The following is a 72089-nucleotide window of genomic DNA, read 5'->3' on the forward strand; positions in this document are numbered from 1 at the left end:
TCTACTGGAGCTATGCGAGAGTTTTGCCAAAATTTATCTCCTTTCTTTAGCCGACCTTTCAATAGGAGGTTTACTACTTTATTCCCCTCATTCCACTCTACCCGATCAAGCTCGCTACTTTAAAAAGGAGAAAAGACATGTCTAACAAAAATAATCAACCATGCCAATAGTACATCATTAGGTTAATGAAAAACCTAACTCCCACAAATTACTTCTACTCATAATGGATGGTTGACTCCATAATGGATTGGTTCTGGGAAGCATGACTCGACGTTAGACCTTTGAGTTATATCGAGTTCTTGAGAAAAAAAACTGGCTCACATGTTAGAAATTCTAGCCAATATCAACATTTCTGAAGGTATTGAGGTTTATATTTACAAAAATGTATATGTTTTATGCAAACCTGTGCATTGAAACCTGCTCAGTGTACTGCTCCCATCTTGAATGATCTAAATTTTCAAAATCATCTAGCTCAGCAATTGCAAGTAGATATTGTGTGAGTCCAACAAGTTCCTGATCTCTTGCCCGATTCAAATGAGCTTTCCTAAAAGGCCTGATCACAAGGCCATTTTGTGGATTCATCACAAAATTTCGCTTCAAATCATCAAACATAATTGTATTCCCTGGATGATAAAACTGCACATACAAAACCCACCATTACTACTCAGACCAACCGAGATATGCAAAAACACATTCGTAGATATGCCAAAACTTCTACAATTAGAATTCTGTACTACTTAGCACTACTCTGGTTCATTATTAGTACATAGATTCAAAAGAATCAACATCAAAATGGGAGGGACCACAGCTATCGTCCAGAAAGTAATGCAGCCATCAAGATATGGACAGACAATCAGAATCAACAAATCCTAAAGACTTGGCACAAAAATGGGCCTGTCTCTGTACAAGGACCTGAGCTTTATAGGTTAGAGACTCACTTTTGCAGCTCGGGTGTGAACAACACAACACACTTCAAGGCCGTGAAGCTACAGAATAAGAAAATGTATTGTATTATCTCAAAGACGAAAAGGTTAGGACCTCACTTTTGCAGCTTGAATGTAAACATGTGGCTTGAAGGTGAAGAATGGGTTGTATTCTCTGGAAAATGAAAAGAGAGGGCATAAGGCCAATGGGACAGACTTTCTGTATGGATTGGGAGTTGCATGATGTAATCATCACCCAGAAGATTCTGCAGAAATAGTTAAATATAGATGTGTTTTAGACACATGAAAGAATGTTCAAGCTATGCACAAGGCAACAAGATCTAGAGAACATGTTTATCAGTGGGCAGCATGAACTTATCAATAAAGCCTATTGTCTCTTTGTGAATTGCCACGCCACACAAGGATGTCTACATGAGTTTCAAGCGGGAGTTTTTTGATGGACCCTAGCTCCTGCGAGCCCTCCTCCTCCTCGCCATCGCGTCTACCTCCCCCTATCTCCCTCTTCTGCCCGTCGCCTCGCCATCGCCTCTTCTCTCCCCCCCAACCCCCGCCCCTTACGCGTATGCTTCTCCCTCTCCGTCGCCATCTCCTGATCGAGCTCGCACTAGCAGCCTCTCCCCCCCCGTTCAGGGCCTCGCCGCGCTCAGAGTCTCCTTTCAGCACGTCGCTGCCGCTGCCGCCTGCTCGTAGCTCGGGAGCCTCCCCGTCCAGTTGCTCGAAGCCCACCCAGCTGCTCGTTGCTTCGCCCAGGTGTTCGAGGATCCCAGCTTGCTGCAGTTCGAGTGGCAGCCCGTTTGCTGCCTCGACAACATCTCCCCCTGGCTTGGCCTTGCTCGGATGTAGGAGTCGCCTCTTTGTGAGCCTCGTTCCCTCATCCACCCCCAGGCTCCACCTCTCGTCTAGCTCTCCTTTTCGGTGGCAGCCTCTTCGTCGTTGGAGTTCTCGCAGTTTGTCTCTGCGGTATGGCGGCTCCCTGCCCGGAACCGGAGGCCCAGCCGGACCCCCCCTCTCCATTAGCCTACCACGTGATTCTGACAGAGCAGCAGTCTTCCCTGGTGAAACAGGCTGCCAATGACTTTGCCCACACTTCAGTTTATGGCAGAGTCATTGGACACTCTCCCTCCAGGCCAGCCATCAGGGATTGGCTACAATCCACCCTTATGCTAGAGGATAGCCACATCAAGGAGGTGGCCCTTATGGGAAGGGGCATCTTCTGGCTCAAACTCTCCACTGCGAAAGCTGCGAGCAACCTGATTGCTGGTTCCCCCACATCTGTGGATGGAAAGATCATCATGATAGTCCCTTGGTACCAAGGATTCAGCGCAGCGGACTTTGATGGTCGTTTCCGCATACCTCGCCACCCAATGATGCTAGTATTTCCAGGCCTTGCTGCTGAGTTGCGACCGATAGTCAGGGACCTAGGTTCTCACTTTGGTTGGGTGATGCATGACACTTTTGTCAATGCGGTCGCTGCGGCAGGAGCTCCCAGAGTCCGCGTGGCTGTGGTAGATCCTGCGTCCCTCCCTGCAGAGATCGAGGTTGTGACAGATGCTGGCAGCATTACTCAGAGCATGGTGGTCACAGGACAACCAGGCCAGTGCCTACGTTGTCATGGTTTTGGGCACCTGGCTGCTGCTTGCCCGCGCTTCTCCAACCCCTCTCGGCCCCCCCCACCCCCTCCCCCGCAGCCCCCTCCCCCCCCTCCAGGCAGCCACGCCAGGCAGAGCAGAGGCAGCAGGAGTCCAGTCCAGAGGTGGTTGGTGGCTGGACCGAGGTCAGAAGGAAAAGGGGAAAGAATAAGAAGACTTCTGACAAAGGCAAGGAGGCAGAGGATACCCAGCCAGCAGCAGTGCCTCAGAGACCTGACAGGCAGCCGCCCCAAGGTCTAGGGAGAGCTTCTTCTTCGTCTGTTACCCGTCCCCCACAGCTTCAGGTCCCCCTTTCTCCCTGTCCCCAGCCCCCCCTCACCCAGCCCCAGCCCCTACCCCAGCCACAGTCCCCTTCTACCACCCCTCAGCCTCAACCCCTGCCTCTTCCCCTTCAGCCCCAGCCCCATCCCTCCCCCCCCACCTCTCTCAGCTCTCCCGCAGCGTCAGCTTCACCGGTGGTATCTCAGCCGCGTGCAGCTCCTACTCTCCCACCTCCGTCCCCCCTGCTAGTCGCTTCAGTGGAGTCAGTGTCTCCTACCCCGCATCTTCCTCCCCCCTCCTCACCCCTGGTAGGGCACCCCGAGACTGCACCACCCCAGGAGCAACCTTCCTTGTCTGCTAGCCCGGCCCCCTCAGTTGCAGATTCTGACGGGCCTCAGCTCCAGGAGAGAGAGCTCCCTCGCGACTTCTACAGGTCCGGTCCCTGGGATTACTTCGATGTGGCCGACCTCGGGACCTTCCCAGCTTGCCTTGACATCAGTATCTTCCTGCTCCGCAAAGGGGCGGATGGGAAGATCGCAGCCTTGGCCCCGAGGGATGGACCCAGCTTTGCCTTCACTTTTCTCAGCGACGGCACCGAGAGTTGGACAGACGACTCGGTCTGGGAGGCTCTCAGAGAGCACACGCTCAGATTAGCTCCTGGATAGGCCCGACGGGTGGACAGCTTCTCGAGACCCAGTGGTCCGAGGGTGACGTGCGCCTGCGGTGGCGATGCGTCGCCAAGCGTTTCAGGTTGATTGTGATCCTTGCCTTGGCTCCTCCCACAGGATGTCAGAGTCTGGACAGCACAGATCTCGAGCTAGCTCAATAAAGCGTTCGTCCATGGCACCAAAGGCCTCACGCCTTTGCTAAAAGTTTTGAAGAACGGGCAGGATGACCCCGCCTCCCCCTCAAAACCCTCACAAAAGCGTCTACGCCTTCATTCCGAACAACCACCCTCTTCATCGACCTCGGCCGCGCCTCGCCATGAGCTTACACTTTGTTTCCTGGAATGTGAACGGGTTTCATTCTTCTGGCACCCGTGGTCCTAGGAAGCTTATCTTGAGACAGGAACTTCAACCAGCAGTGATTGGTCGCTTGGATATGCTCCTGCTCCAGGAGCATAAGCTTTCAGTGGCTCATACCAGTAGTTGCGGGAAGATCCTCCCTGGGCGCTCTCATACTTATTGGGAGCCCTCGATCGGTGAGCAGGGGAGGATTGGCGGTGTCTGCACGTCCGTCTGCGAGTCGATTGCCCAGGGGGCCCCACGTTGATCCCAGGCCGTGCGCTGTGGGTTGGCCTAGAGTTGGAGGGCTCCAGAATAGGAGTCCTCAACATTTATGCACCCACAGATCTCCGACGCAGAGCCACCTTCTGGAGGACACTTACAGAGCTTCTCCCAGACATGGATTCGTGGATTGTTGGAGGTGACTTCAACAATCTTGAGACCATGGAGGATCAACAGGGCAGAGGACCAGAGTTTACAGGCATAGCTCACGCAGAGCAGACCGCTTGGGACTCCTTTCTCTTTGTAATAGGAGGGAGGGACAGCTGGAGAGACCCTGCCTTCCGCCGATGGCAAGGGAGCTTGGACTTCTCGTGGGGTTTCCGTAGGGAAGGGGGCAGACTCCTGGAGAGATTGGACAGATTTTATGTCAGTGATTGGGCCATCGGCAGAGGTGGTCAGGTGGGTGTAGTGCCAGGGACGACGCTCTCCGACCACGCGCCAGTGCTCTTGACACTAGACTCGGCAGCTCAGTCCCTTGCCCCCCGTTCGTGCAGGATTCATGATTTAATCTTTTCTAGGGAGGAGGTGCGCAGTCGTATCGGTAGCCTTTGGGACAAAGATTGGGGCGAGTGCGAGGATCTGGCAGAGACGGTGGCTCAGACCCTGCAGGAGTCCAGCCAGATTTGCCAGCTAGCAGCCCTTCAGGTTCGTCAGGAGTGGTGGGGCAGAGAGAGCTCTTCGTAGGGACCTCGCCTCCATTCAGCGGCTCCTGCAGGCAGCTCCGGGCTCGGAGGAGCTTCGTAACCAGGCCCTTCGAGCCAGAGCCCTTCTTGAGGAGACTCTCCTGCGTCGCTCGGAGTTTTCTTATCACGCCTCCCTTTCCTACTAGGCTAGGAAGGGAGACAGGATGAGCAGAGAGTTCTTCAAGACGCATGGTCAGAGGGCGGCAGGAGACCATATCCGGAGTCTTAGGACAACGGAGGGTCACATCACTACCGACCAAGAGGTCATGGGGTTGGCTACCGACTTCTACAGGACTCTTTTCCAGCAGGAGCAGCTTGCCCCCCATACCAGACGTTCCCGCAAGGAGGTGTGGAGGCACACTCCGGCCCTTGTTCAGCCCAGCATGCAGACGACGCTGATGGCCCCGTTCACCACCGTCGAGATGTAGGAGGCTTTGATAGCTATCGATGGGCAGAAATGCCCTGGTGAGGATGGGCTCTCTAGAGCTTTCTTCACTTCATTCTGGGATCAGATCCATCAGCCCCTCCTTGCAGCTCTCCAGAAGATTTTCAGCAGCGGACATATGCCAGAGAGCCTCTCTTCGGGATTGATCTGCCTCATCCCGAAGGGGGGAGATCAGCAGGAGATCCGTCAGTGACGCTCGATCACTCTCCTCACCACTGCCTACAAAATCCTTGCCAAAATGATCAGCGCCAGAGTTCGGCCACTACTTCCTGACCTCATCCATGACACTCACACAGGCTTTGTCCAGGATCGCAGTACTCTCGATAATGTCTTTACCTTCTCAAAGGCGACGGAGTGGGCTCAGCACAGCGGGCTTCACTTAGCCATCCTACTTCTCGACTTTGAGAAGGCTTACGATCGAGTGGACTGGTCCTTCCTGGAGGGTACTTTGGAGGGACTTGGATTCCCAGTGGGATGGATTCAGGGCACCTCAGCGTTATACAGGACAGCTTCCAGCAGGGTCATCATTGGCGGCAAGATGGTAGAGTGATTTCGTTTGGAGAGATCAGTGCGTCAGGGTTGCCCACTTGCTCCTTACCTGTTTCTCTTCTTCGCCGAGGCGATGACGCACTATCTTCGAGCTAGGACGACAGGGATTCGGGGTTCGCCTTTCTATCAGGGAGGACACTGAGCTCCTGGACTCGGCGTATGCAGATGACATGGCGCTGTATGTTCAGGATGATGAGATGACGTTGGAGAGGATGAGGCTGGCCTTAGAGGTCTTCTGTTCGGCAACCGGTGCGAAAATCAACTGAAACAAATCAGTTGGTTTTCTCACAGACCCAGGGGCCTGCTCACAGTGGGGGAGGTTTTTGGGTTTCAGATGGATCCCGCGGGGGCAGACTACTAGATATCTCGGTTTTCAGGTTGGCCTGGACATCACACCAGCTCAACAGTTTCTCCCAGTGCTAGATTCCATACGACGGAAGCTGGCTTTTTGGAGCACTGCTAAGCTCTCTCTTACAGGTCGTGCCCTTGTGGTCAATCAGGTTCTCCTAGCCACGGCCTGGTATGTGGCCTCTTGTTGGTGCTTCTCGCGGTCTTGCGTGGCACAGCTCAGGAGGATGGTTCGGAATTTCCTGTGGTCCGGAGGGGATGGTCTCAGAGATACCAAAGCCAGGGTAGCCTGACAGACAGTCATTCTTCCGCAGGCGGAGCGTGGCTTGGGAGTCATTGATCCAGAGCTCCAGAGTCAGGCCCTGCTGGGCAAGTTAGTTATCCGCGGTTTGACCCCAGGGGGCAAACGTGGAAGTTGCTACTTCAGCAGGGGATCAGTTCTTGCACCCCGCGCCGAGGAGGAGAGTGGCTACCGTCCCTCAGGTGGATCTTTACCTCTGCACTGCTTACCCGCCCCCGCTCCCCGCTCATTCGTAGCCTGCTCACGGTTTGGAGGCGACTTCGTCTCAGCCTCATCCAGTCGCCTCCTAGCAGCCAGGAGGACATCGACCGCCAGCCGCTCATCTGGAACGATCAGGTCAGAGATGTCTCGGGCCTTCAGCTGGGGGAGAGGTCGCATATCTCGTGGGACGGCTGGATGCGGGGGCCCGCTCGGTCCCTTCGAGTTTGGAGGGACACCTACAGAAACTTGGAGACAGCTGCACTAGCAGCCGCAGCTGGGGGCGTCCGTGGAGCTCAGGCGAGGCATACAGAGATAGATGGAGCGATTCCTGCCGGATGGTTGGTACCACCGAAGATTCAGATCCTCATGCCTGGTGATGCCCATTGGCTTGGACAGTTCACCCCCCGTGGCATCCCACTGGTTGTCGCAGGTCGGCTAGACGACACCTCTTTCTCCTTCTTCGCCGTTTTGGGTGACGGCCGACTCAGGAGAGAGAGTGCGCTCATCGACCCCCTTCTCTCGTGGCAGAGGGTTCGTGTCGTAGGCCTCGTGGGGAAGATTTGGCAGGTCGATCCTAGAGTAGAGCACGATCAGCTGCAGTTGTGGCGTCTCTGGCTTTGGGAGGGGCGGGCCCTTTCAGAGCTTGACTGAGACCCAGGAGAGTGGAGATGGCCAGAGGTTGTGGCAGACCAGGAGCCGACCCCTTTCTTCGCATACAGCACGAAACTCGACAGGAGCGTTCTCGGGAGGATGCAGAGCAGACCGCCCACCCAGCGGCCCAGTTGGTATGCTCAGGGTATTTCCAGACTATTTCTGCAGGCCTTCTGGAAGGCCTTGTGGGAGAGTTGGCGGCCGCGGAAGATTTCCTACTTCCTTTGGCTACTCGCCCACAAGGGACTTCTAGTGGGGAGCTGGTTGCGGCAGTTTGGTCAGGAGGGACTCTGTCAGATTTGTCATGAGGACGAGGAGTCACCAAAACACTGCCTATGGAGCTGCACTCGCACCCAGGAAGTGTGGAGGTGGGCTTTCGGGATCCTTACTCGTGCAGCACCGGAGTTAGATTTGATCACTTGGGGCGCGTTCTGCTTGTGCAGCACCATACCTAGCTATCACCAGATGTTCGAGGCAGGCCTGCAGGACCCTATGTTCCTCATCACCCAGGGGACTTTGGGGCCGCTTGAGGGCATCCCGCAGCACTTGGCAAAGGTGGACACAAGATCTCAAGTGAGGCAGCCAGTCTGGGAGATTATTAGCAGCATCGTTGGATGGCACATTTGGACCTCGCGCTGCGCGCAAATCCTCGGAGGTACCTCCCCCTCGACTGCCCAGGTCATGGCCGACATCTAGAGCGAGATTATCCACACGCTCAGAGGTCAGTGGGACCAGATCCAGGGGGACTCCCGGGCCGGCCAAGAGAAGCGGAGACGTTTCCTCCGAGATTGGGATACGCACGGCCTCTTCTTCGAGCATACATCTCAGGGCCTTCAGTGGCGCCACTCACCGCCTCTCTGGCTTTTTATTCACACCCGCTTGATCCCTCCGTGAGAGAGAGCTTTTTGATTCCTCTTAGGGCTGCGTCCGATTTGTGAATGCAGCCCCGTCAGCTGCAAAACTGACCCCATGTATTCTTGTTTTCTCTAAGTAATATAATCAGCACTGTTTTTTCGGAAAAAAAAATGTCTACATGAGTTTCTGAAAGCTGTTACCCTGCAGGTATATCTTCTTGCAGCCTGCTAGGTCACCCAAAGCACAACTTTTCTGCTGAAAAAAGTCACATGCTGGGAGATCCCATCCCTCAGACCTTTTTCCGAAGGGAGTAGATATACCAGCACGGAAATAAATATCTTGCAATTCATTCATTAAGTTCAATAAAATTATCTTGCCACCAAGTTCACTGAAAACCCTCAATCAGATTATTTTCTGCTTTCAATACTAATTCCTGTCTTTACTCCCTTCAGGTCCTCTCAGTTTTTATAGACTCCTCAAGTGGACAGCAACTCATATTAGGAAAACTACTATTTTTTAAAGTCTCTTTGCAAAGATGATTTATTATGCTGGCATTAGATTCTCTTGCCATCCCAATGGCGCCACTTGCCATAATAATAAGGAAATAGAGTACGTTTCTTGCCACTTTCCAAGATGCTTGAACATCTTGCACAGGAAGTTCAAAAAATAATGGTGGAGAATGAAACAAATCAGCAACCTCCAAATCAAGATCACCAGCACTACAAGAAATAAGGAAGACAGAATACTTAAGCTCAGCATAAAACATTCTTTGACATGACAGCGGAACATTCCCAGGCGGGCCCTCGAACTTATCTCCTCCCCTACTGCGTCACCCCTTTAGGGCCTATTATCTTCTTCCCCTATCCACCATTACCTCTCTGCCTTCCACCCTTCTGTCATCCTGGCAGGCTGTTCTTGCCCTGTTCCCCCCCTTCCCCCAAAAAAGTCCCACTTGAGCTGCTGTGCTTCCCTGTGGCTGAGCTCAATAGGCCAATTAAACTCAGCCCTCTTCCAACTCTCTCTCTCTCTCTCTCTCTCTCTCTCTCTCGATATTTCTAGGACACTTCAGCCATACCATGGAGGGGGGTTTGTTAGCACTTAGCCCTGGTATGAGCCTTGTAGGTCAGGTCAACTCTATGAGTTGACTTCTTTGGTCAACCATATGGTTGACTTGGGGGCCATATAGGCCACCCTTTGTATTTTCCTCTCATCCATTTGAGCAGTACTACGTTTTGCTCCAGCTTGTTGTTTGCTTTCCGCACTCCACTCCCGTTCCATTGCTTCCTGCACCCAACAGAAATGCGTGCACTTTGTGCATCATGCCGACACGGGGATGTGTAGAGGATACATGGGGGACACAAACTTAAGATAATGCTATGACAACCTACATGACAGTGACACCTCATACATGGTGGAAACAAGCTTTGGATAATGCTAACACAGCCTACATAACAAGGACACCTCATAAGGCTACCTCCAATGTCCTTGCCCATCTCATTTAAATCTGACTAGTTTGGATTGAGACAATTGAAAATTTGGAAGCCAAAAATTTGGCTTGCTAGCTGAGAAAATACATGTAGACAAAACACTGGCTGAAGTGAAGATTCTAAGAAAGGGGGAAGGATATAGGAGGAGAAGAACAAGAGAAGAATGGGAGAAAGAAAGACAAAATGGGAGTAAAAAAAAAGCCTAAGGTCTAGGTGTTTCCCAATTATGAATTGTGTCTAGGAGCAAATGGTTTAAAGGAATCGCGATGAGGGGTAAAAGGAACATCTAAGTGTGGCCTTATAAAATGAGCATGTAGCAATCTAGGCTCATCTAGGGAGTTTGGGGGTTCTGCAGAAGAACAGAACTAGTGGATCAAAAAATGTAGGATTTTTCCTGATGAAGTATAGCTGTGAGGTTAAGCAAAAGCAACCACCAATGACATTCCAATGTGAAGCAGTTTTTGTGTATGTATGTGTTTCAAGTACGTGACTTGTTCATATATAACAGTCTTCAAGGATGACCATAATCCAGAGGGCTCACTTGTTTCCCATGTGGAGGGGGGACAAGTACAGTGGACTACTTGATGGGTTCCCCAGCCTTTGTACCACAAGTACATGACTCTATTGTCCCTTCCCCCCCGCCCGGCGCTAGTTACTCCTACCGGGCATTTAGCGTCACAACTACCACGCCATCCCCACTGGATGGGACCCTCCTACCCCCACCCCTATATAGACACCTTTTGGCCATGCCCTTGATGCGTTTATATGAGTCTCATGAGCTCCTGATCTCCCTTGGAGATAATGCAAACTGTTGGGATATCTCAAGGTGTATGCCTCAGGCACACCTTGGTTTCTATGTGTATGTGCTAGAGGCACAATTAGGTGCCCATAAGCACAGTTAGGTGGTGGTAGAAGCCACATAGGATGATTGAGAGAATCTAGGAGCAGATTGAGGAGATGATTGTGGAGCTCTGAGGTCATCAGTGATGTCAGTGATCATGTAAGAGGTGCCTACTTAAGGACCTCATCTTTCTTCATTCCATAAGCAAGATTTCTCAGTTTGTGTTCACTCCGTGCTTTCTTTTCAGTTTACCAACATGGTATCAGAGCCCTTTGATCCCCCTTGAGCCCATTTCTGCCACATCATCTTCTTCTTCTTCTTCATCTTCACCATTTCCCCTCTTTCTTTCCAAATCTTGCTAAAGCCTGTTCTCCCTCAGTTCTCCGCCATTGTCCAAGCCCTTCCTGCTGGAGATACCTCTCAAAGGGACGAACCTTTGGCTGCAAGGAATTGAAGCATTTTCGCCGGTGCTAGTCGCCATTTTGCGCAGATCGTCAAACCTGTCTTCCACGATTTCTCTGAGACTGCTCCATGTTTCTCTAATTCCTTTCAGGGGAAGATTCTCCATGCCTTGGGCTATCCTGTGCTGAAATCTGAGCAGCAATGGCTGCATATTCAAGGTGAAAACAGAGAAAAACCAGTCGATTTTGAAGAAGCGAGCTATGGCGACCTGACACGGATTTGCGCCTCTCCTCCTCAGTGGATTCTCTCTAGTATATGAGCTTTCTTTTGCCTCAGAAAGCCCCTTTTTCTTTGCTTTGGAGAGTGAGATACAAGCCCTCCAAGTTCAGGCCTCTGATTTTGACAATTTTAACAAGGTTGTGAATGTGATGCTACATTAGATGCTACTTTAGCATTTCTGAGGTTTTGAAGTTTTGAAAACATCAGTACAATTGTGGCTACAGCTTTGCTTTGAGTTGCTACACCTGGATTTGATTGGAAAGCTTTCATTTAGCCACCTCTGTGAAGCATGTAAGAAAAAGCATCATTGATTGAAATTTGGTCACAAGTCTTTGCTACATTAAATGCTTATATTTTGAAGCTTTTCAGTTGTTATTCTAGCCTTGTAAGAGAGAAGACACTGCCCAATACCTAGGTTAGACCCTCTCATGGCTACCATATTGAATATACATAAGTTCAATGGTAAGGGCTTCCACACATGGCAGATGAAGGTGAAATTTGCATTGATGAGGGAAAACCTCTGGGGACTTGTCAAACCAGCTTCAACTTCTTCTTCAACAGCCTCCAATGCTGGAGAATCCTCAGCTCCGACACGCCCGGCAAGGGATCCCGCTAGAGAGGAGAAAGCATATGGCATCATTGCTCTTGCTTTAGGAGATGATTATATTCATCATATCTCTGACTTAGAGTCTCCTTCAGAAGCTTGGCAGAAGCTTGACATTATTTTTTGTACTAGCTCTCACATCTCAAAATTATCACTCAAAATTTCTTTCTTTGAATTGAAGATGGTTAGTGGCACTCCTTTGGCTGCCCATGTCAATTACATGCGGAGTCTTATGACTCAACTTGCTTCTATCAACTCTCCTATCACTACAAATGATGCAATGGCAGTGTTGCTCAAGAGCATGCCTGAAGATTATGATCATATTGTTACCACTTTGAAAAATCTTCCTAATCCTTATCTTGAAGGTCTTATCTCTGCTCTCCAAGAAGAAGAAAGGCACATGGAGCTCCGAAAAGGCAATGACACAGCCTATGCCATAAAAATCCAAAAGGGCAAGTTTTCACCTTGCAATCATTGTGGGAAGACAAATCACCTCTCAAAGGACTGCTTCAAAATCAATCCATGCAAACACTGTGGCAAAAACAATCATCATGAAAGGTTTTGTAGAGCCAAAAAGGAAGCAACTTCAAAGACAGAAAATGCCAATCTACTTTCAGTTGATGTGCCTCCACAAGATGAGGCATCCTTTGAAGATTATGCTTTTTGAAATCCTCTCTATGTATGCTCCAGATCTCTCTTTTGTTGAGTCAAGGTACTCAACCTGGATAGTCCTCCAAAATGAATGAAATAAACTATTGTGTTTTGTGTATTTTGTAAACACCTCTGGTCACCATATGATGTAGGCCATGTGTATGTGTTTTCTCCATGGTATCTCCTGCAGACATTGTGTGCATGTACATGCAGGGGAGATAACCATTGGAAGATCTTTTGTATCCCTTTTGTTTACCTTACACCCATGGGAACCCTTGCTAGCTTGAGATCCTAGCCATTGATAGATCCATGACCACCATGAGATGACATGTGACACCTTGTGCTAGATGTATCCTTGACGTAGCCTGAGGCATTCCCTTGAGGGGGGGTTTGTTGGGATATCTCAAGGTATATGCCTCAGGCACACCTTGGTTTCTATGTGTATGTGCTAGAGGCACAGTTAGGTGCCCATAAGCACAGTTAGGTGGTGGTAGAAGCCACATAGGATGATTGAGAGAATCTAGGAGCAGATTGAGGAGATGATTGTGGAGCTCTGAGGTCATCAGTGATGTCAGTGATCATGTAAGAGGTGCCTACTTAAGGACCTCATCTTTCTTCATTCCATAAGCAAGATTTCTCAGTTTGTGTTCACTCCGTGCTTTCTTTTCAGTTTACCAACACAAACCTCGCATGTGCCTCACTCTTTTATTAGTGGTTCAAGATGCCACCGCCAAATCCTTCCCCATGACCCAATCCACAACACACCCCCCAGTTGGAAAATGGCCCAAAACCCATGGTTTGATGGTAAATCTTTTCCAAAAGGTAAATTAAAATACCCCTCCTTTTTGGAAGTTGGCAACTTGGCCTCTACAAGTCAGGTTACAAATTGTTCAACCTATTATGGTGGCTTATATTCAGTTCTACTTGCCCCTGTTAATGTTCAACAAGGTAGAACTTTCATGTTTTATCTCGAAACTTTTTGGCATTCAAAACATGGCAAGAAGAGTTTGAGATTACTCTCGCTACAGCATCTCTGTTCGCCAAAAATGCACCGGGGCTGAATATTCAAGTGCACATTCTTGCCCACAAGGGGAAAATGATGCTACAGTTCTTGCAAGGATCTAAGCCTTGGGCTGCTGTCATACGCCATTTGCTTTTACAACTCACCACTCCTACTTTTGGACATTGGCAACCTACACAATGGGATTTGATTTTGGGTTGTGTTGATGGCAAGATCAAAGGCTGTCCTCTGGTCTCTCATATGATACTGGATTGGAAGCATGTCCTCTCACATTTGAAATGGCATGGTCGGGACTCTTTGCAAGGAAACTCTCTCACCGTAGAGAGCATACATTGGTCAAAGGCTTTTACTCCTCCATTAGTAGTGCAAGAGCCTAGACATTCATATTTCCTTAGCTTGAAAGAGATCCACTCAGTTGCAGATGTCATTCATGATGATGGGACTCTCCTTTCTTTTCCTTTGGCTGCTGCAAAATTTGGTCTTGGCATGCATTACCGCTTCATGTGACAAACTATTACTGGAATGCTCGAGCCTTTTCAGCCCGTTCCGCCATTGGAGCTTCAGGATCGTTTTCAAGACTAGACTCTTCCTTCACCAGGATCATCTTGTCATCCTTTGAGGCTATCACATATTATTGTCTCTTCTTTATATAAAATGATTTTGCCTTCACCATGGGTTTCTCACAAAGAGAATCAGCTTTGGCAGATGAATCGCGCTGTGAAATGTTGGCAGAAAAGATCGAGACAGATTTGGAACTAAAAAATTCCGGAGAGCTTTGTTGTGAGTTCTTCTATCTGGGCAACTATTAGCATGCAGGAATATTGCTCCGGCCATTTGTCGCACATGTTTGGCTCCACGGGAGCCTGTGCCTCATCTTCTTTGGCATTGCTCTCATACTCGTGATTTTTTTAATTTCCTTGGGCAGCGTTTGCAAATACGATTTACAAATGCTACCTTTGGAAAGTTCTTCTGGCTCTTTGGGATATACCCATCCAAACAAGATTTTGATTTATTTTTCACTTGGGTTCGCTACTAGGCACTCTAGACTCTATGGAAGGACAGAAATCATAGAGTCTTTGGTGATCCTACTTTTTCACTTTTCTCTTTCTTCAGGCACTCTCTGCAGCAATCTTTCTATGATTGCTTGCAAACTAAGTACATAGACTATGATGCATATCTGTCATATATTGAGATCTTCTTGTGATGTACATCCCGTTTTAGGAATTGTGATTCTGTAATATAAATCAACAAAATTTTCACCCAAAAAAAGTGTTTGCGCACGCGTGCGTGTGTGTATACACACACACGTGCACACACACACACACACACACAAAAATATATGTGCATGTGTGCTTGTGTGTGTATGTGGTAATCAATAAAGTTTTGTTCAGTGATATAGAAAGAAGGAAAATCCTTACTTCTGGAAACTTTGCCCATATTAATCCCAAAGGTTTACAATCGAACACTCCAGAGGATTGCGACTGGACACTTATCATTGCAAGGTGATCAAGTAATGCAGTGACTCTATAATTAGGATTGTTGAGTACTCCAAGCTCCTTCATCTTCATCTCCACCCACTTCATGCTGCAATCAAAACCAAGTAAAGCCATCATATGCCCTGCTTTCATCACAGATCTCAATCCCTAATATTTTAATGCCAATCAGTCAGGTAAATACATCTCTAGGACATATCAATGGGGTACTAGCACGTTTGATATAGTTCCTTACCTTGTTGCTGACCAAATGATGATGTCGTACTCAGCGTATACTGCTGTTAGAAATTCATGAAGATCTGCCATATTACATTTACTCAAGAACTCAGTCCTCAGGCAAGCCCTATTATAAAACCAGAGAAAAGGCATGAAGGAGAACTCTTACTTACATGGCCGCATCAACTCATGGGGATTTTCTGCTGGAGTTCTGTGGTCAAATAATGTGTAGTCAATATCCAGTACAACTAGCTTTTTTGCTTCGCGAGGCGGATTCAGCAGCCGGATCTGTATGCCATTATTTCCAGTACAAAAAAAGGCTAAAATTGTTGAGAGGATGTGTACAGAATAGATATTGAAAATATCTGAAGTGCCTGTCAGAGATGGTTATTTCAATCCATTGCAACCAAAAGTTAATGATTAAGGTACTACACCTTATATTAAGGATCAGGCATATTCATCCCAAGTCCAGAATATAACACACTATTATCCTTGCAGAGTCCTCTACTGTTCAGCTGCCTCCTGCCGCTACTGCTTAGATCTCCTTCCTGAAAACTCTCCCTATATCACTACTTTTTAAAACGTCACCTTCCGTTTCTTCAAACATATACAAGGACATAAGCATTGTGCCAATTATGAGGTTGATTGCAGATCGCCTTCCTCCATACCACCCTTGTCCCACCTACATCCCACAAATCATCTAGTACGTGCTCAATCACCAGCCTGGCTTTGGGCTACAAGAAACTTGTCTCCTCTTCATGAGGGGGAAATTGCTACTATTGATGGAATTCCATTTGGAATGATGAGCCATTAGTTTGGGTCTTGACTGTCGTAGAAGTGCCTCCCTGTGTCGCCGCATCTCCATGAGATAAAGTCCGATACAGACCTGGTCATGAAAATGGATCAATGGTGACAAGGACCGAAGCCATTCCCCTCTAGGTAGAGACAGTGGTAGTGTCCTCGAATCTCATAGTAGGCTGGGCAAACACAAAGGAAATGCTCCTCTATCTCAACCGCCCCCAGCGTACATAGCGTGCAAATCCGCTGCTCTCTAGGTATACCCACTACTCTCCCTGCCTCAATCCTCAACTAATGGGATGAAACCCGCATTTGACCAATGGCAATCCTTAGTGCATGAGATACTCCTCTATCCTCAAGATACTGATAATGAATCGCTCCTCTGATACTCGTAGGAAGTGGTCGCGATAGAACTGGGTCTTGGTGGGGAGTTCCTGGTCCTCCCCCCAAGTCCGGGATGTATGAAGCTGGAGGAGGTCTAACCATATAATATGGTTGATCTCATGTCACGGGATCAACTCAGGAGATGCATCCATGCTGTACTGAAAGGGGGAAGCCTATCCATCTGGATACCGTGCTTGGCAAGCCATGTAGATATGCGTGCATACCATGTGTCTATCCCACTCTCTGCGAGTCGTTTGGATGACTCTAGGGCCAATCTCGAAAGTCTCCAATGGGGTAAGTCCCACACCCTGTGGATGAAAGTCACTGTCTGAAAGATGGCATCAACCTGGAGAGGTGTCATGGCGAACTCTGCATGTACTATCTCATGTGGAACTGAGGGCTTACATCGGATCATCCGGAATCCCATCGTCACTTGTAGCCGCTCGAAGCTCCTCCAATCTGTCCTCGAAAGATCGCACCCCCAAAAAGGTGCTGCATACATGACAGTCGGTCGCACTAGTGTGTCGAAAAGCCAGCCCTTCGTTGGTGGATCCTAGAAGTGCACCTTTAGAAACACTACCACTCTAGTCTCGCCGAAGCACTACGCCCTCATGTGAGTCGTGCCTAGGCTGCATGTTTCATCGTGAAGATGGTGTTAGAAATTACCCAACAGAGGGTACGCACAGCGGAAGACTGACAATAGTGCCCAGGAGCTCACACGGTGTGGTGCATGGGGTGTGGAATCACAAACTTCTTAACTTATGTGCATAAAATAGATGTGCAGACTCATCAATAGACAATGAACCAGCCAGATAGAGAAACCACCAAAATAATATATTTCCATCCAAAACTATGGACACAATACAAAAGAGAGAGATCCAGAGTCCCACCAATGGTGTGGTCCTTTGATCTTACCACAAGATACTTCTCCTATCTGCTGGCTATCTCTAGACTCGAGCCCGAGTGCTCCGCCTCGAGCGTCTGTAGACTTTCCATCTAGTGTGTTCTTCTCCACCTTACTGCCTGTGAATCAGCCTAGGTGGGCAGCCCCTGCCAAGCTTTGTCTGCAGCACACAGGTCCCCTTGGTCCTCGTGAATGTAGGCCCCAAGATAGCTGTTCCACTACTCCAACCTGCTTGTGAATGGCTGCTCCAGAAGATGATGATCTCAGCAACCTTCTGCCCTAGAAGGGCAGTCTAGGTTCAGCCTCTCCCTGGAGCTACGTCTGCAGCAACACCTCTCTCCTTCACTTCCTGTGTAGAGGCCCAAGGATGGTGGATATGCTGCTCCTTTCTGCTCCTCCCAAAGCTGCTTGGCTGGATGATGAACGAGGCCTGAGGCCTCTCCTTTTATAGGCCCTCAAGGGCCCCTTAGAGTAACCGACTGGCAGCCCCTTAGTGGTCGACCAATCTGCTCAAAAACCGACCCATTGTGGGGTCCACTGGCCGACCCAGCAGCCTGTTAGAAAAGACCCAACAAAGGGTACACGCAGCGGAAATAATGCCCAGGAGCTCACACAGTGTGCGGTGTGGGTGTGGAATCACAAACTTCTTTACTTATGTGCATTCAATAGGTGTGCAGACTCATCAATAGACAATGAACCAAACTAGATAGAGAAACCACCAAATAATATATTTCCGTCCACAACTATGGACACAATACAAGAGAGACAGATCCAGAGTCCCACCAATGGTGTGGTCCTCTGATCTTACCACAAAGTCCTTCTCCTATCTGCTGGCTATCTCTAGACTAGAGTCCGCGTGCTCCACCTCGAGCGTAAGTAAACTCTCTGTCTAGAATGATCCTCTCCACCTTGCTGTCTGGAAACCAGCCTAGGTGGGCAGCCTCCTGGCTAAGTCTGCAGCCCTGCTAGCACCTCTCTATCCTCCTGAATGTAGGTCCAGAGGGTGGCTGCCTGCTGCTCCTTTCTGCTCTGGATCTGCTGCTGCAAAAGATGTTGAAATGACGCCTGAATGGCCTCTTTATATAGGCCCCAGGGGGGGCTGATAAAAACCGACCAGCCTAGTACAGACTGGCCGACCAGTCTGTGGCTGGTCCAGCCCTATAAGGCACACAACCCAGGGCTTTCTGGCCCAAACTTCCAGGGCCCTTTGGCCCTCCTTTCAAGGCAAGTATCCAGCCTATAAAAGGCCTGCCTCCTGCCCACTGACAGTCACATTTCCTGCTGCAGATCTGGGCCTGCACTCCCTGCCATGTCTGTGCCTCTGCCAGGCCTCTTCCCAGCCACGTGTACTGCGCCGTACGGGTTCCTTGTGCTGGCTACTGCTTCGCCTTTTGCTACTGCAGATCCATCCTAGCTCCAGGTACCCACCATCTCTTTGATTCTTGCCCACATGGCATCCAATCAGATGCCCATGTGACAGACACTCAAACCCTAGGTTCACCCCCCCCATGCTCTCCTCATATGGGGGCTTACAGATGGGGAGGTGACCTTTCCAACACCCCCTCTCACCGACACATCTCAGCCCAATACCAACACGTCGATGAAGATGCTCCAGTAACTCCCTGGTCGTAGTCCTCTGGAACCTTTCGGTGTCAAAATCTTTTCCTGGCTTTGCATCCAGTGGCTCCTGCTCCACCAGGTCCGGTTCCGCTTCCGCACACCATCCTGGTACACAGGTCCATCTCTGGTAGCACCTCCTGGTACCACCTCCTTCAGTCACATTCCCGCCTCTGAACTCGATCAATCCAGCCGTCACGATCTTCCAGTCGTCCCCCTCATAATGAGTGAACAACCTGGAGTCTTCCAGGCACCATGCTCTGAGGGTCTGTTTCAACCCGTCCTTCCTTTGGCAAGGTCTGCAACCAATGAATATTTCCAGATAACCTGGACCATGAACTCTCGCTGAGTTCTCAAGCAGGTACTCTTCTGGCTTCAGTACTCTTTGTCCACCACCTTCTAGCAATCTGCGTTCGAGATTTGAAGAAGCACCAATACTTCCCCTTCTGCCTTCGAAGAAGGCCAATTCCTTCCTATCTCTTATCACCTGAGACAAATGAAGAGCAGAGTCTCTCCACAGCATGCTATAAAGGCTCAAATGCAGAATATCAAATACATACCAGACTGTTGTACTGCCTGAATGTTCGCTCTGAAAGCAAACCCTGTACCTCAATGAGGCACCCGCCAAGATCCTATGTAATCCTGTACTATCCCCTTCTGAAGTCCAGCATCCATCTGACCATGAGACCCCAGGGCTGTCCATGGAATCCACCCTCGTGTCAGTGTCAACAGCCACACACCTAGAAGGTACCAAGCGCTCCATACTGTCCTTCACCTTCACAAAGGCATCTGACTCCTCGTCGACCCACATCTCTATGTCAGACATCTTTACTGTGATTTCTGGATCAACATACCTGACCTCGGTAACACTCGGTGATGTCACCAGGAACAACTCTTCGATGACCACATTAGCTTTTCCACAACTTTCGAGCCACTAAATGACTCCGGATCTTCACTTTCCAGATCGGGTAATTCGTCCCGTCCAGGTTCCCAGACTCTCCAAAGTTAGGGATAGTGAAAGAGAGAAAACTGGAGGAGGAGGAAGGGAAAGCAGGGGCTGAAGAGGCTGTAGATGTCGACATCTCTGCTGTATATACCACACAGCAAAGTCAACCAAACTCAATTTCAGTAAACCAAAACTCTGAACGCACCTGACTGAACCTGAGTCACCCTCCTTCTCGCAAGGGCACAATCCTCCAGTCGTGGAAGTCAATTCCCTAGAGCTTCTGAATCAGGGTCGTCCTTCAACAAGGTCCCTGCCTTCAAGCTCCCACACCTGTGAACCTCCTACTTGGGCTCTGATACCATGTTAGAAAAGACCCAACAGAGGGTACACGCAGCGGAAATAATGCCCAGGAGCTCACACAATGTGCGGTGTGGGTGTGGAATCACAAACTTCTTTACTTATGTGCATTCAATAGGTGTGCAGACTCATCAATAGACAATGAACCAAACTAGATAGAGAAACCACCAAATAATATATTTCCGTCCACAACTATGGACACAATACAAGAGAGACAGATCCAGAGTCCCACCAATGGTGTGGTCCTCTGATCTTACCACAAAGTCCTTCTCCTATCTGCTGGCTATCTCTAGACTAGAGTCCGCGTGCTCCACCTCGAGCGTAAGTAAACTCTCTGTCTAGAATGATCCTCTCCACCTTGCTGTCTGGAAACCAGCCTAGGTGGGCAGCCTCCTGGCTAAGTCTGCAGCCCTGCTAGCACCTCTCTATCCTCCTGAATGTAGGTCCAGAGGGTGGCTGCCTGCTGCTCCTTTCTGCTCTGGATCTGCTGCTGCAAGTGATGTTGAAATGACGCCTGAATGGCCTCTTTATATAGGCCCCAGGGGGGGCTGATAAAAACCGACCAGCCTAGTACAGACTGGCCGACCAGTCTGTGGCTGGTCCAGCCCTATAAGGCACACAACCCAGGGCTTTCTGGCCCAAACTTCCAGGGCCCTTTGGCCCTCCTTTCAAGGCAAGTATCCAGCCTATAAAAGGCCTGCCTCCTGCCCACTGACAGTCACATTTCCTGCTGCAGATCTGGGCCTGCACTCCCTGCCATGTCTGTGCCTCTGCCAGGCCCTCTTCCCAGCCACGTGTACTGCGCCGTACGGGTTCCTTGTGCTGGCTACTGCTTCGCCTTTTGCTACTGCAGATCCATCCTAGCTCCAGGTACCCACCATCTCTTTGATTCTTGCCCACATGGCATCCAATCAGATGCCCATGTGACAGACACTCAAACCCTAGGTTCACCCCCCCCATGCTCTCCTCATATGGGGGCTTACAGATGGGGAGGTGACCTTTCCAACACCCCCTCTCACCGACACATCTCAGCCCAATACCAACACGTCGATGAAGATGCTCCAGTAACTCCCTGGTCGTAGTCCTCTGGAACCTTTCGGTGTCAAAATCTTTTCCTGGCTTTGCATCCAGTGGCTCCTGCTCCACCAGGTCCGGTTCCGCTTCCGCACACCATCCTGGTACACAGGTCCATCTCTGGTACCACCTCCTGGTACCACCTCCTTCAGTCACATTCCCGCCTCTGAACTCGATCAATCCAGCCGTCACGATCTTCCAGTCGTCCCCCTCATAATGAGTGAACAACCTGGAGTCTTCCAGGCACCATGCTCTGAGGGTCTGTTTCAACCCGTCCTTCCTTTGGCAAGGTCTGCAACCAATGAATATTTCCAGATAACCTGGACCATGAACTCTCGCTGAGTTCTCAAGCAGGTACTCTTCTGGCTTCAGTACTCTTTGTCCACCACCTTCTAGCAATCTGCGTTCGAGATTTGAAGAAGCACCAATACTTCCCCTTCTGCCTTCGAAGAAGGCCAATTCCTTCCTATCTCTTATCACCTGAGACAAATGAAGAGCAGAGTCTCTCCACAGCATGCTATAAAGGCTCAAATGCAGAATATCAAATACATACCAGACTGTTGTACTGCCTGAATGTTCGCTCTGAAAGCAAACCCTGTACCTCAATGAGGCACCCGCCAAGATCCTATGTAATCCTGTACTATCCCCTTCTGAAGTCCAGCATCCATCTGACCATGAGACCCCAGGGCTGTCCATGGAATCCACCCTCGTGTCAGTGTCAACAGCCACACACCTAGAAGGTACCAAGCGCTCCATACTGTCCTTCACCTTCACAAAGGCATCTGACTCCTCGTCGACCCACATCTCTATGTCAGACATCTTTACTGTGATTTCTGGATCAACATACCTGACCTCGGTAACACTCGGTGATGTCACCAGGAACAACTCTTCGATGACCACATTAGCTTTTCCACAACTTTCGAGCCACTAAATGACTCCGGATCTTCACTTTCCAGATCGGGTAATTCGTCCCGTCCAGGTTCCCAGACTCTCCAAAGTTAGGGATAGTGAAAGAGAGAAAACTGGAGGAGGAGGAAGGGAAAGCAGGGGCTGAAGAGGCTGTAGATGTCGACATCTCTGCTGTATATACCACACAGCAAAGTCAACCAAACTCAATTTCAGTAAACCAAAACTCTGAACGCACCTGACTGAACCTGAGTCACCCTCCTTCTCGCAAGGGCACAATCCTCCAGTCGTGGAAGTCAATTCCCTAGAGCTTCTGAATCAGGGTCGTCCTTCAACAAGGTCCCTGCCTTCAAGCTCCCACACCTGTGAACCTCCTACTTGGGCTCTGATACCATGTTAGAAAAGACCCAACAGAGGGTACACGCAGCGGAAATAATGCCCAGGAGCTCACACAATGTGCGGTGTGGGTGTGGAATCACAAACTTCTTTACTTATGTGCATTCAATAGGTGTGCAGACTCATCAATAGACAATGAACCAAACTAGATAGAGAAACCACCAAATAATATATTTCCGTCCACAACTATAGACACAATACAAGAGAGACAGATCCAGAGTCCCACCAATGGTGTGGTCCTCTGATCTTACCACAAAGTCCTTCTCCTATCTACTGGTCTCTAGACTAGAGTCCGCGTGCTCCACCTCGAGCGTAAGTAAACTTTCTGTCTAGAATGATCCTCTCCACCTTGCTGTCTGGAAACCAGCCTAGGTGGGCAGCCTCCTGGCTAAGTCTGCAGCCCTGCTAGCACCTCTCTATCCTCCTGAATGTAGGTCCAGAGGGTGGCTGCCTGCTGCTCCTTTCTGCTCTGGATCTGCTGCTGCCAGTGATGTTGAAATGACGCCTGAATGGCCTCTTTATATAGGCCCCAGGGGGGGCTGATAAAAACCGACCAGCCTGGTACAGACTGGCCGACCAGTCTGTGGCTGGTCCAGCCCTATAAGGCACACAACCCAGGGCTTTCTGGCCCAAACTTCCAGGGCCCTTTGGCCCTCCTTTCAAGGCAGGTATCCAGCCTATAAAAGGCCTGCCTCCTGCCCACTGACAGTCACATTTCCTGCTGCAGATCTGGGCCTGCACTCCCTGCCATGTCTGTGCCTCTGCCAAGCCCTCTTCCCAGCCACGTGTACTGCGCCGTACCGGTTCCTTGTGCTGGCTACTGCTTCGCCTTTTGCTACTGCAGATCCATCCTAGCTCCAGGTACCCACCATCTCTTTGATTCTTGCCCACATGGCATCCAATCAGATGCCCATGTGACAGACACTCAAACCCTAGGTTCACCCCCCCCATGCTCTCCTCATATGGGGGCTTACAGATGGGGAGGTGACCTTTCCAACACAGCCCTCCCCATGGGCTCACAAAACTAGGCCCCTTCAGGCCATTTGCAGGGCAGACCTGCCACGTGGCATTGCGCCACTGGCCAGGGCCCTACTGCACTAGATTCAGGGCCTTTTTGCAGGCCTCACACCTACTCATAGCCTCTGCCATCTGCCCCGCATCTTCCTTCATGCAGGCGCCTTCCTGCTGCAGCATCCTTGCCTCCTGCCAGGCCTATACCAGCCCAGTACAGCCACGTATGCATTCCGTACCTTCTCCATACTGAAGCGTCGTCTGTCCTTGCTGGAAATCCCTCCACAATCAGGCTGCTGCAGGTCTCGTACTGTTCCTTTAGGGATCCTCCTCTATTGGCTGTGAGGTGCTGCCCATGTGGCAGCCCCCTCCCTCTCTCTTCTCTGGGCATCTTCTGCCCTAGGTCTCCCTTCCCCACGCTCTCCTCATATGGGGGATTACAAATGGGGAGGTGACCATTCCAACAGATGGGTCCTGTGAAGACTACTCCCACATATGTTTATGACTGCACTATATCCACTGGTTCACCGCGATAGGTGAAAGTGAGTCGGTTAGTCATTGCTCGTGAGGTGTTGAAGATCATAACCTTAGTTTTCCCAAGGTTGACCATCAGATCTCTCTCTCTGCAGAACACCTCTAAGGCCTCCAGATCTGTCTGTAGTCCCTCCGCTGAAGAGGATATGAGGACTATATCATCAGCATATAACAGTATCTGTATGAGGAGATCCCCTAGTGAATGGGAGCAGAGAGAGAGAGAGAGAGAGAGAGAGAGAGAGAGAGAGAGAGAGAGCAGAAGGGAGGGTGAACAAGGGAGGAACATACCATACAATGAGATAGAGTGCACTCAGTGTGTCTCTGCTAGATTCCATTTCTTTAGCCCCTCAAATTCCAAAACCTGCTAGAACATTATCCAAACCTAAAGTTATTTATTTATTTGTTTATTTGTTTGTTTATATTTACATTTATATATGTATACATGCAGCCCAAATGAATACATGTACAGTTCCCAAAAGTACCAACACCACTATCATTGCTCCAAAACCACATAGAGCTTCCAGCAACAGACTCCATCCAGCAAAGAATCAGAAGGGACACACTCAACTTTACTGGGCTACAGCCCCAATCATCAAAAGGACAGAACTAGATTTGTTTGGTGTCCCGATCCTCAGAATAAAATACACTGCTGAAGGTAAGAAAGAGGACTAAGGCAGGGAGACCACCACAAGATGAGTTGTGTGGGCTAGAGGAGGGCCAAGAGCAGGTTCTTGATGCCAGGGATGATGGACGGGCCCTCCCTCTTTCCATACCTCCTAGATTCACATTAGTCCCCTTCGGTCTTTTGCAGGATGCTAGCGCTTCGACTCAAACTTATCCCCGGCTTCATTAGACACAAATTAAACAGTCCTCACTCAATTCACTATTCATTAATCATGCATGTTCTGACTGCCATCTAACCACAAACAACCACCAGTTTGGAAATGCTGAAAGAAAACGTTACCTTCATAAAAATCACCCTATCTATCCAAGCCTTTCAAGAGGAGCAAAGAGATCAAGTTTCTATAAGCAATACCAATCAAAATTCTAACATAGAAAGCCAACAAAACTTCAAGAGTACCCTAAGCTGAAAATTTTAAGAGATCAAGTTTCTATAAGCAATACCAATCAAAATTCTAACATAGAAAGCCAACAAAACTTCAAGAGTACCCTAAGCTGAAAATTTTCCTTTAAACTTCAATCAGGTCATTGGCACACATATGCACATGATGGACTACAGCAAAATGCACAACAGAGCTCAGAAGGGCATCCTGTAAACTTAATTATGTGAGCACATACTCTGATCTAGACAATGCTGTTTGCAGTATGCAAGCATTATAAAGCAAAATTTTTAAGGGCCTTAGCAACAGCTTTGATGTATAAATAGAGCCTCCAGATATCAAATCTTTCTCTTGCCAAAAAGGGGCAGAGTCAAAAGCACGTACTTTGTATTGTTCAATGCGCCGTCTCAACTTCTGCTTGTTGACCTCCCTATCCTTAATTTCTGAGGTATCGACCTCCCCAAGCTCAAAATCATCCAAGATTTCAGGGGCATCCACTGGCTCCACGAGTAATTCATCTTCCACAGTGCTGAAAACCTAGAGTTAGGACTCTGCAATATCCAAGCCCAGCAATTTGGATCCAGACCAATTGCATGAAACATCTCACACAGGATTAAGTAAAAGACTGCAAAAAAAGGTCCATAAAAAGCGTCCTTTTTTGTGTATAGAAAATGTGTTTTTATTTTAAGCATGTAAACTTGTGAATTTGGCATTTTAAAGAAAGGAATAAATTCTAAAACATTTCAAATTGATTAGAAATGAGAATAAATTTAGGTACTCAATATCTTACGTTCCTTTGAAAAGAAACACCAATCATACAGTGCTCGTTTTCATCATTTATCCAAATAAGGACTGCCTTATCACCTAAATTGTTGGATAGAAATGGCCTTTGCCAAGAGAGCTACATGATGGGAGAAATTAGCATAATAATGATTCAAAAAAGGCCTCCAGCGAATGCATCATCTGAAGCAATCAAAAGCTAAGGGTCATGTATGAGGTTATGGCATCTATAAAACACAAAATTCAACTAATAAAATTCAAGACCTCCCCTCCCTTGGATCTCCCTCTCCAACCTGTAAAACTCTTGCCAATGGGAGGTCCATGTGCCACTCACCACAAATGCCATGTGATCTGCAGACATTAACTCTCGCAATCTAGGACTCCTAGGATCAGTACACCTGCCAAACCCAAGCCAAGGATAAGCACCACCTCTACCAGCCTGTTATGTCCATGATGGGAGTAACCAAGTCTTTATCAAAGTCTAAAGATCCCAATAGATTAGGCTTATGAATAGTCTAACCCAGGACGCCAACAGCCAAGCTTGAGATAAGGCTACCCTAGTATCGCTATAGTAACTGACTTCAATTCTAATGCACAAAGAAAACATACCCTGTTTCTTCATTTCTTGTTGCCCACCAGATCGGCATCTTCATGAATCTCTGAGTTCACATACAAACCGATGTTGCCAACTACCATACATTCGGTCACAAAGTGGCCTTCTCGGTCTTTATCCTCCCTAGTGCAATGGCATCATCTCAACACAATCAAAGCAACCTTGGCCATTCTCCACCTTCACAAAACAATATAAATCCTTTGACCACCTCAACATCGGATATGAGCAACGTGCCACCTTAGTTAATAAATCCAACATCGGAAATACTGTGTGTAACCAACAAGAAAACTCTTCTTTTTTTAAACTAGTTGTCTCTGTTTCTACATCTTTCTTCTTGCACTCACCCTCTTTCATTTTTTGATCCGTCTTCCTCTTCTCACAGTTAAATACCATATGTCCAACCTGATCACAATAATTGCATTTCTTCTTCTCTTTCTTCCTCACTATTAGAAAATTTTCTATCCTTCAAAGAATCCTTTTTCTTTGGCTTACAAATCATCTTAGGCACAGATGCGGTCATCACTAATTGAATGTGCACAAGCATAGAATCTGTTAGAAATAATATCCCTATAGATGGTATCCCACTGCAGAAGACTAATAGGGCATTCCCAGGAATTACACGCGGAAGTGTTTCACTATGGAATCAAACTTCTTTACTTGTGTGTACTTCACAACCATATATGTGTGTGCAAGCCAATAAATAGACAATGCATCCAAGACAAATATAGAATCCACAATTATATATTTCCGTCCAAACCGGACACAATGCAAAACAGATGCAGAGTCCCACCAAACCGTGGTCCTCTGATCTTATGTAGACTCTATACAATGTGGGTTGTTTTTGCACTCCTTGGGAGCTGCCATGTGCCCTCCCTAAAACACATGTCCTAGAGGGTTTCTTGCTGTCCCATAGACCTTTTGGTCTCCAGTGGAGGTTAATAGACTTTCTTTCTTTCTTACCAAATTTCTCCCACTATCTACCTGGCACCTTTAGATCTCTGAGCTTGCGTGCTCCTCTGATCTTATGTAGACTCTCTATCCAATGATCCTTCCACCTTACTCCCTGGGTAGTCAGTCTAGGTGGAAGCTTCACTTGAGCTAAGTCTGCAGCCTTCTATATGCCTCCTTCACCTCATGAATGTAGCCCAAGGGAAGCCTTCCTGCTACTCCTTTGTACTCTATGAGTTGCTGTCATGAAAAGAGAAATCACTAATCTGTGATTAGTAGACATTAAAACATTATTATATATTATACGCCAATGGTGTAACATGTATTTGTATTTATGGTGGACACCGACCGATTTGTTATGGCGGTCGATCATCTCAGTATAGATAGAACTAGTCGAGCTGGAGCCACTGCTTCAAACGGCATCAAATTTAGACATGTGACACAACAAGATTTTAAGGGGGTGATCCACCCACCAAGTAGGCCATATAACGGTATCTAGAGCTCCAATCCACTCAAAATAAGTAGCCCAAACGGAGTGCAACAGTTTACAGCAGAAATACAAGAAGAAGAGCCCAAAAGAGAAGAAAGAAGAGGTCATTTTAAGTGGTTTTTTGACACAAGCCAAGCGGGAGTTGGATAAGTATAAGACTTGACTTTTGCTGTAAAATAAACCCCTTTTCTGAAATTACAGCAAGTCATTTTCTCTCTTGTATTACTAAAAGGTAAGAATGGAAGGGGAAGGGGGATTTAATAATGAACTTGTCCTTTTTCCTCCACTACCAGAAGGAGATACATCACCTCCTCCTCAAGAGGATAATTTAGATGAGAGTTACACATATATTGAGTATGATAACCCACGTATAGAATTACCTTCATCTCTCCTTCAAGAACCTCTTGATAGGGAGTTTTCCTTTAGAAATGAAGGGAGAAACAAGGCGCTGAGTTTACACCTTCCCATACACATGGATTATAAAGTGCAAAAGTGAGAGAGGAGTCTCCCGTTGATAAGCTGGTTTCTCAGCTTAGCCATATGATTGAGCAGTCCATTATGACAAAATTTGGGACTAAGAGAGTGCTGAATTTTGGGAATGAAGATTTAAGTACCCTCTCGAAGATAGCTAAATTAAAACCCCGAGAGAGAATAGAATTCCCAAAATATGATGGAGCAAGAGAGGCGGATAAAATCCTTAATTGGATACGCCATTTTGAGCTATATTTTGCCCATCCAAATAAGACCAATCATGAGAAGCTTGCTCGACACATTGCATCTACAGAAAGATGCTTTGGTGTGGTGGTTCTTATTACAAACGGGAAAAGAGCCTATTCTTCAATGGTCCAAGTTTGTAGAGCAGCTTAAGGCCACTTTCATTTCTCCTAGGCATGAAGAAGAACTGACCTTCCGCTGAGAAAGGTTCAGGCAATTGAATAACAAGAGTAACGCTGAATTTACAGCTAGGTTCTGGAAAGTCTCTTTAGAGTTACTAAACAAGAGTGAGGATGATAGAAGGAAGAAGTATTTAGCAGCCCTAAGCCCGGAAGTGAGGTATGAGGTTGAAATGTTCAACCCAACCACCCTGAAAGACCTCACTAAATTGGCTGAGATTGCTGAGAGGAAATTGAATCCTCGTAAACCATTCAACAAAGGAAAGGAGAAAGCTATTGTACAAAATCTTAACATCCAATCACGTCCTGGATGGATATCATTTCCTTCCATTACTGACGATGAGAAGAAAAGCTAATTAAGGAGGGTAAATGTTTCAGATGTAAGAAACATAAGCCACGGCATCCATGGCATAAATGTCCTACTCTATTAGCCAAAATGCAACAGACCAATTCTATAAAAGGGAAAGGCAAAGCATCCAAGCAAGAGGGTGAGGTTTCTACCTCCTCATCCCAAGACTCTACGGTGAACATAAAACCAAGAGTAACTGCTATCCATTCAGCCAATACTGGTGTATGGATCTATGAACTGAATAGAGAATAAGCATATTCATTGTAAAGTATGGACAGAGAATAAAGAATTTTCTCCTCCATGTAGAGCGTCTTATAGAATGAATAGGGCTGAAATAGAAGAGTTAAAAAAAGTGAGAGATTAAAGCTATTGTCATCCTACTGTTTGCATATACTGTCTCTCTGGGGTCCTTGGAGCAATCACCGAAAACAACTCCTCTTTCATCACATTGGCTGTTGGTTCTTCCCCTTGAATTTGGTCCTCCTTCTTCTTCTGTTATCAGCCTTCTTCAATCTGTAATCTTCTGCTATGTGTCCAAGCTTGTCACAGTAGAAGCATTTCTTCTTGCTCCCACTATCTAAAGCGTCCCCTGCCTCTTTTAAAGAGTCGCCATCAGCCTTGGGCTAACCTTGTCCAGGTTTACCCTTGCTCATCTTTCCTTTGCTTGACATAAGAAAGGCCAGGTCATGCGCGCTATTATCACGGTACTTCTTCTTGTCTTGCTCTTGCATAAGCTTCTCAAAATTGAGTGGCTTAGATAACTCTGCAATGGTTAGTGTCATGACCAAACCCCTGAAGCTCTTGGGAAGTAGATCCAGCACTAACGATTTGTGTTTACTTTCTGACCTGTAGCTACTAGCTGATCTCTGACAACCTTGACTTTAATTAATTGCTCACTTACCAGATTTCCTTCCTCCATCTTCATTGTTTGTAAATAACGTATTTTTATCCAGCAAGTGTTTTTTAAGTTTTAGTATGGCCTCCACTCAAGTATCCACAAGGAATGTGCCGAATCACTGCATCTGACATCATGGTAATGATCAGAGATACCACCTCCATTCCCTCTTTTTGTAGAGAAAATAACTTTTATTAATGCTTGAAACAACAACCATTCCAATCAACAATCCAAAAGGTGCTGATCATGGGGAAAAAGAGAAACAATTGGCTATTAGAAAAACCAGTCGATTTTTAGACAACCCAGCTCACTTCCTAGAGAATCTCTGGAATAGGGGCTTATAACCAGGGAGGAGGACTATACATCCAACAAACACCTAGCTCGGTAGACATAATAAATAGCGATCTGAATATAGCACCTGCTCACGATGTTCCTATTAATGCTGAGGAGCAGCTGTATGCTCAATTGTACCCGGAGCTGCTTAGAGTGGACAGACGGCTGATGAGGATCCAAGCTCATGTGACATCATGGATTTCAGTTAAACAAGGTAGAGCTAGGGCTCGAGGCATGGGATATATTTGAAAAGCAACACTTGTCTAGGTAGCTCCTCAAGAGTCGCCACACCTAAGCAAGAAGAGGATGTGGAGATATCTACAGACATGCACATATTCTCAGACGACAAGGATGTAGACAGAGAGATCCATGGAGTCCAACTATGATGATGAGTGGAATCTCTTCATACAAGTCCTCCTATGAGGAAATGAATCAGAAGACTTTGAGTGACTCTTTTCATGATTAGTCTCTTGGACTCTAGATAGTTGAGTGGAATCTCTTCATACTTGTCCTCCTATGAGGGAATGAATCAGACGACTTCGAGTGATGAATGTCTTCATACATGTCCTCCTATGAGGGGATGAATCCGACAACTTCAAGTGACTCTTTTCAAGATAATATATACCTAGATGAATCCAGGAACATTCCCAAACTCATCCTTTAAAACCACAACATAGTGCAGTTTCAATCTCACAATAGTCACTCATAAGATTGAAAACCATAAACTCCATCATGCATAGCAGGGACTAGCTACTATGACATCCCCACTGACATCATCAACGCCCAACAATGGGTGTAGACCATAGTATAAAAGTATGCTCTCACACATACAAATCCACACACCCACACATACTTGAGCATCCATTTATACAAAGTCTTCGTATTGAGTTTCTGTCGGCACTCCGGAGGTGAGAGCAAACTCAGCCATGACGAAGGCTAGCACTAAAGGAGAAGGCTAATCAAAAAGTAGTCCAAATCTCTTCATTCAAGCTACAACTGCTTGTGAAGTCTAAACGATTTCATTTTAGTCTCTCCCAAACGAGCATCTAAATCTAAATCTAGCTGATAGGGCAACGCACCATTTAAGATATAAAGAATTATCGCAATACCAGCAGGCCGCAACTTGGACAAAAACTTCACAAGGTGAAATTTGCATGTCCGCTAATACGGCAGAAGCATATACCTAGATGAATCCAGGAACATTCCCAAACTCATTCTCTAAAAACACAACATAGTGCAGTTTCAACCTCACGATAGTCACTCATAAGATTGAAAACCATAAACTCCATCACACATAGCAAAGACTAGCTACTATGACATCCCCACTGCCGTCATCAGAGCCCAACAGTGGGTGTAGACCATAGTAAAAAAGCATGCTCTCACACATACAAATCCACACACCCACACATACTTGAGCATCCATTTATACAAAGTCTTCGTACTGAGTTTCTGTCGGCACTCCAGAGGTGAAGGGCAAACTCAGCCATGACGAAGGCTAGCACTAAAGGAGAAGGCTAATCAAAAAGTAGTCCAAATCTCTTCATTCAAGCTACAATTGTTTGTGAAGTCTAAACGATTTCATTTTAGTCTCTCCCAAACGAGCATCTAAATCTAAATCTAGCTGATAGGGCAACGCACCATTTAAGATATAAAGAATTATCGCAATACCAGCAGGCCGCAACTTGGACAAAAACTTCACAAGGTGAAATTTGCATGTCCGCTAATACGGCAGAAGCATATACCTAGATGAATCCAGGAACATTCCCATACTCATTCTCTAAAAACACAACATAGTGCAGTTTCAATCTCACGATAGTCACTCATAAGATTGAAAACCATAAACTCCATCACGCATAGCAGGGACTAGCTACTATGACATCCCCACTGCCGTCATCAGAGCCCAACAGTGGGTGTAGACCATAGTATAAAAGCATGCTCTCACACATACAAATCCACACACCCACACATACTTGAGCATCCATTTATACAAAGTCTTCGTACTGAGTTTCTGTCGGCACTCCAGAGGTGAAGGGCAAACTCAGCCATGACGAAGGCTAGCACTAAAGGAGAAGGCTAATCAAAAAGTAGTCAAAATCTCTTCATTCAAGCTACAACTACTTGTGAAGTCTAAACGATTTCATTTTAGTCTCTCCCAAACGAGCATCTAAATCTAAATCTAGTTGATAGGGCAACGCACCATTTAAGATAGAAAGAATTATCGCAATACCAGCAGGCCGCAACTTAGCCGAAAACTTCACAAGGTGAAATTTGCATGTCCACTAATATGGCAGAAGCATATACCTAGATGAATCCAAGAACATTCCCAAACTCATCGTCTAAGAACACAACATAGTGCAATTTCAATCTCACGATAGTCACTCATAAGATTGAAAACCATAAACTCCATCACGCATAGCAGGGACTAGCTACTATGACATCCCCACTTAAATAAGTCTCTTGGACTCAAGTCACTTAAATTGTGTTAAATATACGTTATAGGTTGGTGTGTGTCGAGTGATTCTTTTCATGATAAGTCTCTCTGCTTATCTCCTCGTTTCCAAATCAATAAGAAAAATGCGAAAACGGATGTGCAAGGAGCTCCAAACGAGCAAGTGAAAAAGACGATCTTGGAGGAGCTCCGCCTACTGCTGCCCCCCGCCTCGTCCGTCGCCATCAGCCACCCCTGGCAGTGCCCTGTCCCTTGGCCGCGACTTGTTTCCTTGGCAGCACCCTGCTGCCTAGGCCGCGCAGGTTTCCCTTGGCAGAGCTCCATGCTCAGGTCGCCTCCCTTGCCTGCTCGCGTCGCGCCTCCCTTCAGCCCGTTTGGCTGCTGCAGGTGCGCCTGGTGGTCGAGCCCCCCCCTTTAGCCTTTTCGCGTTGCGCCCCCCCTTCAGCCCGACTGGCTATTGCAGGTCACGACCTGCTGGTCGAGCTCCCCTTGCCCCTGCAGGTCGCCCCTTCAGGCTGCCTTCTAGGCCGCCAGTAGCTGCCGTCTGCCCCCTCTGTCATGTGCACGGATTGGTATCTGACGTGTACTAGGTACACAGAACTAGCTCAGGTTAGCCTGGGGAGGCTTAGATCTAGGCAGGCTTGATTCTCGGGTTGAGTGGCAAGGGTACGAACTATTTTTGGGTCTTCGCTATTTTTGGCGCCGGGGCCCGAGTCTATAAAAGAGGCCCAGGGGGTTCAGTTCTCAGTGTGCAGTTGGGAGCAAGTCTCGTTCCCAGGTGCTAGGTCTGATCCTGGATTGAGTCGCGGACGCGCGCCTGCATCTTAGCATAGCCCAAGGCCCAGTGACAGATCCAAGGCTTCACAGCGCCACCTGGTGGTATGGGACACCAGGCTGGTTTGGATCTGATTGGGAGTTCGTGCCAGTAGCTCAGCTCGTGGCTCGGAGGGGACATCTTCTGATTCGGGATCACATCCCGTAGATGTCACGGTTGGGTGGTGAGCAGCCTGCTCAGATCTGATGTTGTGTGTGGTTGTTTTGCAGATTAGGGGTTTCAGGAGTGTTGGGACGTGTCAGTTGGTATCAGAGCCAGCTCCTGAGGTAGGAACTTCTGATGCGAGAACTTTTGACGAGTTTTCCTTCCAGGGATGCCCTAAATTTCGAAATCTGTTGCTGCGTTTTTGCTGGCTACCTGGGATAGAAGGGGTGGAGAGATATCTGGGAAAAGGAAGAAGAATAGGAGAGAGAAAAAATCGAGATCCCTGAAGGCCTGTGAGAGAAGGCTAGAGGAAGGGGAGAGAGAGCAGAAAAGCAGGAGAGAGGGGCAGAAAAGAGCAGCAAGGGAGGCGTGGAAGAGGCGCCTGGGTTGGTACGGAATAGGCTGGGGGCAAAGAGAGGCTTGTGAGCCTGCGCAACAGGCTGTGTACAGCCTGCGCAGAAGGCTGCGTGCAGCCTGCGCATAGGGCTGCGTGCAGCCTGCACAAGGGGTGTTTTTTTCGAAAAAGCACCCCTCCAAAGCTAGGGGGGCTTGGCCTTTTTTGGAAGCACAGCTTCCAAATAAGGCTGCCCTGCACCCTATATAGGTGGGGGCAGGGTACCAGCCTACCCACAAGCCAGCCTACAGCTTCGAGGCAGCACCTCGATTTCAGCGCCAGCCTGCCTCATCCGACCCTGCCTGCACCAGCGCTGCCCTGCATCGAGCAGTCTGCAGCATCCGTACCCTGCCAGCGTCAGCCTGCGACAGCCATCGAAGGCTCTGCATCAGCAGCCGTACAGCCACGTCAGCAGACCATACGGCCTGCGTCAGCAGACCATACAGCTACTCCAGCAGCACGTGCATCCGGTTGCGGGTTCAGAGAGGCCTCGGGATTCGTGGGCTTCTGATTCGCCAGGTTCCAGCATCTCCTTCCGTCGGCATCTTTCAGGACGGTTTTCTTCTGCTCCATTCTACTCTGTGCTTCGTTTCAGTCAGTTATTTCTCTCAGTTCGTTTTCAATCAGATTTCAGCCATGTCTGATGCTCCAAATCCCGAGTTCACCATGGGAGAGCAGGACTTGGATTACACTCCTGTGGGAGAGGAGGATCGGGGTCTCTATGACGACCTGACAACAAAAAAGGCCTTCAGTGAATTTACGACTGCTCTTGATGGCAAATTCGAGCAGGTCAATGCTAATCAATCGGGGTTGACACAGCAACTCCAGGGGATACAAGCAACTCTCACTCTTCTGGCTAGCACTGTACAGGCACTCACGCATGTGGATGCCATGGCTTCAGTGCTAGGCCCGAATATAACTCCAGATCCTTTTCCGGGTGACCAAAAGTCAAGAATAAAGGAGGTAGTTGACACTTGGTTGCACAAGTGGCAGGTACACTTCCAATTCCACCCCTATCATGATGAGAAAAAGATCCAGCTTGCAGCAGGGTTTATGTCAAGTAAAGCCTTGCTATGGTGGAAAGAACTCCAGCCTAAGCCTGATACTTGGACAGATTTTGAGGGCATCTTCAGGAAGGAGTTCCTGAAGAAGGAGGATGACTACGATATCGTTGGCAAGCTCAAGGCCCTCGATATGTCAAAATTAAACTTGACCTTTGAAGTTTATCTTCAAAGATTTAGGGATCTGCAAACCAGGGCCACTAAAATGGATCCAGTGACCTTGTTAGGTTTCTTCATGGATGGTTTGCCAGACTCCTACAAGTTGCGGATAAAGAACAACAAGTGCACAACGTTGCAGGAGGCCATGACATATGCACGCATATATGATGATACCATGGCCGGTACCAAGGCAACCACAGTTACCGATACGAGTGGAAAGAACAAACGCAAGTTCTTTCAGCATACGACTGGTATTGCGGAGACGAAGTCTACGGACAACGCCTCCAGGAAAAGCTTAACTCCAGCAAAGAATGGTAAAGCCCGTTTCCTTCGCACTCTGAGGCTCAAGAAAGAAGGGCGATGCTTCTATTGCGAGGAGCGGGGCTACACAAAGAATGAGTGTCCTAAGCGGAAGAACCAAAAGTAAGTGCTAGGACCGAAGCTCCAGGCAGGTCCACGTACCGCAGCCAAGGGAGCAAACCAAGTCGCGATGACAGGTATTTCAGTCAATGTCATTACCTGCCCACTCTCTTGTAATTGTACTTTCAATACTTCGTTGTTTGGTTCCCATGATCTTTTCCGAGTTTATGGAGAAGTTAGGGACCAACAAGTTCACATTCTCTTTGATCCGGGCAGCTCTCACAATTTTGTTAATTACAAATTTGTGCAGAAGATGGGGCTGTCCACAGTACCTAGCGACCACACCTATGAGGTGCAGCTTCCAACTGGGAAGCAGTTTTGGGATCGCAAGGTTGAAGCGCTTCCTATCCGGATTCAGGCCTACACGGGAGCTCTCACATGTTATGTTATGCATCTGGAGCATGTAGACTTATTGATCGGGATAGAGTGGTTTAAAACCCACAATATTCAGATCGGATGGACGGAGCATACGCTTTCTTTTGTAGATAAGGACACCCAATTTTGTATTCAATGTGATAAAATCCCCCCTTCTCAGGGGCCTATTGTATCTGCGATGCAGCTTCGGAATATATTAAACAATTCTCATTATGATGTCTATCAGTGTGTTTTGATTCCACTTTCTTCATTTGTTGTTTCGGTAATTAACAAGAATGAATTAAGTGTGTTTGAACACCGTGAATTGAGAATGTTGTTAGATAATTTTAAGGACGTATTCCCAGCTCAACTGCCGGAAGGTTTACCTCCAGAACGGGCAGTAGATCATCGCATAGACTTAGTCCCAGGGGCTCAACCTATCAGTGTACCACCTTATAGGATGAGCCAGGTAGAGGAGAATGAGTTAGCTATCCAGCTTTAGGATTACCTGAATATGGGCTATATCCGCCCAAGTAAATCACCTTGGGGTGCACCTGTCCTCCTAAGAAAGAAGAAAGATTCTTCCTGGAGAATGTGTATAGATTATAAACGATTAAATAAAGTCACAATTAAGAACCGCTATCCTTTACCTCGTTCCGATGATTTGATAGACCGTCTGGCAGGAGCGAAGTATTTCACTAAGATTGATTTGCGTACGGGTTATCATCAAATCCGTATCTATGCTAAACACATAGATAGGACCGCATTCCGGACTAGGTATGGTCATTACGAGTTCCTCGTATTACCTTTTGATTTGACCAATGCTCCTGCTACTTTTTAGCAGATGATGAACGATTTGTTCAGGGATTTTCTGGGCAAATTTATTGTAGTGTTCTTAGATGATATCTTGATATATAGTAAAACGCTTGAGGATCACATAGGACACCTCCGGGTTGTCTTAGTTGTTCTAAGACAGCATAAGCTTTATGCCAAGATGAGTAAATGTGACTTCTTTATGAAGGAGATCATTTACTTAGGACACAAGATTTCTTCTGAAGGTATTAGCATTGATCTGGATCGTATCCAAAAGGTTTTAGAATGGCCTATCCCTCAGACTGTGAAACAACTTCGTTCTTTCCTAGGATTTACGGTATTTCTTCGGAAGTCAGTGCGTGATTATTCACATATCACGGCACCCTTGACCAACATATTGAAAGGTCGCGAACGCAGGTCTACCCAGCCGATCTCTTGGAATGATGCAATGAACAAGGCTTTTGAAACCTTGAAGTTTTCTATCAAGGAAGCACCCGTTCTTGCATTACCCGATCCTACCCGGCCTTATGTTTTAGAGGCCGATGCGAGTGATTATGCGATTGGGGCAGCTCTATTCCAAGAGGGCAGACCTGTAGCTTTCGAGAGTAAGAAGCTAGACGACACTCAATATCGTTGGCCCACACTCGAGAAGGAACTTTATGCTGTAGTGTATGCTCTTAAGGTTTGGAGACACTACTTGTATGGTTCAAAGTTCCTTGTATTGACTGATCACCAGTCAATTAAGTATGTGTGTGATGGATCAGAATTGAGGGGAAGGAAAGCTAGATAGGCAGAACTAATGCAGGATTTTGATTTCGAAATACGTTATCGTAAGGGTTCGTTGAATAGTGTGGCGGATGCCTTAAGTCGAGTTAAGTTTGTAAATGCCTTGTCATTTACAGAAATATCCTCAGACCTATTTCAATCCTTGAGAGGGCTATACGCAACTGATAGTCATTTCAGTTCTTATTGGCAGAGAGTCCAGGATGGGAGCTCCATGGTTGACCAGGACTCAGGGATTGTGCCACCTAGGATACAGGCGGCAGGAGGTCAGTGGATGATTAGGAACGGCTTGCTGTTCCAGAATGAAAAGATTTGTGTGCCTGATGTTCTGGACCTTAAATCCAAGATTCTCTGGGAGTGTCATGATGCTCCTAGTGCGGGACATCCAGGTATACATAGGACTCTGTCTCTTGTGAAGCATACCTTTTATTGGCCTAAGATGCGTGCATTTATAGAGAACTATGTAGTAGGTTGCCGGGTTTGTCAGGTTACTAAGGCTGATTGCCTTAGAAGCGCGGGCTTATTACAGCCTTTACAGATTCCAGGTAATAAATTCCAGGTAATAAATGGGAAAGTATTTCCATGGATTTTATTACTGGTTTGCCTCGAACGCGCAAGGGTCATGACTCTATTTGGGTCATAGTCGACCGTTTGACAAAAATGGCTAGGTTCTTACCTACTAGAACAACTATTTCAGCTGTTCAGTTGGCTCACGAGTTTGTGGACCACTTGTTCAAGTTGTATGGTTTGCCATCTGACATAGTCAGTGACAGGGACTCAAAGTTTACAAGTAACTTCTGGACACTTGTATTTGAGAAGTTGGAAACTACTCTAAGTATGAGTTCCTCGGATCATGCACAATCCGATGGCAGTACAGAAAAGGTCAACCAGTTGGTTGAAGACATGCTTCGGGCATATGTATCTAAGAGACAGTCTTCATGGGAAGATTATCTACCCATGATCGAATTTGCTTACAACAGTGCAAAGAATTCTAGTACTGGTTACAGTCCTTTTATGCTTATGTACGGGTTTCAACCTAAGTCACCAGTTATGGTTGGATTAAAAGGGATTCAAAATGATGCTGCTAAGAACTTCTTGTTAGATATGCAGGAAATGTTGCAGTTTGCCAAGGAGTCTATTAGAAGTGCCCAAGATCGGGACAGATTTTATGCTAATAGACATCGCTCACCCAGAGAGTTCTCTGAAGGAACGATGGTATATTTGAGAATTCCTAAGGAATCCAAGAGCCTAAGTACTGGTTTGGTTCCGAAATTATCCCCCAGATACTGTGGCCCATTCATGGTCATTAAAAGAATTGGACCAGTTGCATATCGACTAGAATTGCCTCCTGATGTTAAAATACATCCAGTCTTTCATGTCAGTCGACTGAAAGAAGTCTTGGGTGCAGATGATCAACTTATTTCTCCTCATGAGATTATAGAAGTTACAGATTTAACTTTTATTCCTCACGAACCTGAATGTATTCTTGAATTTCGTGAAAGACAGATTCGTAATCGTACTATCAAGGAATACAAGATCAAGTGGAAGGATCGTGTTGAGGAGGATGCAACATGGGAGACATTACAAAACCTCCAAAGAACATTTCCAGATTTCTTAGCGAACTCAGGAGTGAGTTCTTAGAGGAGGGGGAGTATGTCATGTGCACGGATTGGTATCCGACGTGTACTAGGTACACAGAACTAGCTCAGGTTAGCCTGGGAGGCTTAGAGCTAGGTAGGCTTGATTCTCGGGTTGAGTGGCAAGGGTACGCACTATTTTTAGGTCTTCGCTATTTTTGGCGCCGGGGCCCGAGTCTATAAAAGAGGCCCAGGGGGTTCAGTTCTCAGTGTGCAGTTGGGAGCAAGTCTCGTTCCCAGGTGCTAGGTCTGATCCTGGATTGAGTCGCGGACGCGCGCCTGCATCTTAGCATAGCCCAAGGCCCAGTGACAGATCCAGGGCTTCACAGCGCCACCTGGTGGTATGGGACACCAGGCTGGTTTGGATCTGATTGGGAGTTTGTGCCAGTAGCTCAGCTCGTGGCTCGAAGGGGACATCTTCTGATTCGGGATCACATCCCGTAGATGTCACGGTTGGGTGGTGAGCAGCCTGCTCACATCTGATGTTGTGTGTGGTTGTTTTGCAAATCAGGGGTTTCAGGAGTGGTGGGACGTGTCACCCTCCCTTGCGCTTCAGGTTGGGCTTCAGGGCCCTCTTCCGGGACTGTTCTACGTGTGTTCCGGGGAGCTGTGTTCCTGGGCTACTTCCAGGCAATTGCGGAGCTTTCTGCTTCTGTTTTGAGCGGTCTGCTGTCATTCCACGCAAGCTGAAGTTGGGAGCATTCTCTAACCAGGGGTTTTTTTGGGGTTTCTAGTGGTTGGTTGCGAGTTCTTGGTGGTTTTTTCAGCAGAGGCAGCTCCTCCCCTCAGGACAACGCAAGCTGAGACAATGGAGGACACTAATGCCACTCCCGTCGCCGAACCTGAGGAGATCGAAGTCACAGTTTCCTTTCCTCCTAACATTGTGCAGATGATTGAGGTAGCAGAGGAGGGTTTTCGTTTGACGCACATAATTGGCTTTCTCCCCGGTAGAGGCCAACAGTTACGTGACTGGGTGTACACCAGCATGGCCTCATTGGGTGTCTCAGTTACAGTTTTTCGATTGCTTGGCGGAGGGTACTTTTCTTTTGGCCTTCAGTCTACAGAGCAAGCTCAAAGAGTACTTATGAGCTCTCCGATTCAGTTTCAGAGCAGAGTCATCCATTTGTGGCCTTGGCGGAAGCACTTCAGTACTACGTCCCCGGGACCGCGTCAGGTCTCTTTTTGGATGCTTTTCCTTGGACTTCCTGATGAGGTCAGCTCTTGTTGCAAAGCTGTGGAGCATATGGCTAGCGTGGCAGGTACAGTCATCCCATCAGGTGCTAGACTTTCCTATGCTCACTCACTTACTGGTACAGGTGTTACGAGGATCAGACTCACTTCAGAGTTCCCCCCTCCTCGACCTTTGCCTACTTTGATTTCGTACTCCACGGGAGATGGGGTCCAGATGCAGTAGAGGGTTTTGTACGAGGGGCTTCCTGATCAGTGTCTTTTCTGTCGGAAGAGAGGTCACTTTATTAGGGATTGCCCCAGTCGTCGGCCAAGATCAGAGACTCCGGATCCTTCTCATCCTACGAGAGACCGGATCCTTCTCATCCTACGAGAGACCCAGAGCCTTCAGTTCAGCCTCCAGGGGTCTCTGAGCCTGCTTCGACTCATTCAACAGAACGAGAGGAGCCTCCTCTGGGGGAGCCTCTAGTGGAATCAGAGGACCCGGAGGTGCCTCCAGTGGAACAGCTTTCACGGAGAGCTCGGAGGAGACGGAGACAGAGGGAGAGCCAGCAGTACGAGCAGCCCCAGATATGAGCTCACAGATGGCGCAGAGTTGAGACTTATGTGCAGGAGACCCTGGAAAGGGGAGATGCAGAGGATCATCCGCAGGCAGGTCTTGACACGGTGCAGGAGACGGTCACTCAGGGAGTCGAGTCACATGTGCAGGAGACCCCAGAAAGGAGAGTTGTAGAGGACCATCCGCAAGCAGGTCTTGACACTGTGCAGGAGACGGTAGTTCAAGGAGTCGAGATGCATGTGCAGGAGACCCTGGAATGGGGTGACGCGGAGGACCATCCACAGGCAGGTCTTCCCACTGAGCAGGAGACAGTAGCTCAGGATTTGATGACTTTAGACACCACTACCCCGAAGGTTCAGATATTGGTTACGGAGACAGTTTTTCAGCAGGAGACTGCTCAGGCTGCAGTTACGGTGATGGATGCCTCTCCCCAGCAGTCCGTTGAGAGAGTGGTATTTTATGACACAGGTCAGAGTCAGAGCCCGTCCCAGGATCTCATGCGCCTGTACGAGGTTCCCTCGAGACCCCTTTCACAATCCCGTCGCACAGTACCTTCCTTTGTTGCTATGCGGAGCGTCCTTTTGGACACCCCCCCAGCACAACCTCGTCCTCGCAGCTTTTCACTCCTGGTTTATCCAGATCTTTTGCGAGTGCGGTCACAAATTTTGCTCAGTACCCAGACAGGCAACCCAGACAGGCGTGAGGATTGGGAGATCCTAGCAGATGAGATCGAGCGAGAGTTTCAGTCACCCATGCGGACAGGCTCCTCATCGCAGATTCTTCCTCTCCCTCTCACCTATTCTAGGAGTAGAGTCAGGACGGCTCAGCCCTTTTCAGCTCTTCTAACTCCTAGACCTGATCCCAGGATGGTTGACAGAGATCTGCCCGCTGAGTTTTGGCCCTTTTTGGCTCGAGGGGTTATCACAGACTCCCTCACTCGATTGGAACTTCTACCAGTGTTTTGCCGACAGTCAGAGGAGGTAGAGGAGTACTTGGGATCAGCTACTCTCTCCAGAGAGGGGCATGTTCTTCGTTTCTCCGCAGGTAGCTTTCGACCTCGGGGGAGCGAAAGCTGGTCAGCTGAGTTACTTGACAGTGAGATTGTTAGACAGCTTATGAGCATGACTCAGTTTTCATTGGTTTACCGTTTTGTCGGCTCGCAGATTCATTCTTGTCCTAGGACTCTTCGACCTGGCTTCGGTGGCAGGGCCTTTTTGTTTCTATTCTTTGAGATTCAAGGAGACTTTGATTTGCCCAGGAGTTCTAGTTGGTTTGACTTTTAGCTCCTTGATTCGCGCCAGAGTACTATTCCCTTGGATGGAGCTATTTTACATGAGTTGGGGCAGATTTGGAGTTGGATCAGAGACCGACTTTGGATTGCACCGTCAGAGAGAGAGTTTTGTGCCGTTGCCACTGGCACACCCTCACTTCCATCCGATGTCTAGGTTGTCCATCATTTCTTGGAATGTGAGAGGACTGAACGGCCGCAGATTTACCTTAGATGCAGATGGTCGTAGATTGGGAGTTCCTAGATTGCAGTTGCTTAGGGACTCCCTTCGGTTTATTTCCTCAAGTTCCCCTCCAGACATCGTGCTTTTCCAGGAGCATAAGCTCTCCCAGGACAGGATTGACAGATGCAGATCCTTACTCAGAGGACAGAGCCGGACTTCTTGGAGCTCAGCGGATGGCACGAGGGGAGGAGTTTGCATTTCAGTTTCAGCTAGGTGGGCCTCAAAGATCACCCAAGAGGGTACACTAGTGGAGAGCAGAGCATGCTATGTTATTCTTCATATTGAGAACACAACAGTTGGTGTTCTCAATGTGTATGCTCCCACGGATCCAGCTCATAGACGTGCTTTTTGGAGACAGCTTAGAGAGTCCCTTCCTCAGGCAGACACCTCGATTGTTGGAGGTGATTTCAACATGGTTGAATTCGCTGAAGACTAGTCGGGTCAGACAGAGGGTGGCCTTTCCGATAGGGAGAGAGTGGAATGGGATAGTTTTGTTTTGCATGCTGGACTTCATGATGCTGCTCGATTGGATGACTTTTGTCAGTTGGCAGACAGTCTTCAGTTCTCTTGGTCCGGGGTTTTCCATGGCTCTCTTTCTTTGGTCAAACTTGACAGGTTTTATATTGGCCATTGGGGTCAGGCCAGAGGAGGACAGATTGGGATCCGCCCGGATTATGTTTTATCTGACCATGCTCCAGTCCTATTACAGATTCTTCCTACCTCTCGATTGGAGAGCACAGGCTCTGTCAGAGTTCCGGACTTTGTTTTTCTAGATACAGAGTTCATGGAACGGTTGAGAGAGACTTGGTTGTCAGTGGACACTCCTTTGGATCAGGGCTGGTTGTTGTGGGTAGAGGGGGCTTTGGCTAGAGTCAGCAGGGCCTGCCAATTGAGGGCAAAAAAGGAGAAGGAAAAGCTCAGAATCAGAGATCAAAATGCAAGAGCGGAGGTATCCAGACTTCAGAGATTGATTCAGAGTTTTCCTCATTCTCTTTTCATCAGAGGGCAGCTTTCGAAGGCTCAAGAGAGACTAGAGGAGATTCAGGGCAGGAGGGCCCAGTTCAGGTTTTACTCTCAGCAGACTTTCTGGATTCAGAAAGGGGATAGATGTTCTAGAGAGTTCTTCAGGGCAGTGGGTCAGAGATACTCTTCAGACAGTCTTTGTAGACTTGTGGATGAGACCAGGTCTCTTCAGACGGACCCTCACCGTCTTGTTGAGATCAGTTCTGATTTCTATTCCACTCTTTACACCGCTGATCCAGTCACCGAGGAGATGATCAGAGCCAGAGAGGAGATTTGGAGCCATGTCCCCCTGATGGTCTCAGACAGGATGAGTCATGTTTTGGATAGCCCACTATCACTCCTAGAGATCACGGATGCGTTACATGAGCTGCCCAGAGAAAGATACCCTGGGGAGGACGGTTTGTCGCCACTTCTTTTTAGAGCTCTTTGGGATACGATTGGGCCTCATCTACTCTCTGCCTTTTCAGAGGCTCTTGATATAGGATCTTTGGGCGAGACATTATGCACAGGTATGATTTGTCTCATCCCGAAAGGGGGAGACAAGACAGTCCTACGTAATTGGAGACCCATTACACTTCTAGGGACAGCCTACAAGATCCTAGCGAAGACCTTGGCTCTTCGCCTAAAGCCTACACTGCCAGATATCATCAGAGCTACTCAGACAGGATTTGTCCAAGATCGGAGTATCTTGGATAACATCTTCACTTTTTGGGAGGCCACTCACTGGGCGAAGGAGAGTCAGCAAGAGATTGCAGTTCTCCTCCTCGATTTTGAGAAGGCTTATGATAGGGTGGACTGGGGTTTCTTGGAGGGCACTATGAGGAGGCTAGGCTTCAGAGATAGATGGATTTCTTGGGTCTCCTCACTTTACTCCCGCTCTTCTAGCAGGATGGTGGTCTGTGGAGGCAGAGGACCAGCTTTTCAGCCATCCAGATCGGTACGACAGGGATGCCCGCTTGCACCTTACCTTTTTCTTTTCGTAGCGGAGGCTATGGGATACTTTATGCAGGCTACCAGCTATGGCACTTTGGGCCTCCATCTTCCTATCCGACAGGAGCAGGAGCTTCTGGACACTGAGTTTGCTGACAACACGGCACTGACAGTTAGAGGAGATGCTTATAGTCTCGCTACTGCTGCGGATTCAATTGACAAGTTCTGCCTCGCCTCAGGAGGACTTGTCAATTGGAACAAATCAAAAGGCATCTGGACAGGAGCTCAGCAGGATACCCCGGCTTGGGGAGGAGACAGAGGCTTTGTATGGATTCCCAAAGGCACCTCCACGAGATATTTAGGTTTTTAGGTTGGCATTGAGGTGTCCCCGACGCAACAGTTTGCCCCAGTGCTTGAGAGCATCCGGAGAAAGCTAGCCTATTGGAGCACGGCTAGACTTTCTTTGGCCGGAAGAGCGCTGGTACTCAACTAGGTTCTACTAGCGACTATGTGGTACGTTGCGTCATGTTGGTGCTTTCATGCTGACTCGATCCGTCAGGTGAGGAGATTGGTCCGAAACTTCCTGTGGAGTGGTGGTGATGGTTCTGAGGACACTAGGGCCAGGGTTTCATGGGATACTATCACTTTACCCGCCTCGCAGGGAGGACTTGGAGTTCTTGATCCTAAGATGCAGAGCAGAGCCCTTTTAGTCAAACTTCTTGTTAGAGGTTTGACTCCAGGAGTTCAGCCGTGGAAGCAGATCCTACTGCATGGGATTCACCAGTGCACCCCCAGAGCAGCAGGCCAGTGGGCAGGAAGAGTCAGTTGGATCTTCCTGACGGACCAGCATTCTCAGCCTTCCTCACCACTTGTGAAAAGGCTTATTCAGATATGGGATCATTTTCGTCAACACCTCATCAGAGCAGTTCCCTCCTCCAGAGAGGAAATTGCCCGACAGCCACTTTATCATAACCCCCTGGTTCGGTATTAGGGATCTTCCCCTAGTACAGAACTTAGGACTCCCTTGGCCAGATGGCATGCTCAGGGGGTTGTGACAGTTGGAGATTGGTTTAGGGGAGGTGTGGAGATGTCAGAGGAGGAGATCAGAGATAGACACGGGCCACTTGGACAGATTGTTGCCACTAGATTACTGATCATGAGAGCTATTTCTCAGGGGTGGAGGGACATGCTTACAGATCCAGCCTATGTTCATCCCATCTTTACTTGGTCAAGTTGTTTTAGTGAGGCTGGGCTATGCATTGGAGTTTGTTTAGGACCGGCTCCGTTTACTTATTTTGAGACGAACTCCTCTCACAGATTGTATCCCACTCAACCCCTGGATCGACAGGAGCTCCTTTGGCAGAGAGTCAGGGTCATTGGTTGCCTGGGTAAGGAATGTGCCACAGATCCGTCCAGGTTGACCATTGCAGAGGATCCTAGATGGAGACTTTGGATCTTTCAGGGTCGACCTCTTGTGGAGCTCGACTGGGACCCAGGTGAATGGGCGTGGCCTGCTCCGGTGGCAGGCGCTCGTCCTCTTTCTTTTTTCCAGTACTCTACGAGGGCAGGTTACAGGCTTCAGCAGAGGGACTCTCATCACCTACCATCTACCTCACAGCATTGGCACGCACAGGGACTTACTGCAGAGCTCTTGCTAAGCTACTGAACTCACTTTTGGGGCATCAGTAGAGCCAGGAAAGTTCCTACTTTCTTTGGCTCACTATTCATAGGGGTATACCTGTGGGTACTTGGCTTCAGCAGATGGGTAGACCCTCCTTGTGTATGCGTTGTCAGCTTGCAGAGGAATCTAGCAAGCATTGTTTATGGAGCTGCCCCACCTCTAGAGTGGTTTGGACAGGTATCTTCAGGTTGTTCTCATATGTTACATCTGAGTCCTTTCTGATGACATGTGGGGCACTGCCCTTTGGGGGAGAGGCTCTGGAGCCTTTGCCCTCTATGAGTCAGAGCCAGGAGACCACGGTTTCTTCATACAATGTCGCCAGAGACGGGGTCCCACAGATGTTAGCATCATGGAGCCGCACGACTTACTTTTGGTACCAGTACCAGCTCAGGATTCCAAGCCTACTTCACCTGCAGGGTCAGCCTGGGAGGTGATTTCTAGCATTACCCTATGGCGGATATGGTGTTCGAGATGCTCTTTTGTCCTTGGGGGCCATTTATGCACGGAGGCTGACGCTCTTGCTTCCATTTGAGCAGAGATTATCTTCACTCTCAGGAGTCAGTGGGAGCACTGTACAGGCACCTCTTTGGCAGCCCGTGGGAGACTTTTATCCTTCATGAGAACATGGGACTGCTCATTATTTTTGCATTTGACCCCTTTTGGGATGTCGTGGCATTTTAGACCACCACCATGGCTTTTTTGCCACATTGTTGAGGCTAGGGATAGAGTACTTTCTCTCCCACCTGTTGTATGATTCGTTTTGAATGGAATATATCACTTTCTCTTTAAAAAATCAATAAGAAAAGTTTTGAGCATGAAACTGAAAGCAATGAAAATTAATAATGACCCAAATTCAATAATATTACTTTTGGTGCAGCTAAGTTAGGAAGTTGTCCACCGAAGAGCGTTGGGCTAAGAGTCACAACTCAACACGCAATTTATGCTGCACTCGTGTGCTTTAAAAGACTGACGTGAAGCAATGTACGTCACCCTGCTTCATGGAATTTTAATCGGTAGCGAATGCGTAACGGCAGAAAACCAGCAGTTACATTGACTTCAAATCTAAGGAAACTCATAGCGAGCATTTTAAAAAATCGTGATCGATTCATCTAACGTATAATCAAAGGCAAAAGACCCTTACCCAAGCATCATGATTTTGGCATTCGGTTTGAGAGTGACTTGGGACAAGAGGACGGAGTCTTCGGCAGGCTTTGGCCCAATCTTAACATTCAGGAGCTTTTGGCGCTTAGGGAGGACGTTGGTGACCTCACAAATGCGTCGCTTGAGCTCACCCACGGTATCGTCTGCGCAGACACGGACTGTGTACTCTTTGCCTACCCATTTAACTGCGAAAGTAAGCTCCTCATCAGAGAGCGAAACATCGGAACTGCTGCTTGACGCCATCTCCTCAAACGGTTCAGCTCGCTAACTCTTAAACGGGGCAATGGCTGCCTCTCGGTTTATATGGAAAGTGAATGTGACTATGTTGGCGTCACATCCGTTTGCGACGGGTCACGGGTTAGAGACCCGCTCCGCTCGGTCTCAAGGTACAATCTTAAAATGTCAGTACACAACTAGAATGCTTGGCCAGCTGCTAAGTATATTGTAAGTAGCTAATAATAGGCTAGTTGATCTAATGGCTTAGAATGTGCCACACGGCTTCGTAGGATTTTAGAGTTTTATAAAACGCTCTAGTGCTGGTAAAGTAAGAATTCAAGTTTCATGTAACCCAATTTACTCAACAAATGCAATTCAATTTATTAGGGGAGCTCTATGTAGATCTATTATATCTTTTTGAATTTGTTGTCTTTGCTCTATACTCAATAAACACAATTCACTAGGGGAGCTCTATGTGGATCTATTGGATCTTTTTGTATATGGCTTTGGAGGCTTTAAGAATTTCTTTTGTATCATGGTGTTCTTTTGGACATCATTGTGATGAGGACTCTCTCTCTCTCTCTCTCTCTCTCTCTCTCTCTCTCTCTCTATATATATATATATATATATATATATTCATTTCTCTCTCATAGCATACATACACGTATGTGTGCACATATCTGATACACAAATGTATATGTATGTGCATATACACACAAATATATATATATATATATATATATATATATATATATATATATATATGCATATATCCCCTGGAACACACACACACACACAATCTAGATCACATTTTCACTTTGCGAGACTTGATCGAGGAGGCAGATTGAGATGTTCTACAAACTTTCAGAAGATTGTTGATAGCTCCATGATCTCACTTGATTATTAGACATCAAGAGATAGAAAATCTCAAGAGCATGATCTTGGGGGTGTTAAGTCTAATGAGTCACAATTAGAGGGAGGGTACATAGCTTGGATGACTTATCTAACTAGGTTGAGAGCACAATTAGAGTGAAGCAGAGATGACCCCTCTCACTAACACTTTATGGGCTTTGTATCGATGGAGATCATGACCTTCATTTATTGACTTGGATGTGATGGGTAATTGTTTGCCAGGTTGATGACACAAATATTGCTATATGCAGATGACTATCATCCTCATATCTTCCTTGGCCATGATAGGCTTATAGAGACACCTAGACACCCTAAAGATGTTTTGCAAGGAGACCTTCAACCTCAAAACACCAAGGTTATGATTTTTAACACCTGATAATATTGGGGGGTTACAGTGGAGACTATGTATACTCACACTTACTAGGGGTATTGCTCATAAGACTGGTGTTCATGATGGTCCATGTAGCTAGGGCACAATTTATGAGATGTTTGCATGACTAGAGAGACAATTCTTTCAAGCACACTTCCAGGATCCGTAGTGGTTGTTTGATGCTTTGGTGTGGCCTCACGGCAATGTATGTGATACTCTTTTGGGAGACTGATCTCTCGATCAATTTAATGGAGGAGGTTTAGAGGCTATAGGTGGTCATGGGGTCCCAAATGATTCAAAGAAAGAACTTAGTCCCTCACCAAATAGGATAGGCCATGATGCCACTCCAGATCAATGCCATTTTCTAGACAATGACATCTTTGGACTTTGCATAATTGCAGATTATTGAGGTTGGCTCTAGAGTTATCCAAGAGACTAGAAGTTTGTGGCGTTAGCATGGCTTGGTATGCACATACATCCAAGTGGTTTGCCCATCAGGCTCTATAGGATGAGATCAATTGTACCATATAGTTGGATCTACTCTAGCTCCATACATCACGGACTGAACATGGACTTGGGAGGGGAACTAGGAGTTCCCCTCAAGTTCAACAAGCTCTAGTTTTATCATGATTTATTTTTTAGAGTATTCAAGGATGGAGTGATCATGAAACCCTAGTGTCTAGAGGACATTCGAGTCTCGCATGCACTAAGGATTGCCATTGGATAGTTTGCAAGTCTCACTGCACTAGTTGAGGATTGAGGGATCCATGCATACCTAGAGAGTAGTGGATCTATAGGCTATGCACACAGGGTGGTGGTGGAGACAAACGAGCGCTTTCTTTGTACATATCTAGTTTACCGCAAGATTCATGCATGTATATCACTACCTCTTCTAGGAGGGGCATGGGTTTGGACCACTATCTTGGTTGATCCACTTTCATGACCAGGTTTGCATTGGCCTTTACTTGATCAAGATGCAAAACAAAATAGAGAGACTTTATGAGAAAAATAAGACAGTAGAAGGAGGTAGTGACACTAGAGATAGAGCTAGACCAGACACAAAGGCATGTCACAAACTTTTATACATTTGAATCAACACTAAGTCATAGTGGAGAGGGTGAGAAGGAGCTAGTTGAGAGAGGACAAATTGGATTTAGCAAGACGAAGAGATGTGAAGCTGTGGAGCTAGTGTCACAAAGACCATGCATAGAACAAAGACTAGAGCGTGAACAATGGAGGTCCAGTGTATCTCGGCCTTACTTGGGGGGATTGTTAGAGGCTCGCTACAACTCTTGATACGGCCTATTAGATATAGAGATCACAGAGGCACGCTGCCCACCACATCGAGAGATGACCCGATAGTGGCAAATACAAGATATCCTCATCCTATGGAGGACCCCACCATGATGGGCCCTCTTAGACTGTAGGATCTTAGGTAATACTTCTAGATTTCAGAACTTTTGGTTATCTTTGGATTTTGGTAGTCGTTGGCGAGCCTTTGCACCCTAGCCCATGGCCACTTATATGAGGAACTACTTTTGGTTATACTTTGTCTAATCGGCCCATGAAGCCCCCAAAAGATGTTAATCTCTCTCTCTCTCTCTACTAAAGATACAAGGATACAATACAATTAGGATAAAGATATGGAATGTCGAAGGCTTATACAAAGATAACATCAAAGATTAGAAATAGATGTTTGTTGAAGCTCACATCTTCCTAGCTGTAGAGATATGAGGTATGAAGGAAACATAAACCTAGAGATAAACTTCATTAAGTTTGAGATGTGGAAGAAAGAGGATCATACAAGAATAAGAGGCATTTTAGACATTTTGTGCTATCCTAGGGTAGAAATGAAATGTGAGTGACCAGCCAAGAAGGACCTGAAACAGCTAGTATATTGTTTTGATTTCAAATTAGAGACAAATTAATATTTATGGCTGCTTGTTAATTTGTGCCACCTCAATCTCCTATCTACAATAACAATAGGCGATCTTTTTTTGTATGTTTAATGCATCAAGGGGTCATGGGGGTGGTGGATTAGATATTTCAATGCAAGGACAAAATCTCACCAAGGGGTCATGGGGGTGGTTGATTAGATATTTCAATGCAAGGACAAAATTCTCACCAAGAAACCTTGATAATTGAGGGAAAGAATCCCCTCCTACCTTAGGGCCTATTCCCACTACAAGAAGGACTAGTTAAGAACTTTAACAAAACTGTGGAGTTAAATCTCTTAATGGCATGTTGGAAAATTAACCCCCAAGAAATAGGTACCTTAAGGACCTTTTGTGAACACTGTGAATGCTACTTCAATCAAGATTTTTGTAAGGTACTTTTGAAGGTTGAGACCAAGTCAAAACTATCCAATGTGGCTATGCATTTGAAAGCCCTTGAAAAGAAGAAGCCATTGTAATTGGAATACCAAAGAATTGATATCACAATGTAAAGATATAAAATTTTGTGCAAAAAAAGATCCAAATTTTATAGCTAAGACCACTTCATGCATAGCATAATGGGTATCAATAGGAATGGAATTGTGTTGTTAGGGTGAACTTTAAACTGAAATAGTCATTGTTAAGTTTATCGACTTTAAACTAAAATAGTTAGTATTAAGTTTACTAAGTTTAAACTAATATAGTTACTATTAAGTTTACCGACATTAAAAATAGTAGGTGGGAAAAGCCATTTGCTTATGAAAGACACCCCAATCCACCTAAATTATGGCCAAGAGGATCAAAATAATTAGTATGTTTGGCTAGAAACCCAAAACAAAAGGGAAAGGTACTTTTGGCAACTTGCAATTTTGCATCACCTCAATCCCTTATCTACTAAAAAAGTAGGCGGTCGCTTCTTACATGACTTGCGAGGGTGGAGCGATCTAGATTGGAGATTTTATTACGCAAACTCCCAAAAACAAACCATAGTACTCAAGGGAACGAATCCACAACTAATAGAGGAAGTGGGCATTTATGATGGAAAAATGGTAGAGTCTTTATTAGCAAAAGGGAGATGTCATGAACATGGACAATCAACTACTCGTCCCCTGTGTGAATCTCAACCGAATATGTAACAACATTGATGTATTTGGCAACCCAAGGGGCATCACATGCATAATGTCAAAAGGGTCTCATGAAAAACATTGCACATGTGTTAGAGAAGGGTTTGTCAATGTGATAGAGCTAGGGTTTTGCCTTGGAGGTTGGGTTAGCATGAGTAAATGAAAGTTGAGGGTATGAAAGTTGATGGGAGTATGGGTTTAGAGAAGAAAAATATTAAAGAGAGTAATATAAAAGAGTACTGACCATCCACCAATGAGTTCACAAATAGACATTTTAAAATTGATTCTTCTTGCTAAAGCATGAAAAAAATAAGCATTATCCCTTCCAATGTATTGAGTATCATGGATTGGAACAACTATGGAATGGAACACATGCACAATTGAAGATAGATTACAATAAATCTCATGCATATAGACATCAGCTATAAGAGAGGCCTAAAACTAGGGTGACATCAACTAAAGTTTGGTTAAAGAACTAATCCCTATTGAGGAGAAAGGTAAAAATAAAGGTGGTGGCAAAATCACTATGGCCATGCTTTTATTGAAACGAGTAGCATGAGCCGTGTATGACAGGTTGGAGACCCGCTCCACTGGGTCTCAAAGTGGGATCTTAAAATGTCCTTAATTTCAAGTTTCAAGACCCCCACCACCATAGGCACTTCGTGGCTTGGTTCACTTAATCTTGGCTATGAGACACTATAGGTGATGTATAGATGGTTGACCTTCAATGTTAGGTAGATGGGTTTGCCATATTTGTATGTCCTTCATTTCAATTAATGGGCCATTTTTATAACATGGATTTTTAATTTACCACCTAGGCCAAGAGGAGAAGGTGGCAGATCCAGAGAGAGAGAGAGAGAGAGAGAGAGAGAGAGAGAGAGAAGGTTTGTTATGCCCAAGCGTAATAGGTAAAATTATGTCCAAATCACTACATCCTTTACCACACCTCTTAAGCATATGTAAATTAAGTCAATCTTCTCAAGAATCCTACACTGGACCTTTTGCCCTTTGAAAGTTGTGGCTTCCCACACCCAACCTATAAATACCTTTATTTGATGAGAAAAGCTATTGCTGTTGGCAAGACTTGTATGGTAATCTCTTATATACAAATAATTCATTCTTCCATATTGCATTTCCATAAACTTTCATATAGATCTCGCATTTGCACTCCCTTAGCATGCTTGTATTTTCACCGTTGGCTTACTCCTTGGGGAATGGCAATTATGAGCTCAAATCCAAATATCCTCCATTGGTATTGTGGCTGCTTTGTTGTAATGCCTCCTTGGTTATCTTTCTTAATTTTAGACTTTCTTAGGGCACAATGGGTTCCATTTAATTCAACCAAATTTTAGGTTTCCCCCTAGTAGTTGCTATATAAAAAGAAAACCCTAAATTTATTTGGGTCCTTTGAGTATAGCAAACTGTATTACATTTTCTCATAGATTTTAACAATAACAAATCACACCCAATAAACTTACATTTCCCTTGGGTACTACTATGAAACTGTGTGTTTGATGCACATGTATTTTTGTTGTGTTTGTGCATACACACGCATGTGCATGTGTGTGCCTCTACATGCTTTGTTAAAGTTCACATATTTGGAGGATCACATTCCCTTGAAAGTCCTAATTTGTCTAAAGCCTTTTTGGTTTCTTACAAATAGTTTTTCCATTGAAACCACCTCTAAGCTTTCCTACATGGCTTTAGTTGTTTTGTGCAAGATTTGTGGGAGAGGAGAGCACACACAAAGGGATAAGGAGACACCAAAAGTGGTGGAGCAAAAGCTACTCCAGCTTATTCCTCTATCATATATATATATGAGTATACATGGGCACTGTACAAGTGGGTGGGCACACTGCCCTTTACCCCAACAACCTCCCACTTAAAGGCTTTGTGCCTTTAAGGGAGTATAGTACACATATAATACAATCAGCCATAGGCTGAAAAACAAGATGACCAGACCATCATCCTATGCCCATCAGCACTTTACAATGTGCAAAGTGCATAGAGGATAAGCTGCTAGCAGACATCAGGTCTGCAGGATAGAAAATGACAAGCTGTAGATGCCTATCAACCAAGATCTCATGCCAGATCTCACTGGGAGAGTGAACTCTCACCACCACGTGCTCCTGTGCTAAGTCCATAGCACCCGAACTGTCACTGTGCAGAGAAAATGTCTCTGTACCACTTGTGACCATAAGCACATGCCCTACAATAGACCTCTGTTGGTCTACCCAACCTGCATCACCTGCATGCTGCTCCTGGAAGCATAAGGACCTGATGTCCACAACTGCTTCCCTACTGCCAAAATCTGCCATAATCATGCTACCAACTCCCACTGCAACGGAAGCAAGAACCGGAAGTGTAGGCCCAATGGCAAACATGCGAGAACCAAGTCTCAACACAGTCATGGATGCATGAAGTACTATGGCTGCCATATCAACCATAACTTGCTGCTCAACTAATCTGTGATCATCAAACCTGCTGTGTTTCAAGTATGGAGCCAATACAGGCAATGGAGTACTCAGTAACTTCCCCCTCTCCATACTGAAACAACCAAGTATCTGACAAACATCATCAAGACCATGCAGCTCCCACTGCAAAGCATCCCTGTCCATAAGGAACCATATGGCAAGTAACCTCAGAAGGATAGCAACCTCCTGAATACTGAGACCATAACCTGTCTCACTGTGCATCACATCATGAGCTCTCATAACGGATTGCTTGTGGCCATGGAGGCACTTACGAAGCAAACATATCAATGATTCCTGCCCATGCGCAATATGACCCGAGTCAATAACTGCAGAAACCACATTTGTCCTGGCATAACCAGCCAATGGATCATACCGGGCATCATTAGCCAAGGTATCCTCCTCACCATGCATATCCTCATCCTCATCTGCAAGAGGCACTTCGCATCCTGCGAGTAAACTGTAACTGTCCATAGAAGATGCATCAACAAACTCCATAAGAGTATAAACCTATGGAATACTCGAGACATCTGACCATCTCTGACCAAAATCAGGAAGTAATCGTGGCTGTCCCAACTTTATAACTTGCTCACCGTGGGAAAAACCTCCCACTCCAAGGGATATGGGCTGTCCTTGCATAGAATTTGGAGGTATCAGTGCACTTACACCCTCCTGGAACACCACTCTATCCACAGTCCTGGGTTATCCAAACATAGCATCCTCTCTGAAATAGACATTATGGCTACATATCAACTCTCTAGTTGAAGAATCCCATAACCTGTAGTCCCTACTGGACTCACTGTATCCAAGGAAGATACACCTCCTCGTTCGGGAACCATGAGCGTAAGCCTCACAGCCAAACACACGTAAATGCTCATAACATGGTGCCCTGCCTGTCAAGAAGTCAAATGGCACTCTACCATTCAGAGATCTCCTGGGTGACGTGTTAAGCAAGTTTGCAGCTGTCTTACATGCCTCAGCCCAATAGCATTCGGTAAGACCTGCATATCATAGCATGCTACCAATCTTGTCCAATAGAATCCGATTTATGCTTTCTGCCAAGGCATCGTGAGTAGAAAGATGAGTGGTCAACACCCTCCTGATACCAAGTGTATCACATAGATGCTGAAATCTATAAGAGGTAAACTCTACATCACCATCAGTCATCAAGCTCAGTAGCTTCTTTCCTGACTGATTTTCAGCATTACCCAAGAAGCGCTGAAATGTATCATATACATCATGCTTCTGCCGAATCGGATATACCCATATGTACTTTGTAGCAGCATCAATAAATGTCACAAAGTAAGAGGCGCCACCCAGTGAAACGGTAGGCATAGGCCCACAAACTGTACTATGAACCAACTGCAATGGCTCAACATACCTCTCATTGACTGTCTTCCTTACAAAAGAGGATCCTAACTACTGATCATCATCACAATCATGACATAAAATTTGAGAGACATCCATAACAGGAATGTATCTCAATGTTGTAAGGGCTTCCATACCTACAGTAGACATATGTCCAAGTCTGGCATACCATAAACTAACTGATGGCTGCTTACTAATCATAAGCATCTTATCCTGGACACCTAATACATGCAATGCATAAGAGAATCCAACCCGTGATCCCCTAGCCATAACCAGATTTCCTCTAGCAATCTTCCATGCATGATCACCCAAAGAGACATGATAACCTGCCTCAACCAACTGTCCAGTACTGATCTTGCTTGTAGGAAGTCTTGGTATATGTCTAACCCTCTGTAGAACAAGAATAGAGCCACTAGGCATAACAAGATGGATATCCCCATAACCATAGACATCCATAGAATGATCAATGCCCATCAAACCACTCTCCACAATGCATTCCTGATATGCACTGAACCATGGCCTATGAGGGGTCATATGACATGAAGCACATGGATCTAACATCTAATCACCGAGAATGGGTACATCAGTGGCCAAGAAGGAGGTGCCAGACATTGATAAAAGAATGCCTTCATCACTGCTACTGTCAGTGGAAACCTTGGCATCCACACCTTGAAGCTCAACATGCTTCTTCTCCTTCTTCCTATCATTCTTAACCTTGCTCTTCTTCTTGCATTTTCTTCTTGCTCACCTTGAATGTATTATACATATCTTGCAATTAGTGCATTCCATGAGATGCACTATACTCTTGCTAGAGCACTGCATTTGATATACGTGTCCATAGGAACACCTCCCAACACAATATTATCTTGTAGCTACTTCCTCACTGCTTCCATCACGCTCTCCCCCTCTCTTTCTCTCTACATCTACCACTCTTTCAAGGCACACACTTAGCTCACTGCATCCAAAGGGCTAGCCCCATGTTGCATGCATTCAAAATAGGCTGAGAGCAAGCGAGCGAAGAAGAGAGAGAGAGAGAGAGAGAGAGAGAGAGAGAGAGAGAGAGAGAACACAACCCTCAAGAATGAAATTGGCATACATGTCCAAAAGAGCATCGGCCAGCATGATAATATGTTCTAGCACGCTCTCTCTCGCAACTACCATAGGCGTTAAAGATGAAAGCATAGGTCATGTATTTGGAGGATGCCCTCATGCTGAATGATTTCAAAACAATTCGGTGCTTGTTCATCTTGACCCTGTCAATGCATTCCAAGAGAGAGAAATTTCAATCCAGAATCTCCTCAAACACGCGCTTAGCATACACGTACAAAAGTGCATTGCCAAAAGACTATAAGTTTGGTCCTGTTGTGCTTTTTCTATGATCAATGCATTCCAAGAGGCAGAACATTCTAAGAAGGGAGTTGCACATTGAGGGGGTGAGAGAGACGAAAAGAGAGCAACACAATTGCCATACATGTCTAGAAGAGCAATGCCTAGCACAATATTATATCGTAGCCCCCTCATGCTGCATCATGCACTCAAAACAGTCCAGTGCTTGCTCATCTTGGCACTATTATCTGTATCCTATTATGTATAGATGTCCATAAGAGCAATGCCCAACACAATATTATATCGTAGCCCTGATGCTACATGTGTTCAAAATAGTCTAGTGCTTGCTCTCCTTGACCTTATTATGTGTATTCTCAGATCAATGCATTCCAAGAGAGAACATCCAAGAAGGGTGGGATTTCCAAGACACGAGATTTTGACAAAGAGCTCCTATGTGTCTTCCAAGAGACAACATTGAAAAGGTCCCAATCTAAAAAATGCAAGCATAAGCTTGCTAACTCAAATAAAATAACATATTATGGATCTATATGAAACAAAAAACAGCCTCCTTGAATGAATAGATTCCTCGCTCTCAGGTTTATACAAAATGAGTATACTTCTATGTTCTGACTCCATATAAAACTCCTACAAAACTTGAGTCTATACAAAATGAATATACTGGCTCTTGGGTCTATATAAAATGAATATACTCCTTAGTCTATACAAAACATATGTACCCCTAGCTCTTGGGTTTATACAAAGTCAATATTCTCATGGGGTCTATAAAAAAATGAATGTAATCCTAACTCAAGAGTGAATATACTCCTATGTCTCTGTTGTAAACAACAACATGTTGGCTCACAAATCAGAGCATTGAGGTGATATATAATAGAATGCAAGGCAAGAGGTTCTCTCTACAAAGTTGCTATGGTGACTACAGCTCAAGTAAGATGGGCATCTTCTCTAGTGATGGCCACAAACCTCCCACACTGAACAGATTTGATGCTATAAACCCATTCTCTCATCCTTAGCTCTTGTTGCTTGAGGATTTTGAAAAGCTTGGAAGAGCTATGCAACACAGATAACATATATAAGTGTGGATTATCCAATCCATAATTTAGAGGGCTGGTTCTATGAATGTGTTACATAAGCAAAGCTATTCTAACAAAGATCACACTCTCTCAGCCAAATGGTCCACGAAACATAGCAAGGGGGCAACACTCTCTATGTTGAAGTTCGATTATTTGGTTGAACCCCTTTCTGGTGCATTAGTGCATACAATTCCAAAGCTAGCATATCCTCTTCTTGCTTGGCATATCCCAATTTAATGGCGGTCCATGAAACCACATCACAATCAGGCAACTCATCAAAGACATGCTTTGCATCCTCCACACTCCCACATTTTGCATAAGTATCCACCAAAGTATTACATTCAAATACATGTATCTTAAAGCATCTCTCACTACTTGAGAGTGCACGTTTTGTGTTTCTCCTAGGGTCCTATTTTCACAGTGTTCCCATCAATTTCTGTCCCCAAATCAAGTGCTAAAAGCTACTGCAAGCCTACATAAGTATGATGATTTGCTGCTGCATCTATGAATAGAGTTCCAAAGCCAATAGATCATCTTCCTTCTGGGCAAAGCCCAACATCATGGTAGTCTAGGAAACCACATCATCATGAGGCAACTCATCAAAGGCATGGCGTGCATCCTCTATGCTCCCATATGTCACATAAGTATCTACCAAAGTTGTACCTACAATGAATGTGGCTCAAAGCCACTCGTCAGCAATTTGGTACCTACAGTTCCAAAGCTTGCACACCATCTTCCTTCTAGGCATACCCCATATCACAATGCACCATCGCATCAAAGGCATGCCATGCATCCTCCATGCTCCCACATTTTGCAATACATGCCCAACAAAATAGTTTCAACAAATACATCTGAATCACATCCATGATTCCATATATGGGAGTGCAAGGCTCTATCTTTCTCTAGGCACCCTATTTTCACATAGCTTCCATCCACTTAATCCCATTTTTACAATGCTGCCAAGATATTGCAAGCTACTCTTTTGCGTATTCATTTGTGGTAATGGGCCACTGAGGTCATCTTGATATACATTGAGAAGCTTCATAGGTTGCTCAGATTACTAAAGGCCTGTGGAATGTTGTGGAGAGCTTGTCCTATGTGACGGACAGAGTCTTTGCAAGATCTGTTGGATGAATGTCCTGCAAAGCATGCTCTTTTTGCTGTGGCAATTGCACAGAGCTCTCTCCAAGTGCTTGCCATACTGCGATTCCATTTACTTGTGGATTTGTCTCCACGGCCTCAAGAATCCCTAGGGCTACCATGAGTAGATGATTGAGTGTATACTGCAAGTTGGGCCCCACCATTTTAGAACTCATAACACGATCTGATCCTTGGCTATCAAAATTGAAGAGAAGATACCCACTTTGCACAACAAATTGGCCGAGTAAAGTAGATTTTTGACCTTGAATTTTCTCCACCTTGTGAGACAAATTGGGGCAAAAGGGGAAGCCATTTGATAAAAAAGTTTATGAAATCTATGGAAATGGGGAGGCAGGAGAGGAAGCCAAGGGAGAGGTCCAAGGTATGAAGGAAGAGATGTTGTCTCACTGATCCATCACACGCCCTCCCAACCATAGGGATTCATGTTCCACAAAGACGACAACTATCCCTTCAACTCCCCACTCACCTCCTTCAAAAGTGCTATGGCAACGATTTCATTTGAGTGGGATCATCCCTCCCACCACCTCCTCTAAGCTCTCTCCCTCCTTTTCCGAACTCTCTTCCCCTAATCACTTCTTCTCAACTGCATTCGCCAGTCCAAACCTCGCCAATACCTCCACCAACTTGTCAAAGTCGCTGGGACTCGGAGGGATGATCCGAGCCATTGGATCAAGGCACTTTAATATCCATAAAATGATGGGCGTTGTGACATTTGCTAATGTTTCAAGAACTTCCACATTTGCCAATCACATCATGCATGCTCACATGTCCTAAACTTCCACACTAGCCCATCACATCAAAGGTAATTTTCTAAAAATTAACCCTCCTTGCCCCATTGGTAGAAGCCATTGGCCGACCTTTACCCCATGTAAAAGTAACTCGTGGCTTTGCCGTCGCCGGTCACTTTCACATGGGGTAATGGCCTCCCCATGGCCTCTACCTACTCCATCAATCACCTCCTCATCCTGTAACCCCTCCAACTCCATCGTCTCCCCCTTGCAAACCAGCACAATAGCACGTTCGACCCCTTGTAATTGAACACATGCCATTCTCGCCTCTGCTAGTGCAGCTCGTGGTGGGCATCAACGCAAAGCTACAATCCATGTTAGAGTGTTTACAGACTAGAGCCGCCCATGCCTGCCCATCGTGCATTGAATGCATCTGGGCCGTGGGTAGGCAATCTTGCCCGTCCATGATCCGTGGGCGGTGCCCAAGTCTGTAAACACCCTCATATTCATCCTTCATAATAGCAACGGTGGTAACATAACAAATGGAAGCAAGCCACCACCTCATAGTCCACTGCAAAGAGGAAGGAGCCCTTGAAATTGCTGTAGCCTCCCATGATGGGCATTGGTACCCCGACTTCCACTGGGCTCTTGTAGCTGGCACACTTTTGCCGATTGATTGTTGAAATTGAACTTCAAATCCAAATGCGTGAAGCAATCTTCCTCTTTGATCCCATATTTGTGCACCTTGGTGTCTTCTTCACTCACATAGTTCATGTTGATCAACACTCCTCATCTACCTCACTGTGGAACTATCCTTTGTCGAGTTCTTATGGTACAGAAACTCTACGTATGCGCAAGTGTCTATTAAGAGTTTTTTCTCTAAGACTGGGTTTGTATAAGTTCCCTTATGAGTAGATGGAGATGTGAGGTGCCATACATTGGTTTGTTTACTTCTAGATATGAGGGTAGACTAGGATCATCTAGGGAAGGGGCTTGTCAGGATGTAGAGGAGGTGGCAAGGGTGGGTGTCTCCTCATCTGAGCCGTCTTGGATGAGCACTTGGTTTGTTCCTTCGCCCACCTTGGTGACTCTAAGCCATCTCTTTGATGAGCACTTGATTTGTTCCTTCACCCACCTTGGTGACCTTCTTAGCCTTGGTCTGTGGGGACTGTGTACCTCGGGGATTTGAGATGTGGAAGCCCTGTCCTTCCTTGCCTGCTTCTTCATCTCCTTGCCTAGGTCCTTTGCCTGCATCCTTGTGATGACCTTCAAGGGCACTGCTGCTACTTGACCTTGCTTAATGCTTAGCAAATTGATGCTAGTGCTCTTGAGCGATGTGGTCGAAGTTGTTGGCCTCCTCAGGGACAATCTTCAAATAAATGCTCCACTCCACATCTAGTTAGGGACTTGGTTGGTAGATCGGTTGGGGAAGGACCTTTGGAAATCAGCACTGAGAGATGTCATGGTTCCCCCATCTATAGCAGTGTGCGCAATATAGTGCTTGCCTTGCTCTGAGGTAGAGGCACTCATTCAAGGGGTGATTGTTGTTGCATACCCCACACCAAACATTGTCCCTTCTCAGGAATAAGTGGGGATTACTCGATGCTTCCTTGAAGGTTCCTACCTTCCACTGCTAGCTTAACTGATTCAGTAGATTAGAGGCCAACTCACCCATATCTAAACCCTTAGACTCTTTATCCTCCTTCTTGGTAGGCTCCATACTGGAAAATTGTACCGATTGCGATACCTCGAATGGAGTTGTAGTTTTGTCCTTGGTATCCTTGTCCATCACATTGTCACTTATATGGATGGCTACCTTACTGTAGAGTTTGAAAGAAGTTGGGTTCATAGCTAGCTTTGGGTCCACCAATCCAATGAGGAAGTGTGGCAGGAAAATTGTACCAATTGCAATACCTCGAATGGAGTTGTAGTTTTGTCCTTGGTATCCTTGTCCATCATGTTGTCACTTATATGGATGGCTACCTTACTGTAGAGTTTGAAAGAAGTTGGGCTCATAGCTAGCTTTGGGTCCACCAATCCAATGAGGAAGTGTGGCAACGGTCGCTTGTCACTTGCTCATCCTTTCATGTGGTTCACAGCGAGAATTGAGATGTTTGATACTAGCAATATAGTCTCAAAGGGATTCATTCTCATTCTATTTCACCTCATACAACTGATCAATTGCGCTCCACTTGTGACCATTGGGGGCAAAACCTATGATGAAGGCTTTCTGCAATGCCTCCCAGTTGACTTTCTCCTCAGGGCTGAGGGCCCTATACCATTGGCCTGTTGCCTTGCCATCCAAGCTAAGGCCGAATGCATTAACCATTTTCACATCCCCACGAGCACTAAATGCTTTACATATTTTCTCAAATCACTCCACATGGGAGACCGTATCTCCTTCCTTGAGAAATTTAGTTATCAGCTCGGAGATGGCTATGGGTCGACTCCTAGAGGGATTAGTGTTCCCTTGCTGCTATTGGAAATATGGGTACAGTTGGGGGTGGAGTGGCCCGCCTTCCTAGTGTGTCCACTAGGATGCGCATCGCCATCAGATAGAACTCTTTGGGAAGCTTGAGGAGGTGGCACTATTGTGGGCCTAATAGGACATAGAGGCAGCCTCAAGACTTGCCCTAGTAATGGGATCCATTGGTTTGCCGGTGCCAACGTTGGGGCTATAAAGCCTACTCCCCTGAACATCGAGGTTGTGACTGTGGGAGTAAACTGTCGAACTCCCTGAGGGAGTGGGTTAATATCATGCATTTGCATGGATGCTCCTTGCATTGGTTGGTAGGGTGGGACTTGGAAGAGCATGTAACCGTGGCTTGTGGCCTAACGGCAAATGTTGGGGGTACCTAGAAAGTTGGGGGCTCATAAGGGATTCCCTCTTGGATATCCCATAAATTTCCAAGCCCAGGATTTTGTCTAGCAAAGTCCCTCATCCATGGTCCTTATCTTCCATCATGCGCTCTGGGTCAGGGTGTCCACTGAAGACTGTGGGTCCTGAGTCCACAAAAACGGCCTCCATCCTAGAGCACAAGGATTGGTTGTTGATGGCCCTCCCTTTCCATGGGCATACTGGTGGCAAAAGGGTTCTCCATTTTTATTAAATCAGTTTGGCTTAACCGTCAAAACATGTTGGATATAGTCCCCCTTAATCTAGAGCCTACGAAAGGAGTAGGAGAGTGAGGTAGAGCTATGCTAGTGTAGGGGGCTTCAGAGGCCCTTGAGCCAGTTGGTTCTTGCATTTCCTCATTCAAACTCTCAGTCTCGTTTGAACTGTCTCGTTTGAACTGGAGGGATCACTATGTCGCAGCCCTAACATTAAATGAGAGCTAGGAATTGAATTCCCTATTGGAGCAACCCAAATTGGGGTGAAGGTTGGGCTGCGTGTAGTTCAAAATGTTGTCCTTGCGCTCAGGCTTCTTGGACAAAATTCTTCCAAACCTCAAGTGCATGTAGAGATTCCTGCAAAGGCACACCGTACCTCAAATTTAGTTCTAGATTTTTCTGTTAGAGAATTTGTTCCCATAGCTATCCCTCTAGTCTAAGGGTTAGCTATATGCTGCCAGGTCAGAGAGTTAGCCTTAAGGCATCGAGCGATGGGATAACGGATGACACGTGTTGGCGGGTTGGACTGGGCTGGTATGCCATTGGGTCAACGGGTTAACCTTAAAGCATCGAGCAGTGAGATATCTCAAATCTATGGGATGGAAGGATGGCACCAGTCGTAGGATTAACTACCGGCATGATAACTTGCCTTGGAGGGATACCAAAATGGCACAATCGCAGGGATTGTGGTTATGGTGTCGATCAATGCCTATTAGGCCAGTGGGATAACAACCCCTGACACATCATGATTAAGGCAGTGGGTTAGGTGATAGACATGTATGAGTTGGCGAGAGAGAGCCTAAGGTGAAGGGTCAGCAAGATACTGAGCTAAAGTGATGGGTCGACGGGATAGGGAATGTCTCCAACTCTCTTTTGATGACTCCTGTAGGGTTTTCAAGTTCCGTTCCATGTTTGTGTGGATAGGGAGGTTGTTAAGGGCCTAAACTACTTACCACAAACCAAAAACATCACAAAACAATAACTTTTGGCACACAAACGAGTGGTTACTAGAAGTTGGACTATCAAGCACCCAAAACCACTTCAAAATTCCACTCCAATCTTCATTTTCAAGTGTTTTTAGTTGGATTTGACACTATAACTAGCTTAGCAATCATTCTAGCTACCCTCTTGTATCAACAAACATCAAAACACAAGCTCAAATGCATGAAAATGGCTTATTTGCAGAAGGTTGAAAAGTAAGTTTTTCTACTCTAAAATCACTCTTTTGTCACTCTTTTCCACTTCAAATCCACTCCTAATCTCCACTAACAAGGCCTAAGGACATGTTCAATGGGTTGTTTATGGAAGGAAGCTAAATAAATGCAAAAGCATACCTCGTATCTCCCTGGAAACGGTGCCAAAGATGTGTTGTTTGGCGGAGACACACGTGTCATGGGGATCTCGGAAGTGTGCCGATAGAGCTCTTAACTCCCGTGCTACGCCTTGTGGGAGCCTTTTGTAGTGAATCCTTCACTTGTGTCACTCGAGTGCCTGCTCGATCGTTGCAATGGGGTTTCCATCGAGAAGAAGGAGATGATAAAGAGAGAGAAGATGGGGAGGGAAGAAGGGAAGGGGTGGAGAAGGAGACAAAGTGAAGGGGAATTGTGGCAAACACCAAAGGCAAACAAGGAGAGCAAGCAAACCACCATCTCAACACATGAGCAAGAAGAGAGCTTGTATTTCTCAAAGGTTGCATACAACAATGAAGACCAAAGTCAACCACTTGGCCTTTTATACATGTGACCTTTTGAAGGGAGGGCCAACCCTACTCCTTAGACCAGACTCTCTCTCTCTCTCTCTCTCTCTCTCTCTCTCTTGTTACAACCACTTGGGCTCATATGGCACCAAGGCATATGATGATTCTCACAACCTTCCTTCTGTCTTCAAATGGCTCTTATGTTATCCATATACGGGATCCAAATGGCTCTTGTGTTATCCTTGCCAATTTGGGCGATCTCGACGTCTACCTCGATCCTAAGCCATTTGTGGCTCAAAATCCGTAGGGTTTGGATGGGCTAGATCCGTGAGCATGCTCAATGGCTGTTAACACATGGTTGGGCATGCGTATTTCTGTCATTCTTACCATGCATTGTGCATGATTGTAAAAATGTACATCGTTGTGCTTCTAGCATATGTGTATGTGTCCAATGGATTAAATAATTTGTAGAGGTCTTAGTGAGAGTAAGACCCTTGCTCTTGAAAATTTTATGTGGATCAGATATCATTTGCATGGTTAGGATGTAAATTTCCATAGTTCTTAGCATGCATCTTGTATGAGTACCAAAAATATGCATCGGTGTGCTTCTATAATACATGTGTCTGATGGGTACAATACTTTTCACAAGCTTTAAGGAGATTAAAATCCTTGTGATTTCAAAGTTTAATGTGGATTGTGCATCATTTGCATGGTTGTGCATGTGTATTTCTATAATTCTTGACATGCATCATGCTTCATGCATGAGTGTTAAAAGCATGTATGGGTGTGCTTATAGCATATGTGTGTTTGTCCAATTGGTATGATACTTTTTGTAGCACTTAATGATAGTAATATCCTTTTTCTTTCAAATTTTTTTGTGAATCAAATCTCTTTGTCACGGTCAAGCATGTGTATTTTCATGATTCTTACCATGCATCATGCATGAGTGTTTAAAACATCCATCCTTGTTCTTCTAGTATATGTGTGTGTATTTGAATGGTATGATAGTTTGAGTAGGCTTGAATGAGAGCAATATCTAGTGCTTGCAAATTTTAATGTAGATAAGATATCATTTTCATGGTTGGGGCATGCGTATTTCCACAATTTTGACCATGCATCATGCATGAGTGTTAAGAATATCCTTGTCCTTACATAGTTCAACATGTATTAGATATCATTTGCATTGTTGGTTATGCATATTTACAAAATTATTACGATGCATCGTGCATGAGTGTTAAATGTATGCATTTGTATGATTGTAGCATATGTGTGTGTCTTCAATGGAATGATACTTCACAAAAACATTAATGACAACAATAACAACCTTGTGCTTGAAAATTTTAGAGAGGATATGATATCATTTGCATGGTTGGGCATGCATATTTCCATACTTCTTACCATGCATCGTGCATTAGTGCTAAAAATATGCATTGATGTCCTTTGTGTGTGTGTCTTATCGGTATGATATTTTTCATAGGTATTAATGAGAATAATATAATTTTTCTTCTAAATTTGATGTGGATTGAGGTATCATTTGCATGGTCGAGAATGTGTGTTTCCACATTTCTTATGATACATCGTGCATGAATCTTAAAAATATGCATCGATGTCCTTGCATATGTGTGTGTGTCCTATGGGTATGATACTTTGTGTGGGAATTAATTAAAGTAATATACTTGTGCTTGCAAAGTTTTATGTGGATCAGATAACCTTTCCATTGTATTTCCACAATTCTTATGATGATATGTGCTTAAGTGTTAAAAATATGTATTGATGTGCTTCTAGCATATGTTTTTGTTGTTAATGGGTATGATATTTTTATAGGCCTCAAAGAGAGTAATATCCTTGTTCTTCAAAATTATTATGTGAATCGGGTATCGTTTTTATAGTTTAGAATGCGTATCACAATCTTGAATATGCATCATTGTGCTTCTAGTATATGTGTCTTAGTTGGATGGTTATGATACTTTGCATAGATCTTAATGAGAGTAATATCCTTGTGCTTGCAAATTTTGATGTGTATTGGAGATCATTTACATGGTTGGGCATGTGTATTTCCACATTCTTACCATTCATCATGCAGCATTCGCCCTTATATGGGTATTTGCTTGCCCTGTGTGGACCTTGACATGTATAGCATTGGATTGATGGTCTTCGTGCCAAGGAATTCATGTCTCTTAACCTCGAGTCCATGGGTGCTGTCTGATATACCAGATCATCATGTAAAAGGTAGTGACTTATGATGCCACTTCCTTCCTCTTGGGGGGATTATAGTCGGGATGACCCTGATCATGCTTAGGCTCTTCCCAATCACTAGGTAGTTCCTCTACCAATACTTGGTTGACTAGAGTTATACAAGGTGGGGGTGGTTGCGGACCTAGGTTGGGTGGTAGTAATGGAGCATGTTGTGCCCTATATTGCCCTAGATTGGCTAGATGGGCTCCTTGTGCATTCATCGGGTTGGGTGGGGCCACCAAAGACCTGAAGTGAATGTGGTGCAGCTTAGGCAATTTGTATGAGTTCCTCTCAGGGTGGACAAAAGTTCTACTTGGCTTACAAATGTGCGATGACCTACCGTCTCTAAGGCTTGAAGATAGTACAAACCGATTGTGGGATAGGACAGTGAACTCATACACATGAAGGCAGGTATGATAGGTGGAGAACATGCGATTTGGTCCTTCTAAGTGGAAGATCTATCCACTCGAGCTATGGAGCAGAAAAATGTAAGTCTAGCACCCAACATCAAGGTAAATTTCCAAAATTTCAAAGGCACTAATGAGATGAAGATCCATATAGCCACTTGCAGAGTTTCTTGCAAGTCTGCCACATCAATGGCGCCATAACAAATGAGGAATACATGGACTATTTTCCATGTATATTAATAAAAAATGCTCAAAGATGGTTCAACTAGTTCCCAATTGGGCATGTTCCTATCTGAAGGGTTTCTGCTGTGAAGGTTTAGGGAAGAAATCAATGAAGAAGATGTTCAAACGAAGCTAAGTAATGAGAAGCGGTGTAATAAGTGTTCTAGGGGTGGACACTTAGAAGATGAATGCAAAACTAAGTATTGCAATACTTGTACCAAGTTGGGCATGATGACTCATACTATTAGTTCAATGGTAAAAATCACGAATTGTCAGCAAACCAGGTGATGACTGCATGCTCGACCACCAAATGGTAAGTCACCACGTCTCGAGCAGAAGGACAAAGGTAAGAATGAAAAGGAGAAAATAGATCCATCTAAGATCAAGTGTTTTTATTGTGGAGAAGATCATCTACGTTTTCAAATAAAGACATTAATTGGAAGGCTCAAGAGGAGTTAGCTACTAAAATTACAAGGGAATTAAAGGGAAAAGCTATAGTAGTGCAAATGCCTGAACAGATTTAGCAGTCCAACACCAAACAAGGAGAATCCTCAAAATCTAAGGCAAATGCAACCAAGTGTTTCAACTAGACCTAGTGCAGAGCTAGCCCGAGATGGGAAATATTCAAGAACATGCAAGTCAATTTGACATTGGCTAAGTTAATGTAGATAGCTCCATATTATTGGGATTTCTTTTTCCAATAGATTAAAGAGTCTTCCAAGCAACCAAAAAGAGGTAGATTCTTTAGCCACTATACCTGTTATTAACACCCCAGTAGTTCATGAGGAAATGCCAATGACCACCATCAAGGTTAAGAAACAAACTATACCAAGAGTGAGAATAGATGGTGGTTTTGGAGTGAACATCATTTCTAAAGAAATTGCTAAGAGGCTGAAATTTAAGACCTACAAACTATCACCTTCTGAGTAAGTATGGCAGATCAACAACTAGTTGGCCCAAAAGGCATTGTACATGATGTTGTCATCTCTATATATGGAATCTATTATACAGTTAGCTTTATTGTGATTGCTATGGAGTAGCATGCCTATCCAATACTAGTGGGACGACCTTGGCTTAAAAGTGCAAAATCACTCCATGATTGGGGTTCAAAAGAGATGATCATTAAAACATATTGTCAAGATGTGTGCATTCCAATAAATCCTTGGAAGGTTCCAAATAGTTGTCAACCGAAGAATTTGCAGGTCACGTGTCCATTTCCTCAAGATGTTGAATCATGACTGTTGGAATTACAAATCTTGGCTACAGATATCAAACAAAAGTTGAAAACCGAGCAGGTTGCCGAGCAAAAAGATCTCTTTTTGAGTAACTTCACTAAAGACATGGAAGGGGAATGAGAGCTAGCTAAAGTGTCGATGACTATTACAAGGCTCGATACCGAGCAATTAGTACCAAAGCCAACACAAGAACTAAATCTCAAAACAACAAATAACCCTGCAATGGTATTGGTAAGTGCTAATCTGTCTTCTGAGCAACTAAGGGTTACAAGAGATTTATTTGTCAGGTATAAGGATATTTTTACGTGGAGCTACACTGATATGCAAGGAGTTCCTCTTAAGTTGTGTCAACATAAGATACCTTTGGTTCCAAATGCCAAACCAATTTGACAACATAGGTATAGAATGAATCCCAACTATGCTAATAAGCAAGTAAAAGCTGAGTTGGATCAACTTTTGCATGCTGGTTTAATCTCTGCTATTGATCATAGTGATTGGTTGTTTCCTATTGTGATTGTGCCTAAGAAAAATGGTAAACTTCAAGGTTGCATGGATTATCGAAAGTTGAATGCAGAGACAGTCCCTATAGTACCCTTCACTCACTGATGGAATCTTGGACCAAGTTGCGGGACATGAGATGTACTCATTTATGGATGGTTACAGTGAGTATAATCAAATCATTGTAGCTCCAGAAAATCAGTCTAAAACTGTCTTTATCACAGAATGGGGTGCTTATGCAACCCAAGTAATGCCCTTTGGATTAAGAGAATGCCCCATCAACCTTCCTAAAGTTTTTGGTATAAACTTTTCGAGATTATCTCACTTAGTTCATTGCCATTTACTTAGATAATATTTGTGTTTACTCCTCAGACAAAGATCATCTTGGTTATTTGGAAAAGGTATTTCTGAGACACATACAAGCGGTGGGTATTTCACTCAACCCGGCTAAAAGTGTATTCGATATTTATCAATCATGTTATTTCTCAAGATGGTATACAAACCAAGTCACGCAAGATTCAAGCCATACAGCAAATGCCTGAGCCTTAAAATCTTACTCAATTGCGTTCTTTTGTGGGGTTTATCAACTTTTATAGACGCTTTATCAAAGATTTTGCAAAGATTGTAGCTCCATTGTATGAGTTGACAAAGAAAGATGCCAAGTTCGAATGGATTACCGAGTTGACAGTGGTTTTCCATGATCTTAAGAGCCGAGCAATGCCTACTCCCATTTTAAGGCAACCAAGGTGGGATGTTATTTTCCATTTGCATGTAGATGCTTCTGGGTATGCCTTAGGCATTATTTTCACTTAGCCAGATGGTTGCCTAGATTATCCAGTATATTATGCTAGTCAATTGTTGATATCTACTGAGTCCAACTATAGTTCCATTGAGTGAGAAGATTTGGAAATGAGATTCAATGTGTAGAAAATAAGGCATGATTTACTCGGCAATACTTTTGTGTTCTATGTGGACCATCAAGCATTACTTTACCTGTTCAATAAGATAATTATTAAAGGATGCCTTGTGCGTTGGATGCTTCATCTTCAAGAGTTCAACTTTAAAATCATTCATAAACCCAATAAAACCCATGTAGGAGCTGGCTGTTTATCCCGACTTCCTGCATTTCGAGGATACTCAAGGAGTTACTATTGAACTTTCGGATGCTGAACTCTTTGTAGTTGACTATTGTGAGCATGAATATGCCAATTTGATGGATTATTTGTCTAAGGGTACATTTCCAGATACAATGCCTCATGACAAGCGCAAACAACTGGCCTTGAAGGCTTGGAAATATGCTTTGATTGGTGGGCACCTCTATCAACAGTGTGCAGATGGAGTTCATCGTAGATAGGTTATACCACACGAGCGAGCAATTGTTTTGTAGGAAGCTCACTCTGGTCCTTCGGGGGGACATTTCCAAGGGGAATTAACTGCTAGAAAAGTGTTGTAGGCAGGATTATGGTGGGAAAAAGGATGCTCAAACTAAGTTTATGCACTGTGATGTTTGTCAGCACACTGGGCAGTTATTGGCCAATCGGTTATGCCATTGCAACCTACTCGTCCATGGGAAGCTTTTCAAAGATGGGGTTTGGATTTTGTTGGCCCTTTCAAACTTGCAAGGTTTACACAAAATAAATACATCATTGTAGCTATTGACTATGCTACTAAGTGGGCTGAAGCCAAAGCACTCTGAGATAACTTGGCTCGGAACACTGCTAAGTTCATTTTTTAGAATATCATTTGATGCTAAGTTCATTTTTTAGAATATCATTTGATGCCCTTTGCGGCTTTTTAGTAATCAAGGTACACGTTTCCTTAATGATGTGGTACAATTGCCCAAGACCGAATTCAAAATCATGCATATAGCTTCCTAACACTTGAAGCATGACACAAGAGGGTTTGAAGTGCCTCTGTAGGGGCATTCACTTGTCCTATGGGGGCATTGGCAGGTATAGCATTGCATTGGGGGCCTTCGAGCGACAGAGTTTAGGTCTCTAGCCCTTGAGTTCACGGGAGCGATCTGAAACTTGGGGACTTGCTAATCCTCTTGCAGTAGGTAGTGATTTAGGGTGCCACTTGCTTCCTCGTAGGGGTAGTAATCAAGGGGTCCGTGATCCGTATCGTCTCCTCCCATTCATTGGGCACTTCCTCTACTAGCTGATTTAGCAAGTTGGAGGCCATCTCACTCATATCCAAGCCCTTGGGCTCATTTGTCTCCTTCTTGATCGTTTCCACACTCGAAGACCTGACTAATGGTGCTATTTCTGATGGGATCGAGGTTTTATGTACATTAGCCTTGTCCATCGTATTGTCACTTATACAGATAGCCACCTTGCTCCATAGATCTAAGGAGGTAGGATTCATCATCATCAGGTGGTCGTCCAACTTTGGGTCTGCATCCCATGACTGACTGCACTGAGGGT

General features: G+C 45.8%; 1 protein-coding gene across 2 annotated transcripts; it reads right to left on the minus strand.

The window, feature by feature from the left end:
• Positions 1-228: 228 nt before the first annotated feature.
• Positions 229-47900, minus strand: LOC147893743 (ubiquitin family protein). Of its 2 annotated transcripts, XM_087385906.1 has the most exons (7): positions 47539-47900; positions 25540-25684; positions 15341-15455; positions 15187-15250; positions 14877-15042; positions 1044-1189; positions 466-636 (listed from the first exon to the last, which is right to left on the minus strand). In XM_087385906.1, exons 1-7 carry the CDS (start codon positions 47799-47801, stop codon positions 597-599), a joined length of 939 nt encoding a protein of 312 aa, XP_087242032.1. In that variant the 5' UTR covers positions 47802-47900; the 3' UTR covers positions 466-596. The 2 variants fall into 2 exon arrangements, with proteins under 2 accessions (XP_087242031.1, XP_087242032.1); XM_087385905.1 differs by lacking the exon at positions 1044-1189 and having other exon boundaries at positions 229-636; positions 47539-47895.
• Between the last annotated feature and the right edge of the window lie 24189 nt (positions 47901-72089).

The sequence above is a fragment of the Dipteris shenzhenensis genome, chromosome 15 (assembly GCF_047967505.1).
Source record: "Dipteris shenzhenensis isolate YYH24624 ecotype China chromosome 15, Dip_SZ_1.0, whole genome shotgun sequence".
Classification (NCBI taxonomy): domain Eukaryota; kingdom Viridiplantae; phylum Streptophyta; class Polypodiopsida; order Gleicheniales; family Dipteridaceae; genus Dipteris; species Dipteris shenzhenensis.

Coding starts and splice junctions, on each gene's coding strand:
- LOC147893743 (XM_087385905.1), bottom strand. CDS start 47,801: ATGGCGTCAAGCAGCAGTTCCGATGTTTCGCTCTCTGATGAGGAGCTT. Junction 25,685..47,538: donor GCCAAAATCATGATGCTTGG/GTAAGGGTCTTT, acceptor CTAGGTTTTCAG/CACTGTGGAAGATGAATTAC. Junction 637..14,876: donor TATGGGCAAAGTTTCCAGAA/GTAAGGATTTTC, acceptor TTGTATGTGCAG/TTTTATCATCCAGGGAATAC.